Source organism: Nicotiana tomentosiformis, chromosome 1, assembly GCF_000390325.3.
Source record: "Nicotiana tomentosiformis chromosome 1, ASM39032v3, whole genome shotgun sequence".
NCBI classification, from domain to species: Eukaryota; Viridiplantae; Streptophyta; class Magnoliopsida; order Solanales; family Solanaceae; genus Nicotiana; species Nicotiana tomentosiformis.
The window spans coordinates 138069698-138130645 of record NC_090812.1 but is presented as its reverse complement, the minus strand read 5'-3'; the positions used below and the strand labels follow the sequence as shown (position 1 = coordinate 138130645).

At 39.7% G+C, this 60948-nt stretch overlaps 1 protein-coding gene and 1 non-coding gene across 2 annotated transcripts; one reads left to right on the top strand and one right to left on the bottom strand.

Annotated features, from left to right (window-relative positions):
* Window positions 1-14737: 14737 nt before the first annotated feature.
* LOC104112142 (uncharacterized) lies at window positions 14738-17217 on the top strand. Its single transcript, XM_009621986.3, has 4 exons — window positions 14738-15262; window positions 15936-16165; window positions 16257-16411; window positions 17008-17217. The coding sequence occupies exons 1-4, from the start codon at window positions 15177-15179 to the stop codon at window positions 17071-17073; spliced, it is 537 nt and encodes a 178-aa protein (XP_009620281.1). The 5' UTR covers window positions 14738-15176; the 3' UTR covers window positions 17074-17217.
* A 25289-nt stretch (window positions 17218-42506) lies between these two features.
* Window positions 42507-42613, bottom strand: LOC117280536 (small nucleolar RNA R71). Its single transcript, XR_004511064.1, has one exon. It is a non-coding gene; the product is annotated as a small nucleolar RNA R71 (small nucleolar RNA).
* Between the last annotated feature and the right edge of the window lie 18335 nt (window positions 42614-60948).

Genomic DNA, 60948 nt, shown 5'->3' with positions numbered 1-60948 from the left:
CCAGCCGTGTGGAAGGAATTTTCTGAGGCCTTTCTTCGTCACTACTTGCCAGTTGAGATACGACGAGCTAGAGCTGATAAGTTCTTGAACCTTCGACAGGGTAATATGAGTGTACGAGAGTATAGTATACAGTTTGATTCTTTAGCAAGGTATGCTCCCCATATGGTGGCCGAGATGAGTGATAGGGTGCATCTGTTCGTGAACGGGTTGGGACCACATCTGATAAATGAGTGCACAACAGCCTCCTTGGTAGAGGGCATGGATATTTCCCGTATTCAGGCTTATGCCCAGACCCTAGAGGATCGTAAGCGCCAGCAAAGGGCAGATAGGGAGCAGGATAGGGGCCAGCATAAGAGGGCGAGATTTGCAGGGTATTCTGATGAGTTTAGAGGCAGTATCAGGCCCCAATCTTCAAGGAGTTCGGCGCCACCTGTAGCTAGTGCTCCTCTAAAGTTTCAGAGGCCTCGGTATGATCGATTTACCTATTCTGGTTCAGGTCAGAGTTTGAGGGCATCAGGCTCACAATTTCATAGAGATACCAGTCAGACGAGACCCCCAACACCTTGTTGTGATCAGTGCGGCAAGGCCCACTTTGGACTGTGCCGTCGAGGTTCCGACAGCGTGGCCATATGATGCGGGATTGTCCTAACAGAGGAGGTGGTGGTATGGCTCAACCGACTGGATATGTGTCTGGTTCTTCCTCATCAGTTCGACCTCCAGCACAAGGTTTTCAACAGTCGACAGGTCGTGGTAGAGGTAGAGGTTCAGTGCCGAGTTCGAGTGGTGCTCAAAATCGAACCTATGCTCTAATAGGTCGACAAGATCTCGAGTCATCTCCGGATGTTGTTACAGGTATATTGTCTGTGTTTTCTTATGATGTATATGCGCTAATTGATCCAGGATCTACCTTATCATATGTTACACCCTTTGTGGCTAATAAGTTTGGCATTGAACCTGAATTGATAAGTAAACCACTTGCGGTATCCACTCCGATAGGAGATTCTGTGATTGCTAGAAGGGTATATAAAGGTTGCACTGTGATGATTTGTAGTCGTCAAACCTCGGCAAATTTATTTGAGTTAGAAATGGTTGATTTCGATGTGATAATGGGAATGGACTGGTTGGCCTCATGCTATGCAAATGTTGACTGTCGTACTAAGATGGTTAGGTTTCAGTTTCCTTGTGAACCCGCCATTGAATGGAAGGGGAACATTGCTACGCCGAAAGGTAGGTTTATTTCCTATCTTAAGGCAAGGAAGATGATCTCAAAAGGTTACATTTATCATCTTGTTCGCATTAGGGATGCGGAGGCGAAGCCGCTTACTCTACAATTAATCCCCGTGGTCAATGAATTTCCAGATGTTTTCCCAGATGAACTCCTAGGCCTTCCTCTTGAAAGGGAGATTGAGTTTAGCATTGATGCATTGCCTGACACTCAACCGATCTCTATCCCTCCATACAGGATGGCCCCGGCAGAGTTGCGAGAGTTGAAGGCACAGTTGAAGGACTTGCTGGATAAGGGTTTCATTAGGCCTAGCACTTCACCTTGGGGTGCGCCAGTCTTGTTCGTGCGGAAGAAAGATGGGTCGTTAAGGATGTGTATCGATTATCGACAGTTGAATAAGTTTACAATAAAGAACAAGTATCCACTTCCAAGAATTGATGACCTGTTTGACCAACTCCAGGGTGCCAAGTATTTCTCCAAGATTGACTTGCGTTCAGGGTATCATCAGGTGAGGGTTAAGGAGAAGGATATTCCAAAGATGGCCTTCCGGACAAGATATGGGCATTTTGAGTTCTTGGTGATGTCGTTCGGGCTAACAAATGCCCCAGCAGCTTTTATGGATCTCATGAATAGTGTATTCAGGCCCTATCTTGATGTGTTCGTGATCGTATTCATTGATGACATTCTGGTGTATTCTCGTTTGGAGGCGGAACATGCGGGCCACTTGCGGATAGTATTACAGACCCTTCAGGATCATAAGTTATATGCTAAGCTCTCTAAATGTGAATTCTGGCTGAACTCAGTAGCATTCCTTGGCCAAGTGATATCTGATGAGGGTATTAATGTCGACACTCAGAAGATCGATGCAGTGAAGAATTGGCTGAAACCTACAACACCGTCAGAAGTCCGCAGCTTCCTGGGGCTAGCAGGATATTATAGGCGGTTTGTAGAAGGGTTTTCCTCTATATCAGCACCATTGACTAAGTTAACACAGAAAGCTACCAAGTTTCAGTGGTCTGATGCTTGTGAACATAGTTTTCAGGAGCTAAAGAATCGATTGACATCCGCGCCAGTGCTCACTCTCCCAGAAGGAACAGAAGGTTATGTGGTATATTGTGATGCCTCAGGTATAGGTTTGGGGTGCGTATTGATGCAACGTGGGAAGGTGATTGCTTATGCATCAAGACAATTGAAGAAGCATGAAAAGAATTACCCGACTCATGATTTGGAATTGGCTGCAGTAATATATGCTTTGAAGATATGGCGGCACTACTTATACGGCGTCCATGTTGACATCTACACAGATCACAAGAGTTTACAATACATCTTCAAGCAGAAGGAGTTGAATTTGAGGCAGCGTAGGTGGCTTGAATTACTGAAAGACTACGATGTCGAGATATTGTACCATCCCGGTAAAGCTAATGTTGTGGCAGACGCTCTCAGCCGTAAGTCAATGGGAAGCTTAATACATATTGAGGCAGGTAGACAAGGGTTGACCAAAGAGCTTCACCAGCTGGCCAATATGAGAATCAGATTGTTGGACTCTGATGACGGAGGTGTTACTGTACAGAATACAGCAGAATCATCTTTGGTAGCCGAGGTAAAAGCACGGTAATATGAAGATCCTACCTTAGTAAGATTGAGAGAGGGAATTCAGCAGTGTAAGATTACAGCTTTCAAGATCGGAGGAGATGGGACACTGAGATACCAGGGCCGATTATGTGTACCTAGTGTGGCAGGGTTGCGAGAGAAGATTATGATTGAGATTCACCAGTCCCGATATTCTATCCATCCTGGCTCGACAAAGATGTATCATGACGTTAAGGAGCAGTATTGGTGGGATAACATGAAGAAGTCTATTGCAGAATTTGTAGCCCAGTGTCCTAATTGTCAACAAGTAAAGATCGAGCATCAGAAACCTAGTGGATTGATTCAGAATATAGAGATTCCGACCTGGAAATGGGAGGTGATTAATATGGACTTCATTATTGGATTACCTCGCTCTTATCATAAGTTTGACTCCATCTGGGTGATAGTTGATCGACTTACAAAATCTGCCCATTTTCTGCCAGTTAAGACAACTTACACGGCTGAAGATTATGCGAAGTTGTATATCAAGGAGATTGTTAGGCTTCATGGTGTGCCGGTATCTATTATATCAGACCGAGGAGCTCAATTTACGGCTAACTTTTGGAGGTCTTTTCAGAAGGGTTTAGGCACACAAGTAAATCTCAGCACTGCATTCCATCCGCAGACTGACGGACAGGCTGAACGTACCATCCAGACGCTTGAAGATATGCTACGAGCATGTGTTCTAGATTTCAAGGGGAATTGGGATGACCATCTGGCACTTATAGAATTTGCCTACAATAATAGCTACCATTCCAGTATTAAAATGGCCCCGTATGAGGCACTGTACGGGAGGAGATGTAGATCACCAGTTGGATGGTTCGAAGTCGGTGAGACAGAATTATATGGGCCAGATTTGATTCACCAAGCCATTGAGAAGGTGAAAGTGATACAAGAGCGACTGAGGACGGCACAAAGCAGGCAAAAGTCTTATTCCGACGTCCGACGTCGTGATCTGGAATTTAAGGTTAGTGATTGGGTTTTCCTTAAGATCTCGCCGATGAAGGGTGTTACGCATTTTGGGAAGAAGGGTAAGTTGAGTCTGCGGTATATTGGGCCGTACAAAATTCTTCGACGAATTGGACAGGTTGCTTACGAGTTAGAATTGCCATCTGAATTGGAATTTGTCCACCCGGTATTCCATGTATCTATGTTGAGGAAATGTATTGGAGACCCTTCTCGGGTCGTCCCTATCAAAGATGTACAAGTTACAAAGGATCTATCATATGATGAAGTACCAATGGCTATATTAGATCGACAAGTCCGCAAGCTGAGAACAAAGGATGTAGCTTCCGTGAAAGTATTATGGAGGAACAAGAATATAGAAGAAATGACATGGGAAGCAGAAGAGGAGATGAAGTCTAAATACCCTTACCTATTCCAGAGTGAAGATAACGAGGATGCCGGGGGAAAGAAGGACGCATTATAAGGTGAAACGGCTCTATGAGGTAAGCAATAGCTTGTGAATACTCTTTTTTTTAATACAAAATGGTAATATGCAGATAATGTACATATCCATAATGCTTTGTATAGTCTTGTAAGGCCATAGGTTAGGTTTAACTGCTTGCAAGTTTGGCTAGTGTCCATTTTATAGGGGAAACTCAGCCGGAAATCTCCGTCGGAATCCACAATGAGTTAGACACCCCATAAACCCTTACATTCGAGGACGAATGTTCCTAAGGGGGAGAGGGTGTTACAACCCAAATTCGCATACCATAGATCACGCCGTAAGTTAGTCGACGTAAATCCAAGAAGAGATTATCTTTGAGATGATAAGAAGTTAATCCTATTGGTCTTAAACGATACAAGGGTGTATAAGAGTGGTTAACAAGTATTTGAAGTTAAACGAATCAAGGATGTTGTAACCCGTATTTTCGGGTAACACTAGAGGTGATTAATTGTCCCAAGAGGTCTTGTTTTAATGTATTTGAATCATATAATATCCGCATCATAAGTCTTGAAGTCAAGCGAGTTATGAAACAAAAGTCGATAAAAGTTGTCGCAACTTAGGTTTATAATTTTACTTAAACTTTAGGTCAAATGTTACTGCATTTTTCTCCCAATGTGCTTGGAATTATGGGGTGATCTACCTATCAAATTGAATATCTATGAGTCTAGTTTCCAACGCATTAAACCGTTCATCGATACGATCTCGAAATAGAGAGATATTCACGTTTTTGCGAGAGTGCGCCAAGCTACTCTCTATGGGGCCCACAAAGGCGGTTTAAGACATATGGACATATATAAGATACCTCAACCCCGTTTTAAGTCATTAATTTTCAGTATATTCAGACCTTATAACCCTAAAAACAGTCTCTCAAGGTTCTCTCATGATCCAAGACCCAAACAAAGGGCAAACAACACAAATCAAATGTCGGGAATCCCGTGGCGCTAGTAAGTTTCTTGTTCTTCTTGTTGTTGCTGATTTTTGTGTTGTTCCAGCTCGTGTGGGAGGTTGTTTTAAGTGTTTTATGTCCTGTAAATACACCTTCAAGTTTTTAATATCAACCCTAGGTGATTTCAAGTCTTCTAAAGTAATTCTAGTGCCGAAAAACCCGAATTAATTGCTAGTTTCGCTTCCTTGTTCTTGTGGCAGAATTGAAGGGATATTTCGTGGAAAATTAAGGTCAAATTGGAGTTGTTCTTTCTGTTTAAAGGTAAGGAACCTCTTACTCTATATATATTTAAGATTATCCAAGTTGCAGCTAAGTCGTTGAAGCTAGAACTTGTGAAATATATATCGAAAGGCTTGGTAGTAATGTTGTTGGTTGGTGGACTATTTTGGAGGCTCAATATGATTATTAATGATGTTGTTTGGGCTGTTTGGTGATTGTATTGACTTGTGGGAAGTCATATAAATAGGGGAGGTGCTGTCCGTTTTATCGTAAAATAGGTTGTGGTCGATACATAATAGTTACGACGCTTAAACGATAATGATAGTGTCATTTGTCTTATTGTAGACTAAAGAGTCGTGACATTTGCATAGCTTGAGGTTGGGCAGTATATACAAGGTATGTGAGGCTATCCCCTTCATTCTTTTGCACGACTCCGATTGTACATAATGTAATGAACGAGCTCCCAAAGATACTCTACTCTTAGAAGCTAGCAGTACTTACATTGCTGCCCTTCTTATGAAACGATTGATATTGATGTTACTTCTCTTATTCTTATATTATCAATGTTGTTGGTAGTTCCTGATTCTTATAAGATTCTTGATGAAGAGTTAATCCTAATAACGTGTACGAAGGATACCAACCTTATGTCACTCCGAAAGGTTCAAAATGTGATTCCAATGAGTCCAGCATGCATCATATATATGTATCTATTTTACTCTACCGAGCCGCGCTATAGTCGGCCGGGTACGGCACCTATTGTGCAACCACTGATCAGTTGGGTTTTACCGAGCTCCACGTGGCCGGGTACGATTCTACCGAGCCCTATGATGGCCGGGTACGTTTTACCGAGCCTATTATGGCCGGGTACGATATGATGATGGTGATGCCCACAAAGGCGTATGTTTTAAAAGTTTATGTATATATATGTATGTATCATGTATTTCATGTCAGTAGCCCTCAGAGGTACCCAGATGTCACAGGTTGTATATTCTCTATCCCTGTTTACATTACTGTTCTTACTTATGCTTTCTTGCCTCACATACTCAGTACTTTATTCGTACTGACGTCCTTTTTATTTGTGGACGCTGCATGTCGTGCTGCAGGTCCTGATAGACAGGTAGACGTAGCTCCCCCACCACAGTAGGCTGTCCAGTTCAGCGGTTATTGGCGAGATCCCTTCTCCGGACTTGCCGTGGTCTTGGTATGCATTTTTGTTATAGACATTATGGGTATGTCGGGGCCCTGTTCCGGCAATGTTGTAGCACTTATGTTCCTTTAGAGGCTCATAGACAGGTGTCGACTTATGTATGGTTTAGAATGCCTTTTCAGCTGATTTTTGTTGTATAGTCTTTCATGGCATCATGATAGCTTGTACCTTATATATAATTTCTTGACAGTCTTGTCGTCCCATGTTATGTATGTTCATGACATTATCTTTCATTGTTGGATGTTCATGATCCATGTCTACTATTTATATTGATCTTGTCGGCCCTTAAAGATAATAAGGAAGGTTAGATAAAATGTATGTTGGTGCTCGGCAAGTATGGCCCGGGTGCTAGTCATGACCCTCCAGTTGGGTCGTGACACCCAGGGTACTTAAAACTCCCTCTCCTAGGGATGACCTGCGAGTCCAGCCTCACCTCCCCTTCTCATCCTTGAGTCTCGCCACTGAACTTACACTCTAAGTATTCTGTCTTGGTCCTGCTCAACTTGAAACCTTTAGATTCCAAGGTCTCCAAACCTCTAATTGCGCGTTCACACCGTCTCGCGTCTCGTTAATCAATACAATATCATCTGCAAATAGCATGCACCACGGCACCTCCCCTTGGATGTGACGCGTCAGTACGTCCATCACCAAAGCAAATAAAAACGGGTTGAGTGCCGACCCCTGATGCAACCCCATCATAACCGGAAAATGGTTTGAGTCCCCACCCACCGTCCTCACTCGGATCTTTACTCCATCATACATGTCCTTAAACAATCTAACGTAGGCGACATGTACACCTCTAGCCTCCAAACATCTCCACAAAATTTGTGTTTAATAGACACACATTTTATATAGGTTAGGTGTCTAATAAGTAATAGTCTCAGCTGAGGTGTCTAAATGAATTTTGGTTACAACTTTAAGGGGTCGTTTATCTATTTGGCCTTTTTCTTTCCTTGCAGCAAGTACGGCATACTTTACCACATCATTCCTGCTCTGGAGGGCAGCTAATTGAAATTTGGCAACAAATATTTTTCATTTATCAAATGGGAAATGGATGAAACTTGCAATTGAACACCATACTCAATAGAGAAATAATAGCTACTAATTAACCAAAGAACGTGATTTTTAAATTAAACCGCTACCGTAAAATAAAATGTCCATTTGCTGTTATAGTTTACATGGATTATCACTTCATGAACAACATCAACCACCTCTACATATTTGTCAATTTTACCTTCATTAATGATAACATGAATATAGCTCATATATTTTATCCTCTGTACTGCTTTATTTATGTTTCGTTCTTCTAGCATGCAGATACATTCAGAAGCTGGGAAAGGTCAGTTTGAAATTGTCCTGGGATACACTGATTGTGATAGAGCAGCAAATAACTTAATAATTGCACATGAAGTAGTCAAAGGAGTTGCAAGGAAATATGGGCTACTGGCAAGTTTTACACCAAGGTAAGTAGCAGATTTTGCCACAATATTTTCACGTGCATTTTCCATTTTACTTGTTTATCTGGATATGCTTTTCCCCCAGTTACAGTGCTACCGCAAATATGATTTTAGTCCTTTTGGTATTTTGTTGTTAGATCAAAGCTTTCTACTCAGAAACATGAACACAAGCATTACTTATTTTCAGTACACTTGTACAGTTTCCGCTGCTTGAATTATTGGAGGGAACCCGTTTCTCTTAGTACTTGTGTCACCACCAAACACTAGAGTGCCGTAATCGGCACCTGACATGCCTGGCATTAGCCGAGCGAACTCTTAACTATCTCGTGTTCAACTACCCATAAAGCATACATTGAGGTATTAGCGATCTGTACTGTCTTCAAACCGTTTAAATAAAAATAAACAATAACGACAACAATTACGCCTTAGTTCCAAACAAGTTGGGGGACGTCTTTATAAATCTTCACTGACCATGTTTCTCTATTTAAGCTGAACTTATGTTATCATCATGCCAAATAAAGGGGAGTTGACTACCTGAATTTTCTCCTTGTTGGTGAGGATTCGATTCCCCACTTTGTAATATTTTCCTTTTTAGAAAAAATGAAAACAATTATACCAAATAAAAAAAAAAGTAAAAAATTAGTTATTTATAAGTCGTGACCAAACACATAGTAAAGCTTTTAGCCAGCAAGTGAAGTCAAGCATAATTTAGCACTTATTCGGATTGTAAACAAATAGTATTATGCCATCACACAAACATTTCGACCGAGTTTCCCCTGTTATAGGGGTTTCACAATAATTTCTATAATCAGCCGATCAACATCCAAACACATCTAATATCCACAACTATCATAACTGACAAATAAAGACACAAAATGCTCAAATATCCATGTAATGAAATCTCATACACTGTGTAGTTATGTAGCAGCTAGTATGTCTGAGTACAAAAGATACTGGGATGCAGCCAGACAACATAGACTAAAAATAAATTGAAACAGTAGCCTCCACGGACAAAGAAGACAGGGGACAAGATGAATAAGCAACTCACGAGTGTGTGGTGGTATTAGACATAGGATCTACATACAGTAGTAAGTTCTGAGACACGAGGACCCAGTAAGATCATCAACCCGATCTCAGTCATACCTCTAGGACAAGTCTTACAAAACATGAAAGCGTCAGATAATGCAAGTGCATATGCCACCCATGCGTTTCACCAGTTCATAGGGAATAAGCAGGCGGTTGGGCATGCTATGAGTTGCATTAGATGGTCCATAAGGCAGCAACACATCTTTTAGTTGAACTATGCGAGCACCAGACTGTCCATGGTCAACCATCAAATCACAATAAGCCTAATTGCATGAGCACCAGACCGTCCATAGTCAGTTATCAAATCACATCAGGCTAAACTGTACGAGCACCAGACTATTCACAGCCAATTACATCACCATCAATCAAAAACGCATCAATGCAACGTACACACATCTTATAGTATATCAAGATATAATCATTTTAACGTTAATATAACTATTTCATACATCACTAGCCAGCCGTGTAATGCAACTAAAACATCTCATTCCTATGATGCATCACGAAGTGCTATCTAGCATGTTCATGCTCAGTGCAATCAAACACGTAATAATAACGTATCAACCAAAGGCAGATCCAGGATTTAAAGTTTATGAATTCCTATTACGATCTCAAGTTAATATACAATAGCGATCGGACCACGGGACTGGGTTCCAAGCTAAATATTTTTATACATTAAGTGAATTTCTTAAAACAAACACATAGTTTGAGCAATAATTACTGGATTAAGGTGAACCTGTAACTAATACTATAGATTCTCTCCTGGTATCGACATACTAATAATCTCATAATTATGTTATCAATAATATAGCAGAAAGATATCAGTTAGCATAAGCAATATTTCTCAAAAATAGTTATTGCCAAGTACATGCTCGCCTCCACTTATGCCGGGCTGTCAAAACATTTTTCTCATGTATGTTAGATAGTTATGTAAATAACCCTAGTCCCACATGGAATAGTAGAGCATGTATTGTGTATAGTTATAAATAGGGACATTGTAAAACACATCAATAATAGATTTTTCTCCAGTGCATTCTCTAGAAATTTATTGTTGTGCTTCATTCGAGCGACTTCCGGGAAGAAAGACCTCATCGCCGTGTAATTTTCTGGCGACTTAGGAGACTGTCCGCAACAAAATCCTTTTTCCTTGGTGTTGTACAAAATCCAACACCACCACAAGGTCCCTAAGACAGAGGCGACCAAACCCCCGAAAAAATCTCCGAAAAAGGCCCCTCCACGCGCTCTCACGCGCCAGTCAGAGAAGAGTTTCCGGCGGCGCGTTTGTCCCACGCGCCGGCGCATGTACCCGTTTCCGGCCATTTTTTGGCCGACCTTGAGGACAACCTGATCGCGAGGCTTTTGCGAGCCTACCCATCAAAGTTACATCAGATTTCGACGACTTTGGGAGTTAGCTAGGCCTCACGGAGGTTGCTAGAATTTTGGTCATAACAAAATGGGAACCAATACTTTGAATGGTTGGATAGTTTCTTTAGCGGATTATATTGAGTTCCTTCAGTACAAAGCATGTAAGCAGACATCTTCTGAGATAACTTCTGTTGTTGAAATAGGTAATAACGTGACTTGTGTCTCCTAATCTTCATCCTCTGAGTCTTGGGTCATTGATTCAGGTGCATCAGATCATATTTCTGGTAACAAATCTCTTTTCACTACTATTTCAAGTTCTTAATCTCTTCCAACAGTCACAATGGCCAACGTGTCTCAAATCATGTCAACTGGAATAGGTCAAGCAAGTCCACTTCCTTCCTTACCTTTAGATTCAGTTCTTTATGTTTCCGATAGTCCTTTTAATCTCATAGCCTTTAGTCGCTTAGCCAAATCACTTAAATACGCGGTTTTATTTTGTGATGACCTTGTTTTTATGCAGGAACACAGTACGGGTCGGATCATTGGTACCGGGCGTGAATCAAATGGACTTCCCTTGCAAAATCACATGGACTCACATCTTATCTTCCTTCAACAACTCGTCCTGTTACTAATTCACCAGATTTATTACATAAATGGTTGGGACATCCCAGCTTGTCAAAACTTCAGAAAATGATACCTGGTTTATGAGATCTCATGGGATCATTCATCAAACATCTTGTCTGTACACATCTCAACAAAATGAGGTGGCTGAAAGAATAAGCATCCTATTAAAACTGCTCGTACCCTACTCGTACAATCTCATGTTTCGTTGCGTCTTTGGGGGATGCATTTCTCACATATTGTTATCTTATTAATCGTATACCATCCTCATCTATCCAAAATCAAGTTCCATTCTCTGTCGTGTTTCCTCACTCACCGTTGTTCTCTCTTCCACCCCGTGTCTTTGGGAGCACTTATTTTGTTCATAACTTTACTCCAGGAAAAGATAAGTTAGCTTCTCGTGCTCTCAAGTGTGTATTTCTGGGTTACTCGAGAACACAAAAGGGAGATCGATGGTATTCACCTGACTTCCCTTATGTTTGTTGATGTTACCTTCTTTGAAACCCAGCCATACTTCACAGGTCCAGGTGACACTTAGACATTTATGAGGTGTTACTACTACCATCGTTTTGAGATCCAGTCACTTTCTCCCGTTCATCTCCCTCCACTACTCCAGCTCCACCACTTACAGTTTCAATTCCATCACTTACAGCTCTACTTCTAGCTCCACCACCTACAACTCCAGTCATATCACCTACAGCTCCAGTTCCATCACCGACAGGTCCATTTTAACCTTCTACACCTCTGCACTCCTGACTTATCATCAACGTCAGTGCTCAGCATCAGGTCCAGATGATCACGTCTAGTATCAGATCCTTCACCTACTGCGGACTCTTTTACTTCTAGTCTACTGACCGCCCTTCGGAAAGGTATAAAATTAACTCTTAATCCAATCTCCATTATATTGGTTTGAGTTATCATCATTTATCATCACCCCAATATGCCTTTGTGTCATCTTTGTCCTCTATCTCTGTCCCTTAGTCCACAGGTGATGCGCTATCTCATTCTGGATGGCGACAAGCTATGATCGGAGAGATATTTTCTTTACATGCTAGTGGTACATGAGACCTTATTTCTCTACCTTCAGGTGAATCTACTGTTGGTTGTAGGTGGATGTATGCAGTCAAAGTTGGTCCACATGGTCAAATTGATCGCCTTAAAGACCGCCTCGTTGCCAAAGGTAATACTCAGATATTTGGGCTTGATTACAGTGATACTTTCTCTCGCATGGAGAAAATAACATGTATCCGCCTTTTTCTATCCATGGTTGTTGTTCGCAATTGGACTTTCTATCAGGTGGACATTAAGAATGCTTTTCTCTACCGTGGCTTTGAGGATGAAGTTTATATGAAGCAACCACCTGGTTTTGTTGCTCATGGGGAGTCTAGTGGCCTTGTATGTCAGTTGCGCTGATCACTATATGGTTTGACGCATTCTCCTCGAGCATGGTTTGGCAAGTTTAGCATAGTTATTCAGGAGTTTGGCATGACTCATAGTGAAGCTGATCATTCTGTGTTTTATCGGTCTTTTGCTCAAAATTTGTGTATTTATTTGGTGGTTTATGTTGACGATATAATTATTACCGAGAATGATCAGGATGATATTGCTCGTTTGAAGCAACACCTCTTTCAGCACTTCTAGACTAAGGATCTGGGAAGGTTGAAGTACTTTCTAGGTATTGAGGTCGCTTAGTCTAACTTAGGTGTTGTTATTAAATAGAAAATATGCCTTAGACATTCTTGAGGAGACATGAATGACGGGTTGTAGACCCATTGACACTCCTATGGATCCAAATGCTAAACTTCTGCTAGGACGGGGGGGGGGGCTTTTAGCGATCCTGCAAGATATAGGCGGCTTGTTGGTAAATTGAATTACCTCACAGTGACTACACATAATATTTCCTTTCCTGTGAGTGTTGTAGGCCAGTTTGTGGATTCTCCCTATGATAGTCATTAGGATGCAGTTGTCCAAATTCTTCGATATATAAAATTAGCCTCAAGCAAAGGATTATTCTTTGAGGATCGAGGTGCTAAGATGATCGTGAAATACAAAGATGCTGATCGGGCAGGATCACCTTTTGATAGACGTTCTACGTTCGGATATTGTGTGTTATTAGGAGGTAATTTGGGGTCTTGTAAGAGTAAGAAACAGAATATGGTTGCTTGGTCTAGTGTACCAGCAGAACATCGAGTAATGGCTATGGTAACATGTGAGCTAGGTTTGGATAAAATAGTTGCTCAAGGAAATAAAATTGGGTAAAATCAGTCAGATGGAACTTGTGTGTGATAATCAAATTGCACTTCATATTACATCAAATCCGGTGTTCCATGAGAGGATTAAGCATATTGAGATTGATTGTCACTTCGTTAGAGAAAAGATACTCTCAGGAGATATTGTTACAAAGTTTCTGAAGTCAAATGATCAACATGCAGATATTTTCACCAAGTCTCTTACTAGTCTGAGTATTAGTTACATTTGTAACAAGCTCGGCACGTATGATTTATATGCGCCGGCTTGAGAGAGAGTGTTAGATAATTTACGTGTAGAGTGTAGCTGTAGAGTGTAGTATGTATTTGTTGGAGTAGTATGTATTTGTAGAGTGTGGATATCAATAGGCTCCTTGTATTATAGTAAAGTGATACATATCAATAATATAGATTTTCCCATGCTATTTCTCACAAGAATGATTATATGTAGTTAGAACCACTTATATTGATGGTTGTTGTTGAAGGCATAATTTAGTAAATAAAAGTATGCTCTTTCTAACAGCTTATGCTTTTAGATGTGATGGTTACACACTTCAACATGGTATTAGAGCAGGCCGAGGTCCTGGATTCGAGTCTCACCGCTGTCCAATACAACAACAACAACCCAGTATAATCCCACTAGTGGGGTCTGGGGAGGGTAGTGTGTACGCAGACCTTACCCCTACCCTGGGATAGAGAGGCTGTTTCCAATAGACCCTCGGCATCCTTCCCTCCAAGAACTCCCCACCTTGCTCTTGGGGTGACTCGAACTCACAACCTCTTGGTTGGAAGTGGATGGTGCTTACCATCAGAGCAACCCACCTTGTCCACCGCTGTCCAATACCAAAAAGAATTTTTACGTGTTTGGCTCATAAAAAAGAATCAAGCCCGCATGTGAAGGAGCGTGTTGAAGACATAATTTAGTAAATAAAAGTGTGCTCTTTCTAACAGCTTAAACTTTTAGATGAGATGATTACATACTTCAACAGTTGTAAAGGATAGAAGTTGAGAATTTCCGTCTCAAAGTCGTGCCTTATCTCTTGGAAATGAGATAAATGAAAATAAAACCCTGTTTGGGCTTTCATCAAGCGGAAAAATGCAGGGTGTGTGTGTTGTGCGTGCTAAGCATGAACTGCACGCATGAGACTTCCCACAAACAGAAAAATGCCCTTATGCTATTGCATGTTGTGCGTGCAAGCTTGCGCCATACGCACATGGTCTTCCTGTTGACATCCTTCGGTAAAATGAATAAAGTTTTTTTGTAGGAATCAAGAAATAACAAAATTTTTAACGTAGGAAACTAGAGTAAGAGTGTTACAACACTCTAAAGACCATTACCATTATACTCCTACATCTGGAGTAATGTTTTTTTGAATTTAGGTCACGTTTGTCAGAATCTAACCCCTAGTATTTTCTTCCACCTTTTCTTTTTCCTAAAGTTTTCATTTACTCCTAAACACTCTCATTTCACTCCTAATCTGCTCAAACACATCTTTCAACCTTGTATCACATAAAACTACGTATAATCGAATTAAAACTTAGCAAAAGTTTTACGGTGCATAACAACTTGATCGTCTGGCCTATTTGTAGGTATTATGACGATAATGTCTATCCCTGGTATGATGCATATACAGAAGATGTTGGCTTGGATCACATGTACACATTAGTTTGTCTAAGAATGGAGAAAACGTTTTTACGGCATCTGAAGAACCAAATCGGTATGGGATGTCCAAGATTGGAGAATCGTTCGTGGCTGGGGTGTTAGATCATCTTCGTTCCATATGTGTATTTACAATGCCCATCACTAACAGGTAAAGATAATTTTTATAACTCTTAATGCATTGTTTCCTTTGTGTCTATTGATGGCTTGTTTATGCTCTCTCTGGATTGCCAATTCTTCTAGATGAGCATATTTGTCTGATAGAAGTATCTCAATCTGCTTTGTTGTGAGACTGCAGCACCATTTTCTCTATTTGAACAGTGACAGAGTTTTAACTAATTGCAACTACAAGCTGGAGCGACACTTCGAATGTAACGACAAGTGATTAATGATTTCTTTATGAAAATTTAGCAGTTTTATCTGTTAACCCAATGTTTAAATTGTGAACGATCTTATTTTACTCAAAATTTTGTTTATCAAAGCATGTCGGTCTGAATATACCAGTGATATATATTCATGTCTTTTCTGTTTCCATGAAATTAGTTTCAAAGAACTTTATATCCTACACTTAGATGTTAAGTATCCTTTAAAATATTTCGTCAACTGTCAATCCATTACGTTGCAATCACAAATTAGTTTTGATCAACTGAGATACTTATTTCTCTTTCTCCATTTTTCCTGTTTCATCGTTGTTAAGTATTAAAGTAATTACAAGAGATTCTATCTCCACCTTTTTGTGTGATGGACTTAATTAGGAGAGATTATTGAACATCATAGCCTTTTTGTTTTTTTGAATTATGATTCTAAATACTCATGATGCACAGTTATGAGCGCCAAATATTTAAGTCGCGGAATTCGTATTACCTTTGCTGGGGGATAGAGTGCAAAGAGTTAATTGTACGAGCTTGTTGCCCTCCTGGAGCTGCAGATATAGTAACCAATTTTGAAATTACAACGTTTGATGGAACTGCAAACCCACACCTGGGTCTTGCTTGTATAATTATCGCTGGGATCAATGGCTTGCGGAGAAGATTACCAATTCCAGAGCCAGTTGGTAAGCTAGACATAACTCATTTTCCCAGTTTATGGGGTTGACACTCGTGCACTTTTATCTGATATTCCACATGTATTTTCTTCTTAAACAGAGCCAGAGGCTTATGTCTTTGATCCTAACGATTATAACGATGATATAAGAGTACCAGGGGATCTTAGAGACTCTATCATCCATATGGACTCAGATGAATGGTTTAAGGACATGTTGGGTGAGAACTTTTTGGACACGAGAGGAGGAGGAGTCGGCGTACGTTTCAAACTTTGCTTTCTTCGTGTTATCTGTTTGATAGAATTTCTGTTTATTCACTTAGCAACTGCAATTAAAAGAGAATCACTTAACTGAGTATTCTCACGTAGGTTCTCAGGTTTATATGTACGCCAAAATGCTAAATGTAGCTAATAGCTTTATACCTTTGCAAGTTTCATGCAATCCATTACTAACAATTAGGCATAGTAAAGTAGAAAAGTATATTGTTACTATTACAATTTACCATTGCATGGGCACAATGACGGAGCCAGGATTTTCATTAAAGGAATTTCTAAATATAAAGAAGTAAATACTTGAAGAAGCCAAGTGAATTCAAAGTATAGTATTTATATATAAAGATATTTTATCTATCTACACAGTGTAATTTTCGATGAAGAGGTGTTAATGATGTTCTGCCCTTGCATGAGCAAGTGCAAGCTATAGTTTTCCTTTTCTTACGTACTTGGAGTGGCAATTGCCATACTCAAGTAACCAAAACATTAACGAAATCGTATATTAAGCTTAAGCCATATTTAATGTTCCTCCAATTCATGAAATATTTGTTAGCATGCTGAGGATGATTTCATATTTTGCAGGAGGAGCTCAGACACAGGCAGTGTGATAGAGAGGAAAAATATGCGTACATTGTATTCAATTATTAGGTTTACTATATGCATCTGTAAGATAACAGTGGTTTATAAAGTATTACTTGTCATATTTTAATTTCCTTTTCTGTGTCATATTTCATGTCTACTCGTCTTATGCGCTTGTTTAATACAGCATGATAGTAATTTTAGTTTCTATTTTTTTTTCCTCAGTAATTTTAGTTTCTCACTTCTGTTTAACTTTATATCATGCTTCTTGTTGATAGCTGTTGGTAAGAGATTAATATTTTCTAAGTGTGTTGTATATCCTTTTGGTGTAACCGAATTCTTGAGATCTTTTACTACCCAGGTTAGAAATTTGATTTTAAATTAAAATATTTAACATCAAATCCGCTGCTGCCACGAGGTTCTTTATAATTTTCATGTGTATAAAATAATGAGCTCCTATTCACTGGTTTTAAAGGTGAAGGGAAAATGCACCCATTCCATCTAACTTCTTGTTTGGCCGGCCAAAGACGCAGAAGACAGATGATTGGTTTGATCAAGGTCATCTTATGTATCAATTTCTGATGAAACTTTAATTCGATTATATTTTCACATGACACCTAAGTGTAACGATCCGATCGGTCGTTTTGAGCTTTCGCATTTCGTTTGGCGGTTTGAGACTTTGAGTAGCTTCATATTATGCATTATGACTTGAGTATATAGTTGATTTTGACTTTCGAGAGGTTCAGAGTTGATATGGAAGAGTAATTCTCAATTCAAAAGCTTTAAGTTGAAAGAATTCACCAAGAAATGACTTTTAAGTAAACAACCTCGAAATCGGAATTTGATGGTTTCAATAGGTACATATGTTGATTTTCGACGTGGGCGTATGTTTAGAGTTGAATTTGGCTGTTCCTATAAGGTTTTGGCTCTATTTGTCTAAAGTTGGCAATTTGAACAATTGAAGAGTTCACCAGTTTGACCACGAGTTGACTTTGAGACTGTTGGGTCGGATTGTTGTTCCGAGAATCGGAATAGGTCCATTGACACGACCCAAAATCCAACTAGTCGTGATGACACCCAACCCAACCCGCTAGGTAAGCCAATTAACAATAAATCAGTTCAAAAGAGATTTACTGAGGTTCTTTATACTTTTCATGTGTATAAAATAATGAGTCCTATTCACTAGTTTTAAAGGTGAAGGGAAAATGCACCCATTCCATCTAACTTCTTGTTTGGCCGGCCAAAGACGCAGAAGACAGATGATTGGTTTGATCAAGGTCATCTTATGTATCAATTTCTGATGAAACTTCAATTCGATTATATAAATCACATGACACCTAAGTGTAACAATTCGATCGGTCGTTTTGAGATTTCGTATTTCGTTTGGCGGTTTGAGACTTTGAGTAGCTTCATATTATGCATTATGACTTGAGTATATAGTTGATTTTGACTTTCGAGAGGTTCAGAGTTGATATGGAAGAGTAATTCTCAATTCAAAAGCTTTAAGTTGGAAGAATTCACCAAGAAATGACTTTTAAGTAAACAACCTCGAAATCGGGATTTGATGGTTTCAATAGGTACATATGGTGATTTTCGACATGGGCGTATGTTTAGAGTTGAATTTGGCTGTTCCTATAAGGTTTTGGCTCTATTTATCTAAAGTTGGCAATTTGAACAATTGAAGAGTTCACCAGTTTGACCACGAGTTGACTTTGAGGCTGTTGGGTCGGATTGTTGTTCCGAGAATCGGAATAGGTCCATTGACACGACCCAAAATCCAACTAGTCGTGATGACACCCAACCCAACCCGCTAGGTAAGCTAATTAACAATAAATCAGTTCAAAAGAGATTTACTGATGTTCTTTATACTTTTCATGTGTATAAAATAATGAGTCCTATTCACTGGTTTTAAAGGTGAAGGTGAAAATGCACCCATTCCATCTAACTTCTTGTTTGGCCGGCCAAAGACGCAGAAGATAGATGATTGGTTTGATCAAGGTCATCTTATGTATCTTATGTATCAATTTCTGATGAAACTTCAATTCGATTATATGTTCCACATGACACCTAAGTGTAATGACCCGATCAGTCGTTTTGAGCTTTAACATTTCGTTTGGCAGTTTGATACTTTGAGTAGCTTTATATTATGCATTATGACTTACGTATATACTTGGTTTTGACTTTCGAGAGGTTAAAAGTTGATTTGAAAGAGTAATTCTCAATTCGAAAGCTTTAAGTTGGAAGAATTGATCGAGAATTGACTTTTGAATAAACAAACTCAAAATCGGGATTTGATGATTTCAATAGGTACGTATGGTGATTTTTGATTTGGGCGTATGTTCGGATTTGAATTTGGGTGTTCCTAGAAGGTTTTAGCTCTATTTGTTGAAAGTTGGCAATTTGAACAATTGAAGTGTTTCCAAGTTTGACCAGGAGTTGACTTTGAGGATGTAGGGGTTGGATTGTTGTTCTAAGAATTGGACTAGGTCCATTTTGTCATTTGGGACTTGTGTGCATTTGGGTTTGTTTCGGATTGGTTAGACTTGAATAAGACGTTTGATTCGAAGTTGGAAGTTTATGAACTTAAGAGATTGATTTTGATCGACGATTCTTGGTTTTGATTTTAATTGTGGCATTTTGAGCCTTTGGATAAGTATGGATAATGTATATGGACTTGTTGATATGATTGGATAGGGTCCTGAGGGGCTCGCGTGTGATCTGAGGTGGTTTCGGACCATTTTGGTTGTGTTGCATTGCTGATTTCTGGTACTGTTTTGATGTGCTTTGTGTTCGAGATCAGTGTATCGCATTCTCGTAGAGTGTTTTGAACTGTTGATAATTTGTTCATCGCGTTCACGATGAAGTTCTCGCATTCGTGGAGTATTGTGGATGATGGCTATAGCGTTCGCATAGGTAACTTCGCGTTCGCGAAGTGTTGGAGAAGGCTGGTCAGTAGCCTTACGCGTTCATGCTTGGTTGCTCGTGTTCACGCAGTTGAGAGGCCAGTTGGCCTTCGCGTTCGCGTGGTGCATATCGCGTTAGCGATGAAGGTTTTAGGCACTGGGTGCTTTTGTTCAACGCGAACACGGGCCTGAGGTCGCTTTCGCGTAGTGTATGACTGGGGAAAACTATATAAGTTGCTATTTTCGGGACTTCGCATTATTTCATATTTTGAGCCCTACACTTTGAGAAGAGGAGATTTTGAAGAGGAATTTCAATACAACGTTGGAGGTAAGCAATTTTTACTTTGATTTGGCTTTATATCTCGATTACCCATGGAATTTTATGCCTAAAACTTGGAATTTTAAAAGGAAATTTGGGGTTTTTGCCTGCACTTTAAGAGAGTGTATTTTAGTTTGATTAGTGATTTGGATCCGATTTTAGAAACTAATAACATATTTGGATTCAATAGGTTATGGGTCATCGGATATTGGTATTGGTTTTTGATTTCGGGCACGTGGACCAGGGTTGATTTTGTTGACTTTTGGAAATTTCTTCAAAGATTGAAGCTTTATCGATGGGGATCGCTTCCTACGACATTGTTGACTTTCTTGGATGATGTTTGGCTTGGATTTACGCGATTGGAGAGCTAGATCGTGGTTTTGACGCGATTCGATGTTGAAGACTAGCACAGATGATGTAAGTATCTTACCTAAGCTTGGTTTGAGGGTAAATTTTCTGTTGGCTATGATATTTGTTATATATTGGGGGTGACGTATATGCAAGGTGATAAGCGTATATGCGTGCACAATGGTTATTCATGATCCGGGTAGATCTTAGGCTATTATATACCTTGTTTTACCATCATGCTTTTTTGATATCGTGTTTTCTCCACTTCTATGACTACGTGAATTATTATTCATTATAGAAATCATGTCTAGGCTATTTTTCTTATCTGTTGAGACATGATATGATCGTTTTTGCTATGCTGATCTATTTACCTTAGCCGTAGTCATATTCCTCAGTCATGATATTAAATTCGCGTGTTATATCTTTGCCTCCGTGCAATTTTATATATTATCTCACATGTTGTTGGTGCCTTGTGTGTGATACAAGCTTGAGCCAAATTGGGGCACGTTGGTATGTTCTCTACGGTATTTTTTTGTTGCTACTGTGATATATTGACATTTTGAGACCTGAGCGGATTAATGATTGATCTTAGGCCATACAATTTTGTTGATATTGATATTGAGGTGACGCGTGTGCCAGGCCCCATGTTGGGCTGAGTGGTATTAATATTGAGGTGACACGTGTGCCAGGCCCCTATGCTGGGGTAGATGATATTGATCGTTGACTTAGATTCGATCAGCGCTTGGGCAAGTACCCGCCCTTCTAGAGTCGGATAATAATCATGGGCGCATGCATAGGGTCATATAAATGTGCTTGGGTGAGGGACTTCTGTCAAGCACCCGTACAGTGCTGAGTGTATGTGTGTGTATGAGAGAGAGAGAGATGGGGGGGGGAGGGGTCCATGGGCTTTGAACCAGGCATCATGAGCGTGCTTAGTGTATGATTAAGGGGTACTTTGTACCAGGCATTATGAATGTGTTGAGGTTATTCATACTTGACATTTAAACTGTAATTCTTGTTGATTTGGTATGTATAACAAACATGCATGCATAGAGCTGTATTATTCCTCGTGCGAATCAATATTTGATCACTCTACTTGATATTTAGAGCTTGATATCACAGTTTTATCTTGTTAATTACCTATCTAAGTGAATTTTGTGAAAGTTGATGCCTTGACTGTTATATCTGAGTCTATTTCTCCTTCTATTATGTTATGCCGAGCTTGTCATTATTTGAGCTGTTTTGTTTCATATGCTATTATTCTGCTGTTATTATTATTGTTGTGGAGAGTGAGCATCAGACCTTTTCCAAGCTCGTCATTACTTTTAGCCCAAGGTTAGTCTTGATACTTATTGAGTATATGGGGTCAGTTGTACTGATACTACACACTGCAATTCGTGTGCAGATCCCGGTGTGGATGACTGTGGTAGTTGCCCGTGAACCAGATTTAGATTAGTGGGAGATATCGAGGTAGCACTGGTTTTTCGTTCGTGGGGCCTTGAAGTCCCTTTCCTTATTTCATGCTAATAGTGTTTAGTCTTTCAGACATTATTGTATTTGACTCAAACCTTGTATTTACTTATTCTATAGAGCTTATGTACTCGATGACACCTAATCATGGGATGGTTTTAGTGTATCATTGTTATTCACTTCAGTTATTTATGAGTATTCCACTGATTAGACTATTCAATACAGTTATTTAAGTTTAGTTTTGCTTATTGATTGATGTCTTGCCTAGCAAGCAGTGTTAGGCGTCGTCACGACTCCACTGAGGTTTTTGGTCGTGACAAGTTGATATCAGAGTAATAGGTTGTATAGTACTCACGAGTCATGAGCAATCCTAGTAGAGCCTTGCGAATCGGTACAGAGACGTGTCACGATCCGAAATTCCCACCCTCGGGACCGTGATGACACCTAACATTTCACTTTCTAGGCAAGCTAACGTTAGATGTATTTATTAACTATTTTCAACAAACTTCAAATACGATGACAATAAAGAAATTGTATAGTCTGAAATAAGATAAATAAGCTAAGAAGTGACGAAATTCAAATACAACCCAGGATCTGGTGTCACAAATACATGAGCGTCTAAGATACTACAAATAATGGTCTGAAATAAACATAATTGTCTGAATCAAATGAACAGCTAAAAGAAGTAGAAGGGGACTTCAAAGCTGCGGATGCCATGCAACTATACCTCAAGTCTCCTCTAGGTAGCTGGATCTGAGCAAGTCTACGGTACGCCGCTGGGACCAACTCCGATATCTGCACAAGAAGTGTAGAGTGTAGTATGAGTACAACCGACCACATGTACTTTGTAAGTGCTGAGCATAACCTCGACGAAGTAGTGATAAGGCTAAGGTGGGTCACTTATATTAACATGTACACAATAATAATAATAATAATAATAATAATAATAATAATAATAATAATAATAATAATAATAATAATAATAATAACAGAAAGACAGGAAAGGAAGTAAAGCAGGTAACTCATATCAACGAAACTCAAATCAACCAGCAGAGAGTCACGAATAACCAGTCATATAACTCATCTCAACAATCGAAGCCAATTCAACAGTCATGAACAATTATTACTTTTATCAATATGTTGCGGCGTGCAACCCGGTCCCACAATATCAACTTTAAACTATCCGTTGCGGCGCGCAACCCGACCCCACAATATCATAGACATCCTTATTCCGACATTTCAATTTATTAGCTTTCAATTTCCATTGCGACGTGCAACCCGCTCCCCAAACAATGTCAATTAACAGTAGTATTTCAATAACTAAGATTTACAATAAATCATACATCAAGAGAACAAATGTACGACAATGGAGAATAATATGATAATCAAAGAAACTCGAACTACTCGGATGTCTCAATTTTACCAACTCAACGATATCTATTTTTAACAATACGTATAAGTGAAACTACTTCAATGAGGGAAACATTTAATATGAAACTATAAGGAAACAAGGCATAAGACAATTTAGATATATGCGGGAAACGAATAGAGACAAGTAGTAAATAATTATGGAAACAGGGAGGAGGTGGGCAATTTAATACAAGAAATACTAAATGGCAAGTAGCAATTATGGCATGGAAGTCAAATAAGCATGTATCAGTTAAGGCATGAAACAAGACATAATACGAAGCAATGAAGATAGAGAAAACACGTAATGTAACGGCTAAGTCATGGAATAATGTAATTAATGTGTTACACCCTATATTTTCGTATGTAAAAATGCGTCGTAAGCAAACTAATGTAGGACAAAAAAATGAGATAATATTTAAAAGTATATAAAGTAAGTTAATCATGTTACCTCTGAGGTTACAAATATTGAAGATCATGAACAACAAGTACAAAGAGGGTTGGACAGTTCAGAAGCTAAAGCAATTAAATAAAACAATGTTTCATCGAAAGTCGACAAGTTGGGAATGTTATAACATGTACCTTTGGGGCGAGACTAGGGTGATTAACATGATAAAGAGATTATGTTATGATTTATATTAGTCGTATTACATCCGTGTGTTATGTTTTTAAGTCAAGCGAGTTGTGGAACAAAAGTCGATGAAAGTCATCACAAGTTACATTCATAAGTTTTACTGAAACTTTGGGTCAAATGTAACTGCAATTTTCTCCCAATATACTTAGAGTTATGGTGTGTTCCACCCATCAAATTAAATATCTATGAGTCTATTTTCCAACGCATTAAACCATTTGTCAATACGACATCGGAGTAGAGAGATATGTGCATTTTTGCGATACTGCGCAAGCTGCTAGGTGACAAGTAGGTGTGTCACCTACTTGCTTAAATGAAAGCCCAAAAATGGGCCATTTCGGGTCGTCCAAAGAGGCCTTTTAAGGGACTATTTTCTTCATATATTAGACTTAAAATAGAGCATAATAACCAGACATAAGCTCTGCAAAGAATCCTCCCAAAAATTTCCCATAAACCCTAATTGATTTTCTCTCCCTTTCAAGTTCCAATTGGAGGTAAAACTTAGAGTTTGAAGAACCAAGATAGGAGCTGAGTTATCCAACAAATAAGGTGAGTTTACTGCTCTCTTTCATCCATTTTTTCTGCTGTAAATTCATGGTAAGTCGTTCTATACTTGTAAGAACTCACGGGACGGTGATCGGAAGCCGTGAGTTCGAGTTATTCACTTGTAGCGGACTGTTTTGTGGACTGTTTTGTGTTGCTGTTGGGCTGCGTGTTTTATTACTATTTTGTGGAGTTTTGGAGGAGGAAGGGGGTTTATAAACACCATATAAATGTAGGGTGGTTGGCTGGTCGTTCGTCATAACATTTTCGGGTCGTTTGACACTACTACGGTGGTCGTTTTGTGTACGAAGAGATTGGGGTGTGTTGGGCTGTTTTGTAGTATTTGATGGTGTATATAGGGCTGGAAAATGATGTATATATGTTGTTATTGTTCTGTCCTTGTATTGTTGGTGTTATCTTGAAGTTGGAGGAAGGGCATATTATAGGGGAGATGCTGCCCGTTTTAATACAAAATAGGTTTGTTGTTCGTTGTGCGATAGTTGTACCTTTCGTAACTTAACGATAGTATTATTATCATTCTTGTAGATTAAGGTGCAAAGAGGTGAGTTCAACTTGGTGATTGAAAAGATTGTGATAAGGTATGTTAAGGCTAAGCCTTCCTTCATTTTGGCATGATCTCGTAGCTACATGTGTTAGTAATGAGACAAAAGAGAAGTTCATATTCATGAATTTATTCACACTATTCTAGTCTCATAAGTTACAATATTATTCCTTATCGAGACTCTATATTCAATTTTAGTATTGTCTTCTTTCAGTCAAGAGAGCAGCAAGCCTATATATACAGTATTACAGTATTTTCATTACCATCGAGCTATAATCGATGGGCAGGCCCCTATTGGGCAACCTCTGATCAGATGGAAAGTTATATACCGAGCCTACTGTGGCCGAGCGCCTATGAGCGAGCCCAGCATGGTCGAGATACATAGCCTAGTATGGCCGAGCGCCTATAAGCGAGCCTACTATGGCAGAGCAGTTATATATACCGAGCCTTATAAGGCCGTACAATTATTTTACTTACTATATTGAAGGAGTTGAGTCAGTATCAGCAGGTAAGTATATCTCCAGATCATCTTTGACTCCCAGTTAATTTCAGTTATCATATTATCAGTTCAGTTTCAGATTTCAGTTATTTTATTGCCTTACATACTCGGTACATTATTTCGTACTGACGTCCCTTTTTGGGGGCGCTGCATTTCATGCGTGCAGGTTCAGACAGACAGACGGGTAGACCTCCTCAGTAGGTGTTTTCCGAGTTCCGCCTGATCGGTAAGCTCCACGTCTTTCGGAGTTGCCAGGACTAGAGTTTTGTGTACATCTTATGTATATCTGTATATATGTTATGGGTAGGTCGGGGCCCTGTTCCGATCACAGTACATCTATCAGTAGAGGCTTGTAGGCATATCCTGTTGGTTAGTGCAGTATGTTGGGTTTGTATAAATTGGTGGTTTGTCAGCTGTAGTAGCTATGACGGCCTTGTCGGCCTAGCTTTATATTGATATTTAGTTAGTGTTAGTTTCCATTCAGTTTTATATTTTGCTTCGCAAATTGTCTTGCAAGGTGGCCCCATGGCCAAAGTATGACATTATGTGTTCAGAGTCCCTTAGTCGCAATTTGGTACGCCAGGTTAGGTGAGGCACGGGGTGCTTGTCTCGCTCCTAGGTTCGGGGCGTGACAAACTTGGTATCAGAGCAGTTCTGTCCTAGGGAGTCTACAAGCCGTGTCTAGTAGGGTCTTGTTTATAGATGTGTTGTGCACCACATTATATAAGCAAGGAACTACAGGGCATTTAGGAGTTGGTTACACTTCTTTGAAATCTAAATCGTGCTATAGAACTGAGTTATAGGAAATTTGAATTAAACTTATGTGTTGGTGTTTGCATGCACAGATGACGGTGACTAGGAAGACTACGGCTAGCCAGAGGAGAGATACAGTAGTAGGTGAGGGGACCAACAGGGTACCCCCAGTAGATGGGGCCCAGTCTGAGGCTCAAGGGGAGACCCCTACTCAGCCATTACCGGCTCCTCCACCAACTACGGAGATTCCTAGGGAAACCGCACATCCAGTTCCCCCTCCACTTCCATCAGATCAGGACTTAAGGAGTGCGGTGCATTTGTTGACACAGTTGGTAGCTACCCAGCAACATGCTAGGGCATCAGCTAGTGCAGGAACTTCTGAGGGGTCTGGGAGTTTAAGGGTCCGAGAGTTTATTGCTTTGAGTCCCCCAGAGTTCACGGGGACAGATCAGAGGGAGGACCCGCAGGATTTCATAGATCAGCTTCACAGGATCTTTCGTGTTATGCATGCCACGGAGAAAGAGGCAGTTGAGCTAGCAGCTTTTCGACTCCGAGATATAGCCATCCTTTGGTATGAGGGATGGGAGAGGTCCAGGGGACGTGATACACCTCCAGCTATTTGGGAGAATTTTTCAGATGCTTTCCTTGACCAGTACTTACCGCGGGAGATCCGACAGGCTCGAGTCGATCAGTTTCTAGCCCTCAAGCAGGGTAATATGAGTGTTCGAGAGTATAGTCTCCGTTTTGACTCATTGGCCAGATATGCACCATCCATAGTTTCTACTATGCGGGACAGGATTCACAGGTTTATAGCAGGGTTAGCCCCAGAGTTAACCGAGGCATGTGCCACCGCTGCATTGCAGGATAGTATGGATATCTCTCGGATTCAGGCATTCGCCCAGAATATAGAAATGGGTAGGCGTCGGCAGCAGGGTACAGAGAGGGCTGAGCAAGGGCAACGTAAGAGGATGAGATTTCCCAGGTCTCAGGAGCAATCTCAGGGTAGTTATAGGACCCAGTACTTCGGACGGCCACCTAGGCCTCCGCCACCTCAGTTACAGGGTTACGGGTATGACCGCTATACTCAGTCAGGACCAGGTGAGAGCTCACGGGCGTCGGGTTTGCAGCGACAACGAGGTTCTACGCAGACATGGTCATTTCCTCCGCGGTGTGACATCTGTGGTAGAGGACACTTGGGTCAATGCCGAGCAGGTTCTGATGCTTGTTATACATGTGGGCGTCCGGGGCATATGATGCGAGATTGCCCAAATAGAGATTCTGGGGGAATGGCACAACCAGCGAGTTCAGCAACAGGATCGTCTATGTCCGTGCATCCTTCAAGGCGTGAGTCTCAGTCTTCGGTTGGTAGAGGTCGAGGCAGAGGTAGAGGTTCCAGTTCAAGTGGTAATCAGAACCGTATCTATGCTTTAGCGGGTCGACAGGACCAGGAGTCTTCACCAGACGTTGTGACAGGTATATTAACCATTTGCTCTCACGATGCTTATGCTTTGATAGACCCAGGATCTACTTTATCGTATATTACCCCATTTGTCGCGAGGAAGTTTGGTATAGTGCCTGAAATACTAAGTGATCCTTTTGCGGTATCTACACCGGTCGGAGAATCGATTATTGCTAGACGGGTTTACCGAGGTTGTACGGTGACAATTTGTAGTCGTCAGACCTCAGCTGACCTAGTTGAGCTAGAGATGATGGACTTTGATGCTATCATGGGCATGGACTGGTTGGCAGCTTGCTATGCCACAGTTGATTGCCGAGCAAAGGTAGCCAAATTTCATTTTCTGGGTGAGCCAGTCCTTGAATGGGTAGGTAATACACCAACACCCAGAGGTAGGTTTATTTCCTATCTGAAGGCGAGGAAAATGATCGCAAAAGGGTGCATTTATCATATTGTGCGAGTTAGAGATGCAGATGCTGAGATACCTACACTTCAGTCTATTCCCATAGTCAAAGAGTATGCAGATGTGTTTCCAGATGAGCTTCCAGGTATTCCTCCAGAGCGAGAGATTGATTTTAGCATCGATTTGCTTCCAGGAACTCAACCAATATCCGTCCCTCCGTATAGAATGGCACCTGCCGAATTGAAGGAGTTGAAGGAGCAGTTAAAAGATTTGCTGGAGAAAGGTTACATTAGGCCCAGTACCTCACCTTGGGGTGCACCGGTACTATTTGTGCGGAAGAAAGACGGCTCGCTGAGGATGTGTATCGATTATAGGCAGTTGAACAAGGTAACTATTAAGAATAAGTATCCACTTCCAAGGATCGATGACTTGTTTGATCAGTTGCAGGGAGCTAGATGCTTTTCCAAGATTGATTTGAGGTCGGGGTACCACCAGGTCAGAGTTCGGGAAAAAGATATTCCGAAGACAGCCTTCAGGACCCGATATGGCCACTTCGAGTTCCTTGTCATGTCCTTCGGGTTGACTAATGCACCCGCTGTATTTATGGACTTGATGAATAGCCTATTCCGGCCATTTTTAGATCTGTTCGTGATAGTATTTATTGATGATATTCTGGTTTATTCCCGTTCAGAGGATGAGCATGCGGACCACCTGCGAGCGGTACTCCAAACCCTCCGTGATCATAAGTTGTATGCTAAGTTTTCTAAATGTGAGTTCTGGTTGAAGTCTGTAGCATTCTTGGGGCATATTGTATCAGATGAAGGGATAAAGGTGGACACTCAGAAGATTGAGGCCGTGAAATCTTGGCCTAGACCTACCACTCCGACAGAGGTTCGTAGCTTTCTAGGCTTAGCAGGATACTATCGGAGGTTCGTAGAGGGTTTTTCTTCCCTTTCGGCACCATTGACGAAGTTGACACAGAAAGAAACTAAGTTTCAATGGACAGAGGCTTGTGAGCGGAGTTTCCAAGAGCTTAAGAACAAGTTGACCTCAGCTCCAGTTCTAACACTTCCAGAGGGTCTAGAGGGTTATGCCGTGTATTGTGATGCATCAGGTGTCGGGTTAGGATGTGTCCTGATGCAACATGGGAAGGTAATTGCATATGCTTCAAGGCAGTTGAGGAAGCACGAGAGGAATTATCCGACCCACGACCTCGAGTTAGCTGCGGTTGTCCATGCACTTAAGATATGGCGGCATTATTTATATGGTGTTCATGTTGATATATTTACTGATCATAAAAGCCTACAATATATTTTCAAGCAGAAAGAGTTGAATTTGCGACAGAGGCGAATTGCTGCTATTTATAAAGATTGGCCATGTGTGGCATGCATAGTATGTTTCTGGCTACGTGCAGGTTGGTTTTAACCTAGTGTACGAAGGATACTCTGGAAAAAGTTTCCAAAGTCTCCAAGAGTAAACATTCGAGGACGAATGTTCCCAAGGGGGAGTGATGTTACACCCTATATTTTCGTATGTAAAAATGCATCGTAAGCAAACTAATGTAGGACAAAAAAATGAGATAATATTTAAAAGTATATAAAGTAAGTTAATCATGTTACCTCTGAGGTTACAAATATTGAAGATCATGAACAACAAGTACAAAGAGGGTTGGACAGTTCAGAAGCTAAAGCAATTAAATAAAACAATGTTTCATCGAAAGTCGACAAGTTGGGAATGTTATAACATGTGCCTTTGGGGTGAGACTAGGGTGATTAACATGATAAAGAGATTATGTTATGATTTATATTAGTCGTATTACATCCGTGTGTTATGTTTTTAAGTCAAGCGAGTTGTGGAACAAAAGTCGATGAAAGTCATCACAAGTTACATTCATAAGTTTTACTGAAACTTTGGGTCAAATGTAACTGCAATTTTCTCCCAATATACTTAGAGTTATGGTGTGTTCCACCCATCAAATTAAAGATCTATGAGTCTATTTTCCAACTCATTAAACCATTTGTCAATACGACATCGGAGTAGAGAGATATGTGCATTTTTGCGATACTGCGCAAGCTGCTAGGTGACAAGTAGGTGTGTCACCTACTTGCTTAAATGAAAGCCCAAAAATGGGCCATTTCGGGTCGTCCAAAGAGGCCTTTTAAGGGACTATTTTCTTCATATATTAGACTTAAAATAGAGCATAATAACCAGACATAAGCTCTGCAAAGAATCCTCCCAAAAATTTCCCATAAACCCTAATTGATTTTCTCTCCCTTTCAAGTTCCAATTGGAGGTAAAACTTAGAGTTTGAAGAACCAAGATAGGAGCTGAGTTATCCAACAAATAAGGTGAGTTTACTGCTCTCTTTCATCCATTTTTTCTGCTGTAAATTCATGGTAAGTCGTTCTATACTTGTAAGAACTCACGGGACGGTGATCGGAAGCCGTGAGTTCGAGTTATTCACTTGTAGCGGACTGTTTTGTGGACTGTTTTGTGTTGCTGTTGGGCTGCGTGTTTTATTACTATTTTGTGGAGTTTTGGAGGAGGAAGGGGGTTTATAAATACCATATAAATGTAGGGTGGTTGGCTGGTCGTTCGTCATAACATTTTCGGGTCGTTTGACACTACTACGGTGGTCGTTTTGTGTACGAAGAGATTGGGGTGTGTTGGGCTGTTTTGTAGTATTTGATGGTGTATATAGGGCTGGAAAATGATGTATATATGTTGTTATTGTTCTGTCCTTGTATTGTTGGTGTTATCTTGAAGTTGGAGGAAGGGCATATTATAGGGGAGATGCTGCCCGTTTTAATACAAAATAGGTTTGTTGTTCGTTGTGCGATAGTTGTACCTTTCGTAACTTAACGATAGTATTATTATCATTCTTGTAGATTAAGGTGCGAAGAGGTGAGTTCAACTTGGTGATTGAAAAGATTGTGATAAGGTATGTTAAGGCTAAGCCTTCCTTCATTTTGGCATGATCTCGTAGCTACATGTGTTAGTAATGAGACAAAAAGAGAAGTTCATATTCATGAATTTATTCACACTATTCTAGTCTCATAAGTTACAATATTATTCCTTATCGAGACTCTATATTCAATTTTAGTATTGTCTTCTTTCAGTCAAGAGAGCAGCAAGCCTATATATACAGTATTACAGTATTTTCATTACCATCGAGCTATAATCGATGGGCAGGCCCCTATTGGGCAACCTCTGATCAGATGGAAAGTTATATACCGAGCCTACTGTGGCCGAGCGCCTATGAGCGAGCCCAGCATGGTCGAGATACATAGCCTAGTATGGCCGAGCGCCTATAAGCGAGCCTACTATGGCAGAGCAGTTATATATACCGAGCCTTATAAGGCCGTACAATTATTTTACTTACTATATTGAAGGAGTTGAGTCAGTATCAGCAGGTAAGTATATCTCCAGATCATCTTTGACTCCCAGTTAATTTCAGTTATCATATTATCAGTTCAGTTTCAGATTTCAGTTATTTTATTGCCTTACATACTCGGTACATTATTTCGTACTGACGTCCCTTTTTGGGGGCGCTGCATTTCATGCGTGCAGGTTCAGACAGACAGACGGGTAGACCTCCTCAGTAGGTGTTTTCCGAGTTCCGCCTGATCGGTAAGCTCCACGTCTTTCGGAGTTGCCAGGACTAGAGTTTTGTGTACATCTTATGTATATCTGTATATATGTTATGGGTAGGTCGGGGCCCTGTTCCGATCACAGTACATCTATCAGTAGAGGCTTGTAGGCATATCCTGTTGGTTAGTGCAGTATGTTGGGTTTGTATAAATTGGTGGTTTGTCAGCTGTAGTAGCTATGACGGCCTTGTCGGCCTAGCTTTATATTGATATTTAGTTAGTGTTAGTTTCCATTCAGTTTTATATTTTGCTTCGCAAATTGTCTTGCAAGGTGGCCCCATGGTCAAAGTATGACATTATGTGTTCAGAGTCCCTTAGTCGCAATTTGGTACGCCAGGTTAGGTGAGGCACGGGGTGCTTGTCTCGCTCCTAGGTTCGGGGCGTGACATAATGAAATACGGAAAAGCATGGAAACAAGTAATTTAATGGCATATATCGTTACCTCGCATATGCGCCGCTACACATGTAATTCACATAGCACATAGCTCAAGGGTTCCTAATTCCCTCAAATCAATGTTAGACCCAACACTTACCTCACTCCGCAATCAACTCAAAGTTCAACTACGGCCTTGCCTTTCGAACAAGCCTCGAAACCAATCAAATCAATGAATTTAGAAAGAAAATCTCTTGGGAAAATCACCTCTAGGGTGCTTAGGGTTGAGAGTTTGAAAGAAATGAGCTAAATCCCAATGCACCACTAAACATCGATGAGACCAACACTAGTATTTGCACAAGCAATGCAGAAGTATAGCATGAGTATAACCGATCCAATGCACTCTGTAAGTGTCGAGCCTAACCTCGACGAGGTAGTGACAAGGCTATGACAAGACACCTACTAAGATCATGTGCAAGTCTATACATAAAGCAACAGAAACAACAAATAGGGCATTTAACATAATAATGGGGAGGGAATATGTAGAAAGAAAAGTGCAAGAAGAATGTCAAGTACAAAATCACCAAGTAGCCTTTTTACGAAATAAACTACAATGCAACTGATTAAATCACCAATCCAGACATCAAATAAAATAATGAAATCAACAATGACACGACATCATCCTTCATGCTTTTACTCTCATCCTCACCATGTAATATCATAAATGCAATGGCAGGGATCATCCTTCGTGCTTTTACTCTCATCCTCACCATATAATAATGATGTGATAAATGAAATGACACTGCATCACCCTTCTATTTTACTCTCTTTATCACATGATATAATAAATGATAATAAGCAATCAAGTGCACGGCATCACCCTTCGTGCTTTAATCCTCACAATCTCTCAATCAATGATAGTAATATGCAAATAAGGCACGACAACACCCTTCATGCTTTTCACTCTTCCTCACCAAGCAACAACACTAATCCACAATAGCAATGCGAGGTGGGAAGCAAATTTCACTTCAATTATAGTGTCATGATAGGCAAACTAGACTTTCAATATTTCAACAACTCCAAAATAAACAATAAATACGAGGGCGAACAATTAAAAAAATAATAATCTAGCTAAGGCATGGAAAACATAGTCAATGGAACAACATAGTAAAATAAAATAATTTCTACCCGCATGCTTTAACCTAATGACAACACATATATACTCATCACCTTACATATACGCCATCCCCACACATAATTCACGTAGAAAATAGACCAACAAGTTATAATTCCCTCAAGTCAAAGTTAACCATGACACTTACCTCTGCTGTAACCAAATCAATGCTCAACCACAACTTTTCCTTTAGAATTAGCCTCCAAACCAATCAAATCTATCCATATATGGTTCAAATAATTCAAAATAAGCTTTAGAAACTACCCATGAGTAAAAACGATTCGATCATTAATGATATTGAAAAAAGTCAACAAAAGTCAACCACTGGCCTCCTTGGTCAAAACCCGAGATTCGGACCAAAACCCTATTACTCATTCACCCGAGCCTGGTTATGTGATTTATTTCGAAATCCGACCACAATTTGAGGTCTAAATCTCAATTTTACAAAATCCTCAATTTCAACCCAAATCCCTAGTTTCTACCATGAAAATCCTAGATTTGATGTTAAAAACTCATGAAAAGTAAGGGGAATTGGAAGAAAGTGAGAGAGTTGCTTACCAATAAATTTGGAAAGAAAACGTTCTTCAAAAATCGCCTCTAGTATGTTTAGAGTTGAGAAATAGTGTAAAATGAGCTAACTCCCGCTTTCCTCATCTTTTATCCAGCTGCATGTATCGCAATTGCGAACTCTTGTTCGCATTTGCGAACACCACAAAGGCGTAGCACGGATCACAAATGCAATCATCTCGTCAAAAGCCCAAAAGTCGCAAATGTGACATAACCTTCTCATTTAAGAAAGGCCAACCCCTTCGCATATGCGAGCCAAGCTTCACAAATGCGAAGATGCCAAACATTATAGTGCATCGCAAATGCGATGCCAGAGTCGCAAAAGCGAAGCCAGCAACCATCGCAAAAGCGACTCTTTCTTCGCAATTGCGAAGTCCCAACCTCTAACACATGCTCGCAAATGCGAAACCTTATTCGCAAAAGCGAGACTCACAAATGAGAGCCAGACCTCGCAAATGCGACATCTGTATATCAACACCAGAACTGAAGCACACCAGCTATCTCAAATCATCCAAAACTCATCCGATACACACCCGAAACTCACCCGAGCCCCTCAAGCTCTATACCAAACATGCACACAAATGTAATAACATCATATAAACTTGACCGTGCTATTAAAACACCAAAATAACATTCGGAATCACGAATTCGATATCAAAACATATGAAATTCAAAAGGAAACTCAAGAGTAGCTAGAAACACAACCAAGCGTCCGATTCCTATCAAACTAACTCGGAATTACACCAAATTTTGCTGACAAGTTTCAAAGAGGAAAATAGACCTATTCAAAGTTCCATAAAAAAAAATCCAAACCCGGTAACCATAAAGTCAATCCATGGTCTAACCTGGTGAATTTCTTAACCTTCAAATTGCCATCTTTCGGCAAAACAAGCATAATCAACCTAGGAATATCCGAATTAAATTTTGGGCATACTCATAAGTCCAAAATCATAATACGAACCTACCAGAATTGTCAAAATATCGATCCGGGGTTGTTTACCCAAAATGTTGATCGTTGTCAACTCTAACCTTATTTTTTGTCAAATTTTTTATTTTCTTCAAAATTTCATATAAACGCTTTTCGAAAAGCGACACAGACCATGCATGCAAACCAAAAAATATTAAATGAAGCTACGGGAGGTCTCAGATCATAAAAATTAAAACTAGTACTCAAAACGACCTATCGGGTCATCACAGTTTCGTACTACTGATTCTAGAATGTACTCAAATAAAAGTATAGTAGAACTCTAGTTATAATATCGCTTTACTTATTCTTTTAGGTATTTATTAGCTCTATCGATTACACCTAGAATATCATGTTTATTTTAAATAAATTTAGATGTCTAGCCTTAGCTATTAATAGTTCACATCAAATACTTTGGCCTTAGACATGTTCTTGCAATTGGTTTGATTAACTTAATTCGTGTTCACGTAGTTAATCCAACTACACGAGGAAATTTGGGCTTGTGAATAATTTAGTTGTGTTTAGTCTCAATTTTAGTATATTTAATTATCATGAGATTTTTCTCTACTCTTACCATATCTCATACTGTGACACTTAGATTCATTTTTGTTAATAATTATTTATCTAATAATATGATTTAAAGTAATAGCCTTAGGCGAAGTTTTAATCATAGGGACAATTTTTTTTTTCTTTTACACATACTCTTTCACTAAAAATAAATCTTCTCTTGTATATCATTGGCAAATCTTTCTTGTTCTCTATTGATTTTTTACTCAACTAACCCTTTAGGATAGAACCTTAGTCATCCTATCATATAAGATTTGTGTAGATAATTCTTTCTTATGCTCCCATATTTATGATAAATTATTTTACTTTATTCGATTATTTCTTTTAAGTTAATTGATAGCTATTTTATTCAAAGATAATTCTCTACCTTTATTTAGATGTATTCAATTAAGACTAACTTTGTATAGTTAAATCACTTGGTTTTAATTATAAATCAAAGTTTTCTTTATAGTTTATTTCGAATCCTATTCATTCAATTAAACACCAAAAAGATCTTTTATTAATTTACTTTGCATATCCTATTGTATATAGTTTTCTAGGAATGGAATAGTCTTGCTTTAAATTTTTACTCACTACATGTGTAACGACTTGCCTAGTCGTTTTGAGAATTTGCACTCAGTTCGATGGTTTGAAGTTATAAGTAGCTTCATATGGTGTATTATGACTTGCGTGTATCGTTGGTTTTGGTCTTCGATTTGTTCGGAATTGATTTGAAAGAATGATTCTTAAATAGGAAGCTTTAAGTTGGAAGAGCTGACCATGTTCGACTTTTGTATATTTGACGCCAGATCGGAGTTTTAATGGTTTTGTTAGGTGTGGATGGTGATTTTGGACTTGGGTGTATGCCCAAATTTTTATTTGGATATTTCTAGAAGGTTTCGATACTATTTTATCAATGTTGGCAATTTGAAGGTTTGGAAAGTTCATAGGTTTGATCGGGAGTTGACTTTGATGTTATCGGGTTCAAATTATTTTTCCGAGAGTTGGGATAGGTTTGATATGTCATTTGGAACATGTATGCGAAATTTGGGTTCATTCCGGATTGGTTAGGCTTGAATCACACACATGGTTCGAAGTTTGAAGTTTATGAATTTAAGAGATTGATCTTGATCGATGATTCATAATTTTGATGCTGTTATATGGGATTTAAGGCCTCGAGTAGATCCGTATTATTCTTTGGGACTTATTGGTATGTTCGGACAGGGTTTGAGAGTCTCGGGTGAGTTTCAGATAGATTTCGGTTGTGTTGCGCCCGTTTTTGATATTTCGACATCGTTTCTTCAAGCATAAGAGGTATCATATTAACCAAATGAACTCCAAATAATGTTTTTATTGAATCATTTATAATTACAGAGCCATAACAAAAAGAATCATCAAATTTTGACATCGCATGAGGGAGTTATGCTCATTTTAGTGTCGGAGAAGAAAGTTGGTGCTGGTGCTCCGCATATGCGACGTTGGGTCCGCATCTGCGACCCTGCAGGTGCGAAAAATGATCCGCAAAAGCGGAAATGACAGCTGAAAAACTGCAGGTGCGGATGTTTCGGTGTAAAAGCAGAAATACTTGTGTATAAAAGAATCAAACTACGTTCTTTTAGTATTTTAAGCATATCTTGAGTTCTAGAGCTCCGATTGAGGTGATATTCGCGGCGTTCTTCTCGTCTTTCTATGGGGGTTAGTATATAACCTCAATATTTATATTTTAACATGATTAAAGTATTTAATTTTTGAATTAATCTATATTTTAATTGTAGAATTAGCGATTTTTATCAAAAACCTTTTTAAAGAGAATAATTGGATTTTGGACATTGATGCAGAGTCGGAATTGGATGAAATTAGTATGGCTGGACTCGTATTCGAATGGGTTATCGGAATTTGTAAATTTTGTTGGTTTCTGAGGTGCTGGCCCGGGTTGACCTTTTGGTTGACTTTGAGTTTTTGATTAAAGATTCGGCCTTTATGCGTGGGTTTGTTCCTAAGGCATTATTTGTTTTTGAGTTGATTTTGGATAGTTTCGAGCCGCTCGAAGGTTGATTCGCATGGGATGGAGTTTCTAGAGTATTGTTTGGCTTGCTAGGTATTTGATTTCGAGGTAAGTAACATATATAAACTTGGATTTGAGGGTAAATATCCTTGGGAACTATGATATTTGAGATGGGTTGGGGGTGACACACATGCTAGGTGACAGTCGCGGGTGCATGCACCGAAGTATTCATGATCTGGGTAGTTCTTAAGCTATTATATGCCTTGTTTTGCTATCATGCATCTTTGATATCATATTTTCTCCATTTATATGGCTACATGGGACATTATTCATGCTAGAAATCATGCCTAGACTACCTGCTCAATTGTTTGAGACATGATTGGGCTATTTTCGCCATGTTGAGCTATTTGCCTTAGCCCTATCACACTGTACAATCATGATAGTCATTCCGCATGTTATATCTCTGTCTATGTGCACTTTTGATATGATGTCACACATGTTATTGGTGTCCTTGTACGTGACATGAGTTTGAAATGTATTGAGGCATATTGTGATATTCCGTGTTATATTGTTGGATTGTGTTTCTGTGATGATGTCTGCATATTGAGACTTGAGCGGATTGATGAATCATGTGGGACATAGAGCTGTATTAAATTGATATATGGATCAGGTTGCACGCCTTAACGGTTATATTGATATTGAGGTGATGCGTATGCCATGCCCCACATTGGGTTAAGCTGTATTGATTTGAGGCTACGCATGCACCAGGCCTCACTATTTAGGCTTTGTGATTATGATTAGCGCTTAGGTAGGATCCGACCCTCCAGAGTGTGACATGCCAGCAGTGGGCGCAGACACTATATTATATACACGTTCTCGATGATGGGCAGTTATGCTAAGCACCCTTACAGTGCTAACTGTGATTATTTGATGGATCCACGGTGATACTATTGAATTGATATATATTTATTATGTGTGATCAAGTGGCGGATTTGAGCCAGGCACCTGAAGTGTACTAAGATTGTGTGATCTTAATGATTTCACTGTGAGACTGATTACTTGACAAGTATATTTTACATATAGGTATAGTGATGTACCTTCCTCATGCTAGGCAGTGGTATGACATTTGATTAATTGACATGAATATTTGACATGTTGGCATAGAGATGTACCTTCCTCATGCTAGGCATTGGTATGACATTTGATAACTTAATATGTATATTTGACATGTAGGCATAAAGATGCATTTTCTTCATGCTAACTGGTAAATGTAATGTCTTATCTGATGTTGTAATTGAAAAAAAAACACAGTTCATTTTGATAAACTCATGTTTAATTTACCACTCTGGTTAGATTTAGACTTGGACTATTATACTTGAAAAGCATGTCTACTTTCCTGTATATGTGAACGAGCTGAGCCTTACATCTCTTGATTTATATTCCTTTACTATCTTCACCATACTGTTATGAATTGTTATTGGCTATTGATGATGTACACTGACCTTTTTTTGAGCTCGTCACTGCTTTCAACTTGAGGTTAGGTTTGTTACTTATTGAGTACATATGATCGATTGTACTCATACTACACTTCTGCACATTACGTGCAAATCTTAGAGTTGATGTTGCTGTGTATGGCGGGCGCTAGCACTGAAGATGTACCTGCGTTCTGGTGATAGCTGCAACTTGTCCTTGGCAGCATTAGATTTTTGAAATTTGATTTACGTATCAAACATTGTAAATTTTGAGTCTTAGAAACTCATGACTTGTACTACCAATCCTTGGGAGTTTAAATAAAAGTCCAGTCTTTTTACTCTTTTGCTCTTATTATTCTCATATGAATTGTGTTGAATGTTACTTGGCTTACCTAGCGGGTTGAGTTAGGTGCTATCATGACTAGTTAGATTTTGGATCGTGACAAGTTGGTACTAGAGCTCTATGTTCATAGGTTCTACGATTCATGAGCAAATATCTAGTAGAGTCTTGCGGATCAGTATGATGACATCCATACCTATATTCGAGAGGCTACATGGCATGTAGGAAAGTTTCACATCTATCTTTCCTTATCGTCTGACATTGATTTAGCTTGAAGCGTATTTCTTTGAACTCCTCCTACTAACTCATACGTGATGTTGAGAACTCAATATCAGTTATGCACTAACGACGTGTGATGTCATGGATGAGGTGCGAGATATGTTCTCCATGTTGTGGTGTTAGGCCAATCTTAAGGACTTGAGGCCAGGTTCAGACCGTAGCTTCGACTTGGTGGTTTAGTTGTGTGAGTATGTATTTTTGGACTCATATGCCTGGTAGTATCCCTAAGGGTGGGATTGGTGGCTCGGTGAGAGGTTGGATAGCTATATGATGGGTATGATGTGACTACGGAATGTGTTCAGATGCCTTGTATGTGATGAGAAGAGATTTTTTTGGATATAAATAGGACTATTGGGTGCTCGATTTCTGTCTTGATGTGTTGTACAGTCTCAAGTTATGAGTGCGTAGAGGGATCTTTCAAGTTGTTCATGTGTGTGATGAAGTAGACTCTTATGTCTTCCTGGCGAGTTTAGACTCGGGAAGATTAAGTGATCACATAGTGATTGTGACCATGATGGGGTCATAGAAGGGTGCCAGTTGAGGCTAAGTAGGTGGGTTATCTCCTGCAAAATGTTCTGAGGTTGTGTGATCCCTATAATGTTGATGGTAGGCTATAATCTCGGATTTTAGTTGCTTATTGCACTCTAATTCACTGCACTTTACTTGTATTTGAGCTTTAATTGATAGCGTTTTGCACTAATTGTGTGTTTTATGCCTTGTAGGATTGATTCCGAGTTATGTAGATGTTGTGGAGCTAATTCGAGCTAATTGGAGCTTTGAAGTCTAAGTAGAAGCCTAAGGTATTAAGCCGGGATCATGTTTCGGGGTCGAGGACCAAGTCTGGACGTCAAAAATCAAAATTTGATCTGTACTTTGAGAAAACCCCACAACCGCGATGCGTAGGGCGGGGTGTGGTGCACCGTGGCTGCCCAAATCCTGCTACTTATCAATTGTTGAGCTCTCTGGATTTCCCCACTAATGCCCGGCATGGCGCGTCGCCCCATGCGGCGCGCTTGTGTATTTTTTATAGAGTAAATATCCTGTTTCGGCTAGGAAAAGGTGATTTCGTCTGGGCCTGACCCTACTTGGTATAAATACAAGAAAAAATGTTATTTTCTGGACTTTTGACACACATTCGACCTAAGGAGGCTAAGGAGGAGTTGGAAGAACAAAAGCACAAGGATTTCATCATTCCTTCCTCACTCAAGACCCGAGTTTGGATTGAATTTATGTTTTCATATCTTTTAATTATATTTGTGATGAATTACTCCATATCTATAGAGTAGTTCCATTTAGGGTTTGATGGATTTGGTGTATTGATGATTGTTTGTGGATTATAACTCTAGTTTTATGCATTGAATCATTGTTGGATGATTTAATTATTGCATCTATATTCACTTGTTCATGTAATCGAGAGAGGCATAACTTGTGATATCTTTGCATTATATTGTTGGTTAAGATCATTAATTCTTCTTAGTAATCAAAAGAGGCTAGTTGAATCAGCGATTAAACCTAGTTAGGAGGATAATTGAGAGAGGTTCTCCTAAAGACCAGACCACTACACATTCTTGCATATCTTCACTGAGCTTAAATTGGTTCATCTCGTGAGGTTGAGACTTAATCGAGAGAGGAGTTTCGTTGAACGTGTGAACTAATAATTTAGTGAATTTGAAAAACTCACTTGAATATTAGAAGTGAATTATCAAGAGTTAGAGCCCAAACAATTATCTTACACCTATGTTATCAACCCCTATTTTCTCCCACTGATAAATTCCTTGCTTATCCCTTATTTCGATTGTCATTAGTCAATAGCTTTAGATTCATAGTTAATTTTAGTTATAAATCATATACATCTAAATATTTGATCATCTAGGATAGCAATCAAGTATGAAACTATAAGAATACTGTTTAAATCCAATTCTTATGGATACGATATTATATTATACTATACTATATTAGACTTGCGAGCATAATTTAAGTGTGTTTTGCGATCGTCAAATATTTGCGCCGTTATCAGGGATTGGCAATCAGTGGTATTTGCAATAGTTTTTAGTGCTAATTCAGGAATTTTTTTTCTTTTTATTTTATTTTTCCGTTTTTACGTTTGGTTGTTTTTACTATGCGTAGATTATAGGTTAAGATTGGTGCATGACTCGAGCATCTGCGAAAAAAGTGCTACCGTACGAGCCAGATATAGAAAAACAACTACGACAGCTGAGGAAGGGAAGAAATCTCACCGAGACGGGATAAAAGATTGGGTAATCCTCAACCAAAGAAACTATGGCTGGAAACGGTGATGATAATGTAGATTTGGCTGCGAGAGAAGCAACACAATGATGAGAACAAGCTGCACGGGATTCTGAGGAAGCAGCTATGAGAGATGCATAGATGATCTATGAAGAAGAGATGGGTTAGAGAATTGCTCAAAATCAACCCTTGGTTGCAGACCAGTTCAGCAATATAGCTCCCGGGTCTGGGAGACCACTTGGCGATTATGCTAGACCAGTCTACAATCAAGGATTGTCAAGTGTTAGACCGCCTCCAATTGCAGCAAACAATTTTGAGTTGAAGCAAGGGTTGCTTCAAACCCTTCAGAATTGATGTGTCTTCATAGGGAAGCCAAACGAGGATCCAAACACACATCTAATGGACTTCGAGGAGATTATGAACACCTTTCAATACAATGGGGTGTCAGAAGATGCAGTGTGGGCATTCCCCTTTTCATGTAAAGATGATGCAAAGTAGTGGCTTCGAAGCTTGCCCACAGGATCGATCAGAACATGGGAGGAGATGATAAGAAAATTCCTTGACAAATATTTCTCCTCAGCTAAGACAGGCAAGTTTAGAAGAGAAATCCATAACTTTTGTCAGAAAGAAATTGAAACTGTTTTTGAAGCATGGGAGAGGTTTAAGGAGATTGTTAGAAAGTGTCAACATAGTGGAATTGAACTCTAGATGCAACTCCAGGACTTTTTGGATGAATTTATACCGGCCTCACGTAGAACATTAAGCAATGCAGCTGGAGGCCCATTGATAAAGAAGACTCCAGAGGAGATAGTTACAATTCTTGATGAGTTATCTGAGAGGGTTCCAGGAACTCTCCCCGCTGATACTGAAAGAAATTCCAAAGAAACAGTGAATGTTGTAACCTTGAGAAGTGGGCAAGTGTTGAAAGACCCCACCCCGATCCAAAAAGATGTGCTACTTGAAAAAAAAAGTGGGGAGCATCGGAAGAATGATGTTGATAAAATGAAGAAAGGCCCAATGAAAGTTGAGAAAAAGAAGAAGGAAGAAAAATCGAGAAGGGAGGAATATGAGGAGAGCAAACATATGCCTGCTCTACCTTTCCTTAAAAAGTTATATAGAGAAAAGCTGGACAAGCAGTTTGAGAGATTTCTGGATGTGCTGAAAAAAGTTCATGTAAATTTTTCATTCACAAAAGTACTATCACAAATGCCTATCTATGTTAAGTTCTTGAAGGAGATCCTGACGAAGAAGAGGAAAATAGAGGAGACCGTAGTGGTGAAGCTTACAGAGTATTGCAACACGATATTGCCAAATACACTCCCACAAAAGTGTGGAGATCTAGGGAGTTTTACTATACCTTGCTCATTAGGAACTATAAATTTTGATAAGTCTTTATATGATTCTGGTGCTTCAATTAATTTAATTCCTCTATCTATTTACAAGAAATTAGAGAAGGAGGTTGGAGAGATAAGGTCGGTGCTAATATCTTCGGAGATGTCAGACCAAACGACTCTAATACCCAAGGGGATAATAGAAGATGTGCTAGTTTGGGTGGATAAGTTCATATTTCCTATGGATATTGTGGTGGTAAACATGGAGGAAAAAAAGGAGGTCCCCCTCATACTAGGAAGACCATTCTTAGCAACGAGTAGAGCGACATTAGATATACATGAGAGAAACTCATGCTTAGAGTGGGTGAGGAGACTGTGACTTTCAAGATGGATGTAGAAAAGGGGGTGCAAAAAGAAAAAACCTGCTGTGAGTGTTGAGTGGAAAGTGAAGGGCTCGAAAGAGAAGGCTGTAGTGAGTGATAAAGCTAAGTGTGGTGTGTACCCCAAAAAGGCGGAGAAGAAGTTGTTTGCATGGGTGTGTGCATTAGTTCGGGCGAGAGGAATGGAGCCCGAATTCGACTCAGACCCCGACTAGATATTCAGGGAAGTTTTCTTTACCTTATGCTTTTAATTGTGTGTCATGGGGATATGCCACAACTTAAAGTATGGGGTAGGGGATATTTTTATGTATGTATATGTGTTAGTTATAGTAGTTGGAGATAGAAAATTGAAAAAATCATAAATTTTTTAAAATTTTCGTTTTTTCTTGATGATGGATATTTGTGACAGGTTTCTTGAGGGTTTAAAGTCGAAGAAAAAAGACAAAAAGATTTTCTTTTGTTAGGTAGTGTAATAATTCCCCCTTGGTTTTTTGTTTTGCCGCGGTTCTTTTCCATAGGTTTTGTTTGAACCGGGTGTAGTTAGCTTTTATTTTATTAAGAGTAGGAAACCTTGTGCTGTGATTTGAATTGAAAGAGATATCTCTTGACTTTATTATGCCTTGAGAATAGTGAGTGCTTTAGTTGTGACGGTTAGGCTCAGTTTTTGACTCTTGTGTAAGTACCTTAAATTGTATGATCTTAACTTTGCTTAAATGCTTTGACTAGAGTGTCTTGATAGTCTAATCTTGAGTGAGTTATGTGCCATGTGTGTGTGAGGTTTTGTGTATTCTTTGCATTGCATTTGATGTCTAGAACTTGCCCCGTGTGTTTGCAAAGCGAAATAGTAGTTTTAGTCAGTCTTGGAAGTGATATAGTCATTCCTTTGTTGAGCAAGATATATGTTTTACCCACCTAATTGTTAAGTATCTTAGTTAACCCCTTTGAGCCCGTAATCCTGTTTCTTTGGCAACCTCATTACAAGCCCTACCCATTTATTTGAATTGACTATCTATTTGAACCTTATACCTCTTGTGAGCACTTGAACTTTTTATGAACTTTTTAAAAGGTGAAGTGTGGGGTGGTTGGTTTGGATTTTGAGTGTAACTATTGAAATAGGAGAAAGGTGCATTGTTTTGAAAAAGTAAGAGCCACTTGAATTGAAAAAAAAAAAAAAGAAAAGAAAAATTAAGTGTATGATTGTGAAAAATAATATTCCTTGATAGTGGTAACTCTTGATGTATTTGTGCTTAAAGAAGTTGGGAGTTGATGTATAATGATGTGAAGGTGGAGTTATGGTTTGATATAAGTGTGGGGTTTTAAACGATTAATTATGTATTAAAGTACTTAGGGAGGTGTAGTCACTCTTATATCTAAATGTATCCTACCCATCCCGCAGCCTACATTACAACCAAATAAAGTCCTACTTGATCCTTGACTGAATAAGCTCAAGTAGTAGAGTATTACACTACGAGCAAGCCTATGGTACACCTTTTGTGGCATATAAATGTTGTTTCTGAGAGTGAGCGAATTCTTTCTATCTTGAGTTCCTAATTGTTCTTAAATTTTATTATGTGTGGAACTACTCTCTATTGTAGTATGAGGGCACTTGATTCATGAAGGAAAGGTAATGTCGTTGACCTCTGCGTTAGAGTAAGTTAGCGGGTTTTGAAAAATGCATGGTGCTTTTGAGTCAAATCTTAAAGCGAGGATGTTACGGTATTGTTTTTAATCTATTTTAAATATTCTTGGTGTGATGAGTTAGGAGAGTTGTTTAAAAAGGTCGTGTTTATATAAAGTGTAGTTTGATTGCTCGAGGACGAGCACTGGTTTAAGGGTGGGGTGTTGATGGTAGGCTATAATCTCGTATTTTAGTTGCTTATTGCACTCTAATTCACTGCACTTTACTTGTGTTTGAGCTTTAATTGATAGTATTTTGCACTAATTGTGTGTTTTATGCCTTGTAGGATTGATTTCGAGTTATGTAGATGTTGTGGCGCTAATTGGAGCTTTGATGTCTGAGTAGAAGCACAAGGGATTAATCCAAGATCGTGTTCGAGGGTCGAGGACCAAGTCTAGACATCAATAATTGAAGTTTGATCCGTACTCTAAGAAAACCCCATAGCGGCGCGTGGGGCGCCACGGCTGCCCAAATCCTGTTGCCTGTCAATTATTGAGCTCTCTGGATTTCCTCAGTAATGCCCTGCATGGCGTGTCGCCCCATGCGGCGCGCCTGTGTATTGTTTATAGAATAAATATCCTATTTCGGCTAGGAAAATGTGGTTTCATCTGGGCCCGACCCTACTTGATATAAATACATGGAAAAATATTATTTTCTGGACTTTTGACACACATTCGACCTAAGGAGGCTAAGAAAGAGTTGGAAGAACAAAAGTACAAGGATTTCATCATTCCTTCCTCACTCAAGACCCGAGTTTGGATTGGATTTATGTTTTCCCATCTTTTAATTATATTTGTGATGTATTACTCCATATCTACGGAGTAGTTCCATTTAGGGTTTGATGCATTGAATCGTTGTTGGATGATTTAGTTGTTGCATCTATATTCACTTGTTCATGTAATTGAGAGAGGCATAACTTGTGATATCTTTGCATTATATTGTTGTTTGAGTTCATTAATTCTTCTTAGTAAACGAAAGAGGCTAGTTGAATCAGTGATTAAACCTAGTTAGGAGGATAATCGAGAGAGGTTCTCCTAAAGACCAATCCACTGCGCATTCTTGCATATCTTCACTGAGCTTAAATTGGTTCATCTCGTGAGGTTGAGACTTAATCGAGAGAGGAGTTCTGCTGAATGTGTAAACTAATAATTGAGTGAATTCGAAAGACTCACTTGAACATTAGAAGTGAATTATCTAGAGTTAGAGCCCAAACAATTATCTTACACCTATCCTATCAACCCCTATTTTCTCCCACTGATAACTTTCATGCTCGTCCCTTATTTCGATTATCATTAGTCAATAGCTTTAAATTCGCAGTTAATTTTAGTTAGAATTCATATGCATCTAAATTGTTGATCATCTTGGATAGGAATCAAGCTAGAAACTACAATAATACTGTTTAAATCCAATCCCTGTGGGTATGATATTATACTATACTATATTTGACTAGTGAGCAGAATTTAAGTGTGTGTTTTGCGATCGTCAGATGTATCTGTGGAGAGTTTTTCTTCTACCAGTGGGTTATATGTGTTGCAATTGGGTTTTGATCGCTTGAGTAGGTTGGCTCGACTATCAAAAGAATGAATGTGCGTTTAACAAAAGATTTGAGGTATTTTATGATTTGTGCTACATGAGTTCATGAAGGGTTTTGTTGAATTGAAGTGTGGGATTATGGCAGTATTGGAGTAAGGGTATTGTGGGTTATCGGATGTTGTGATCTATGGATTTGAGCCAAGTGGGGGAGGATACTATCGACGATCAGATTGCATGGTCATGTGTTACGTTAGTTTTAGTCTGAGGCATACTTGTAGATCGGTTATGACTTGAAGAGGTTGATATCGAGAATGACTCGAGTAAGGAACTTTCTGGGTGCATGATGTATTACACTTTATAGATATGGAAATCCTGGAATGAATTGGGTTTGTTAATCGTGATGAATGTAATGTGCTAAGAAAAAAGAGACACTCGGCTGTGTTAAGGTGAGATTACTTCTTTAGGGTGTTTGTGTACTAATGGAGCACATGTCGTTCGGCTTGTTTGGGTGGTGTATTTGAGATTAGAATAGGGTGGATGACTCTCGAGAAGGTTCTAATGTGTTCAAGATTCATATGTGTCATTTGAGGAATTTCGGATGTGTAAATGACTAAGATCTGAGATTTACATTGGATGGTGTCGAGACTCACGATATTTCTTTATCATTATAGATTCTAAGTTTCAGTATTAGAGAGGTTAAAGAAATAACGTCGGATTTATATAAGGTCTCTTCAGAGAGGGTATCTCGGATGCTGTAGTTTTGGGTACCTAAGACGGTATACAGTGGCTTATGGGCTTTAGGATGACGAGGTTTCATGCTAGGATCTCTTGTAGTGAGTTTTGGGCTAAGGATCGCAGTGTACTAGCAAGGAGAAGTGTTAACTTGAAGGCAATTCAGAAGGAACTCAGAGAAATATGTCATCTTGGTGGTATATTGGATCAACATAGTAACATATATGATCGTTTCTTTTCGTTCCTATGATGTGGTCTCTTACCGATTTTTTTCTGTCAATACTCTTGGATTTGGCAACCTGCGTGACTTGGTTGAATTAGAGGGATTCAGTTTGATGGCTTGGTGATGTGCTAATGGGGTTTTAAGAGTTCTGTATGATTTCGACCACAACTTGGGCTAGAGCTTTCTACAGGCATGAGGAGTGTGTTGCGCGTTGTGGTCTTCTCCTGGATGGGGTCAGGTGGAAGGTTCCTGGTTGATGAAATATGTATTCTACTGGTGATTTAGAGACGATAATGTGATTCTCGCATTTTCATCTGATGGCATGATAGATGCGGTGCGACGTGTGGGATTGAGATTTACATGTACAAGGTTGCGGTTCCGTTTCAAAGGGAAGGTCATAACTTTTCCACAGCACAGACGATTTCAGATGTTTAGAAAATGCTGGTACTATTTGGTATCACCTGAGGTGAGTGTGCATTTCAGAAAGGCGGATTATGTTTTACTTGCGGATGCTTGACTGGAATTATGGTAATTGCCTGGTTGATCGACTGTTGATGTTTAGATTTTGTTATGTAGCATTTAAGAAGTATGGAAGTATTTCTCATGAGATGATTGTGCATGAGAGACGTGTCAGTCATTTGGGTGTTCGAGTGAGGATCAGATAGGGAGATTTTTGTATTCTTGTGATTTCGAGACTGAGAGTCTCAGAGGTGGACTATTCCTTAGTTGTGGACTGTGAAGATATGGCCAGTGTTAGACATCTGATGGTATGAGGTATGGATAGGTTTCACTAGATCTTTGAGAAGGTTATCTACTCATTTCGGGAGGATGAAGATCGATTTGGAGGACACTGGCAAGCCTAATGAGAATGTGTATTCAACATCGGGTTGGATTTGTTTGCTCAACACAACTACTATTGAAGGGTGTGTCATCGGTTAGAGTTTATCTTATTCATGTCTGATTTGTTCCATGAGTTACTCTTCTATGCTAGGATGGGTTATGAGACTGTTGACTATGTACATATGATACAGTTTTGTTTGGTCTATTAACGGAATTCGAGCGAGATGGATTTTAGGTTGTTGAATGGTTGATTACGCCTTTGTTTTGGTTTTTCTATTTGTGGTATATTGTTCTATCTGTTTCTCCGTGGTTATGATCATGCACATCATGTATTTGTTGTTGATATGCATATGGTTGTTGATTATGAGCATCATGGTTCAAGGTATTTCATGTGGATCAGTGTTTTGATTGGGTCACGCGTCACTACAAAGTTATGTAGGGATATGATCCTTTGTGTTTATCTTGTATGGTTTGGTTCTCCTTTGTGTGATGTGTTCATAGCAGTGCGCTTGTGGTGGTATCTGTTGAGCTTGTGGAACGGTTCTCTCATTTGATTCTCTTTCTATTTTTGGGTATATTTGAGTTGTTCCATGTTTGATGCATGGATTGCACAGTATGTGGCTATAGATGGCATTTGCATGGAATGTCGGTTCAAAAACTTGTACTAGATGAGGTGAGGTTATTGGACCTGGAATATGTGCTATCGGATTTAATTAAGGTATGTTTGGAAGAATAATATCTCTAGTCAGCTTAGGATTTTGAAATGATTCTTCTCGGGCAAGAAAGCTCCACGACTTGCTAATATGATGAGTGGTTATGAGTTTATGCGTGTTTCTTTCATCATTGGTAGTGTACGATGTTTTATAAAAAGGTTTTGTTTGATATGAGGTTTGATACTGGTGCTGGGTTTGTTAGTGAGCAGCTATTATGGTCGGAAGTTATTGCTATGAGAATATGGGTTATGTGGTATATCATGTGATTATATGCTGGGTTACGGTTATGGCTTGATTCGGCTTACTCAAACTTATATAGTGTATAGATGGAAGAATCAAGTCTTATAATGAATTTCAGAAGTTGGGAATGGGGTTCTAAGATTTATGGACTATGGTTATAGTAAGGATCATCAGTTAGGTTGTGTTGTCAGGCTTATAAGGATTGGGTCCACGTGGGATCACCCACGGGTATATGTATGGTGAGGTTATATGGTGACTCGATGGCTTTGGAATGGCTCTTAGCGCGTTCGAGGACGAACGCACATTTAAGTGGGGGAGAATGTAATGACCCGCCCGGTCATTTTGAGCATTTGCACTCAATTTAGTGGTTTGAGGTTATGAGTAGCTTCATATGGTGTATTATGACTTGCACGTAATGTCGGTTTTGGTCTTCGTGTTGTTCGAAATTGATTTGGAAGAATGATTCTTAAATAAGAAGCTTTAAGTTGGAAGAGTTGATCAAGTTTGACTTATGTGTGTTTGACCCCGGATTGGAGTTTTGATGGTTCCGTTAGATCCGGATGGTGATTTTCGACTGGGACGTATGCCCGAATTTGCATTTGGATATTTCTAGAAGGTTTCGACACTATTTGGTGAAAGTTGGTAATTTGAAGGTTTGAAAAGTTCGTAGGTTTGACTGAGAGTTGACCTCGATGTTATCGGGTTCGGATAATTGTTCTGAGATTTGGAATAGGTTTGATATGTCATTTGAACTGGTATGCAAAATTTGGGTTCATTCCAGATTGGTTCGACTTGAATTAGACGCTTGGTTCGACGTTTGAAGTTTATGAACTTAAAAGATTGATTGATGATTCGTTGTTTTGATGTTGTTATGGGGTATTTAAGGGCTTCAACATGTCTGTAATATGTCTTGGGACTTATTGGTATGTTGGACGGGGTCCCGAGGAGCTCAGGTGAGTTTCAGATAGGTTTGGGTTGTGTTGCGCTCGATTTTGATATTTTGACGTCGTTTCTTCAAGCATAAGTGGTACCACATTAAGTAAATGTGCTCAAAATCCTATTTTTATTGAAGCATTAGATCTGTATCGTAATTATGAAGCCATAGCAAAATGAATCGTTACATTTCAACATCGTATGAGGGAGTTATACTCATTTTAGTGTCGGAGAAGAAAACTGGTGCTGGTGCTTCGCAGATGCGAAATTGGGTCGGCAGCTGGAAAACCACAGGTGCGAATTTTTGGGCGCAAAAGCGGAAATCCCTGTGTATAAAAAAACCAGACTGCGTTCTTTTGGTATTTTGAGCCTATCTTGAGTTCTAGAACTCCAATTGAGGTGATATTTGCGGCGTTCTTCTTGTCTTTTCATTCGGGTCAGTATCTATCCTCAATTTATTATTTTAACATGTTTACAATACTTAATTTTTTAAATGATTCATGTTTTGATTGGAGAATTGGGGGTTTTTGTCAAAAACGTTTCTAAAGAGAATAATTGGATTTTGAACATCGATTCGGAATCAGAATTGGATGAAATTAGTATGGTTGGACTCATATTTGAATGGGTTATCAGAATTTGTATGTTTGGTTGGGTTCCGAGGTGCGGGCCTGGGTTGATCTTTTTGTTGACTTTGAGTTTTTGATTAAAGATTCGACCTTTATCGCTTGGGTTTGTTTCCTAAGGTATTATTTGATGTTTTGAGTTGCTTATAACTAGTTTTGAGCCGTTCGGAGGTTGATTCGTGCAGAATGGCATTTCTAGAATATTGTCTGGCTTGCACTATGTTTGATTTATCTTGTTAGAAGTAACATATCTAAACTTTGATTTGAGGGTAAATATCCTAGGAACTATGATATTTGAGATGGTTGGGGTGACGCACGTGCTAGGTGACGGTCGCGGGTGCGTTCATCGAGGTATTCATGATCTAGGTAGTTCTTAGGCTATTATATGCCTTCTTTTGCTATCATGCTTCTTTGATATCACATTTTCTCCTTTTATATGACTACGTGGGACATCATTCATGCTAGAAATCATGCCTAGACTACCTGCTTAATTGTTTGAGACATGATTGGGATATTTTCGCCATGTTGAGCTATTTGCCTTAGCCCTAGTCACAATGTACAGTCATGATAGTGATTTTGCATGTTATATCTCTATCTATGTGCACTTTTGATATGTTGTCCCACATGTTATTGGTGTCCTTGTATGTGACTAGAGTTTGAACTATATTGAGGTATATTATGATATTCTGTGTTATATTGTTGGATTGTGTTTCTGTGATGATGTCTGCATATTGAGAGCGGATTGATGAATGATGTGGTCCATAGAGCCGTATTGATATAGATATATGCATCAGGTTGCATGCCTCAACGGTTATATTGATATTGAGGTGACGTGTATGCTAGGCCCCATATTGAGCTAAGTTATACTGATTTGAGGGTACGCGTGCACCAAGCCCCACTATTTCGGCTATGTGATTATGATTAGCGCTTGGGTAGGATCCTTCCCTCCAGAGTATAACATTCCAGCAATGGGCGCAAGCACAGTGTTATATACACGTGCTCAATGATGAGTAGTTATACTAGGCACTCGTACAGTGCTAAGTGTGATTATTTGATGGATCCACGGTGATACTGTTGATTTGACATATATTTATTGTGTGTGATCAAGTGGAGCATTTGAGCCAGGCACCTGGAGTGTGCTAAGATTGTGTGAACTTAATGATTTCACTGTGAGACTGATTACTTGACATGTAGGAATAGAGATGTACCTTCCTCATGCTAGATAGTGATATGGCATTTGATTACTTGACATATATATTTGACATGTAGGCACAGAGATGTACCTTCCTCATGCTAGGCAGTGATATTACATTTGATAACTTGACATGTATATTTGACATGTAGCCATGGATATGAAATTTCCTCATGCTAACTGGTAAACGTAAAGTCTTATCTGATGTTGTAATTAGGAAAAAACACAGTTCTTTTTATAACTTCATGTTTAGTTGATTTCGGTGGTACGATTTAGACTTGGACTGTTATACTTGAAAAGCATGTCTATGTTCCCGTATCTGTTAACGAGCTGAGCATTACATCTCTTTAATTATATTCCTTTACTGTCTTCACAATACTATTACAAATTGTTATTGGCTATTGGTGATGGACACTGACCTTTTTCCGAGCTCGCCACTTCTTTCAATCCGAGGTTAGGTTTGTTACTTATTGATTACATGGGGTCGATTGTACTCATACTATACTTTCTGCACCTTGCATGCAGATCTTAGAGCTGATGTTACTGTGTATGGCGGGAGGTGGCATTGAAGATATACCTACATTCTGGTGATAGCTACCACTTGTCCTTTGTAGCTTTAGATTTTTGAAATTCGATTTATGTATATTTCGAACAGATGATGTATTTATTTCGTATCAACTTTGTAAATTCCATGTCTTAGAAGCTCATTACTTGTACTGCCAATCCTAGGGAGTTTGAATAGAAATTCAGTCTTTTTACTCTTTTGCTCTCATTATTCTCAAATGAGTTGTGTTGAATGTTACTTGGCTTACCTAGCAGGTTGGGTTAGGTGCCATCACGACTAGTTAGATTTGGGGTCGTGATAACATGACAATTACATTGGATACTCTTTGATAGAAAGTCCTTTTGAGGTAGTTAGTCATTATTTTGAACCGTCCCTCATCTATTTGACTAAGTCCACCGGAACCTTATTTTTGTGGATCTTGAGGGATGCTTAACTCCTTCCCCTCGAGATAATTTGAACCCTTACCTAGAATCTCAACGGTTTCGCAGACCATAACTAAATTGTAAATTACATAGTGTAGTATAGGTGTCCTAGTGTACCTTAAATACTAGGTGGCAACTCTTAACTCCAAATAACCTAGTAGAGTGTTATAAGTTGTATGTTGTTTTGACTTGTGAAAAATAAGGAGCAACAATCCCAAGTGGCTGGGGTGATTTTTGAACTACCCTGAGCATTTTGGAACTTGTAGATTTTTGCTGGTGTCAGGCTCTTGTTCGCCATCGTGGAGGTAGTGTCGCGATTACAGAGGGCATTTTGGTACTGGGTAGGTTTGTGCTTCGTGTTCGCGACTGGGATGGTAGAGATCGCAAGAAGGTTATAGGGTATGCAGGCTGTGAGAGAGAGGATAGGGAGGCCAAGAGGCCTCGAGATTCGGGAGGATATAGTGGTGCCCTCGCTCCAGTTGCAGCCCATCATGGCAGAGGCTATGTGAGCCGCCCAGTTCATTCAGTACTTCCAGCTACTAGCGGTGCTCTTGCTAGTCCGAGGTCCCAGGTTGCCCATTTTGCTAAGCAACTTTCTAGTGCACCTCTTGCATAGTGTGCCCTCAGCAGTAAGTCTAGCCGACCAGGCCAGGGTCAGTATCAGCAGCCATGCCCACCGAGAGCTTGTTTTAAGTGTGTTGATACCAGACATATGGTGAGGGAATGCCCTAGACTCAGTAGGGGTGCACCCCCACAGACTACACAATCTCCACATATTTCTCACGGTTCATAAGCCATGGTTTCTACTCTAGTTGCTGCTCCACCTGCCCCACCAGCAAGGGGTGGAAGTCAGGCGTGTAGAGGCCGCCCTAGAAGGGATGCCCGGCTCATTTGTATGATTTTCCTAGTAGGACGAAGGCGGTTGCATCAGATACTGTCATCAGACTTTGATGTGATCTTGGGCATGGACTGGTTGTTGCCCTATCACATTATCCTTGATTGTCACGCCAAGACTGTGACACTGGCTATGCTAGATTATCTGTGGTTGGAGTAGAGGGGTACATTGGATTATATTCCTAACAGAGTTGTGTCCTTTCTTAAGGCACATCAGATGGTTGAGAAGGGGTGTGAGGCATATCCGACCTTTGTGAGAGATGTCACTAATGATACTCCTACCATTGAGTCAGTTCTGATAGTGACAGATTTCCCAAATGTGTTCCCATCAAACCTATCAGGCATGCCACCCGATAGAGATTTCGATTTTGGTATTGACTTAGTGTTGGGTCCTCAGCCCATTTCTATTCCACCATATTATAGAGCACCAGTGGAGTTGAAGGAGTTAAAGGAACAGCTGCAAGAGTTGCTTGATAAGGGTTTCATCCGGCCTAGTGTGTCATCTTGGGGTGCTCCAATTCTGTTTGTAAAGAAGAAAGATGGTACTATGCGGATGTGTATCGATTATAGGCCTTTGAATAAGGTTACAGTGAAGAACAAGTACCCATTACCCCGCATTGATGACTTATTTGACCAGCTTCAGGGTGCTAGGGTGTTCTCGAAGATTGATTTGCAGTCAAGGTATTATCAGTTGAAGATTCGGGATCCGAATATTGCGAAGACTGCTTTTAGGACTTGGTATGGTCACTACGAGTTCCTCATGATATCATTTGGCCTGACCAATGCCCCATCATGATTCATGCACCTGATGAACAATGTATTCCAGCCATATATTGACTCATTCATCATTTTATTTATTGACGACATCTTGGTATATTCTCACACCCGGGAGGATCATGAGAAGCATTTGAGGATCATGCTCCTGACCTTGAGGGAGAAGAAGTTACAGGCTAAATTCTCCAGGTGTGAATTATGGCTTGATTCGGTGGCATTTTTGGGTCATGTGGTGTCGAGTGAGGGGATCAAGGTATATCCGAAAAAGATTGAGGCAGTTCAGAGTTGGCCCGGATCGTCTTCAGCTATTGAGATCTGGAGTTTTCTTTGTTTGGCCGGATATTATCGTCGTTTCGCAGAGGAATTCTCATCCATTGTTGCACCTTTGACTAGATTGACCCAGAAGGGTGCTCCTTTCAGATGGTCCGAGGAGTGTGAGGTGAGCTTTCAAAAGCTCAAGACTGCTTTGACTACAGCCCCAGTGTTGGTATTTTGCTTACGGGTTTGGGGCATGGTGCAGTGTTGATGCAAAACGGTAGGGTGATTGCCTACTCATCTCGGCAGCTGAAGGTTCATAAAAAGAATTATCCGGTGCATGACATGGAATTGGCAGTTATTGTTAATGCATTGAAGATTTGGAGGCACTATTTGTACGCCGTTCCATGTGAGGTCTATACCGATCATCGGAGTCTTCTGCATCTGTTTAAGCAGAATGATCTTAATTTGTGGAAGCAGAGATGGTTAGAGTTGCTAAAAGACTATGATATCACTATTCTGTATCATCCTGGGAAGGTCAATGTGGTGGCAGATGCCTTGAGTAGAAAGTTGGAGAGTATGGGCAGTTTGGCATATCTACCGGCAGTAGAGAGGCTACTAGCCATGGATGTTCAGGCTTTTGGCCAACCAGTTCGTGAGAGTGGGTGTTTCGAAGCCCAGTCGGGTTCTTGCTTGTGTGGTTCTCGGTCTTCCTTGTATAAGTGCATCAAAGAGCGTCAGTATGACAACCCCCATTTACTTGTCCTTAAGGACACGTTACATCACGTCTATGCCAAGGAGGTTTCTATTAGAGATGACAGGGTGTTGCGGATATAGGGCCAGATATGTGTGCCCAATGTAGATGGGTTGCGCGAGTTGAATCTTGGGGAGCCTCGCAGTTCACGGTATTCTATTCATCCAGGCACCACTAAGATGTATCAGGATTTGAGGCAGCATTATTGGTGGAGAAGAATGAAGAAAGATATTGTGGAGCATGTGGTTTAGTGCTTGAACTATCAGCAGGTGAAGTACGAGCATCAGAGCCGAGCAGTTTGCTTGAGAGTCTTGAGATTAATGATTGGAAGTGGGAGCATATTACCATGGATTTCGTTGTTGGGCTCCCACAGACTTTGAAGAAATTTGACGTAGTGTGGGTGATTGTGGATAGGCTGATCAAGTCGGCACATTTCATCCCGATGGTGACTACCTATTCTTTAGAGCAGATGGCTCAGATATATATGCGTGAGATTGTTCGTCTCCACGGTGTGCCAGTGTCCATTATCTCTTATCGAGGCACGTAGTTCACATCACATTTCTGGAGGGTCGTGCAGCGTGATTTAGGTACACGTGTTGAGTTGAGTACAACATTTCACCCCCAGACGGACGGCCAGTCCTAGCGCACTATTCATATTTTGGAGGATATGCTACGCGCCTGTGTTATGGATTTTGGGGGTTAATGGGATTAGTTCCTACCCCTTGCAGAGTTCGCCTACAACAACATCTACGAATTGAGTATTAATATGGCTCCTTATGAGGCCCTATATGGGAGACAGTGCCGTTCTCCAGTTGGTTGGTTTGAGCCGGGAGAGGCTAGGCTCTTGGGCACTAAGTTAGTTCGGGTTGCCTTGGAGAAAGTCAAGTTGATTCAAGATCGGCTTCGTACAACACATTCTAGACATAAGTCAAATGTAGCATTTTTGTGGGAGAGAGGGCTTTGCAACGAGTTTCACCTATGAAGAGTGTGATGAGATTTCGGAAGAAGGGCAAGTTGAGCCCTACGTATATTTGTCCTTTTGAGATCATTGAGAGAGTTGGTGAGGTGGCCTATAAGCTTGTATTGCCACCCAGCCTATCGGTAGTCCACTCGGTGTTCCTATTTCCATGCTCTGAAAGTATTATGGTGATCCGTCCCATGTATTAGATTTCGGCTCAGTCCAATTGGACAAGGAATTGACTTATGCTGAAGAGCCGGTGGCCATCTTGGAGAGGCAGGTCCAAAAGTTAAGGTCAAAGAACATTGCTTCAGAGAACGAATGTTTGAGGACAAACGTTTGTTTTAAGAGGGGGAGAATGTAAGAAACCCAGATCAGTCATTTTGTGTATTTGCACCCCATTTCCCTTTTTGATTCTTCACACACACGTATTGTGGTTCTATGTCTTGCGGGGTTGGTTAGTTTCATTCCAGGAAGGTTTCAGGTTGATTTGGACCCTTTGGCTCTTGGTTTAGAAGCCTAAGTTAGAAATGTTGACCAAACTTTTACTTTTGTGAAAATGACCCCGGAATGATATTTTGATAGCTCTGATAGATTCGTATCATGATTTTGGACTTGGGCGTATGGCCAGAATCAAATTTGGAGGCCCGTAGGTTGATTTGTGTTGTTTTGCCGAAAGTTGGCAATTTGAGGTTTAGAAGACTCCCCATGTTTGACTGTAGGTTGACTTTTGGCCATCAGGCTTGGAATTTTGTTTTGGGACATGGAATAGGTCTGCTATGCTATTTAGAACTTGTCTGCAAAATTTGATGTCATTTGGAGTTGATTTGATAGGATTCAGACACTTGGTTGCAATTCTAGAGGTTCTTGAACTTTTCTTTGAGATTCATGTGTTTTGATGTTCGATTCGTAGTTCTAGATGTTATTTTTGTGTTTTGATTGCGCGAGAGAGTTTGTATGATTTTTTTGACTTGTGTGGATGTTTGATTTGGAGCCCCTTAGGCTCGGATGAGTTTCGGACGTGCGTCGAAATGGTTTTGAACTGAAACAGGGCTGCTGGTGTGCTGATGCCTCAGGTGTCGCAATTGCGAACACCAGCATCGCAATTGCGATCTTAGTAAGGGGGTCTCAGGTGTCGCAATTGCGATATCTGGATCACAATTGCGAAGGGAGTAGGCTTCATAACTATGTCTCATTTGCGACTTCCCACTTAAGTTGGCGAGAAATTCTTTGCAATTGCGAGGGTTCGCAATTTGTTGCAATTGCGACATTTGGAACTGAACAAAAGGTTATAAAGTTGGGATTTCATATCATTTTCTCATATTTTAGAACCTAGACTCGATAGGAGGCGATTTGGAATGTGGATTTTCATCTACAAACATTGGGTAAGTGATTCTAATCAATTTCTAGCTATATTTCATCATTATATCTTAGATTTAACATCAAATTTATGAAAATCAAAGAGAAAAATTGGGAATTTTTGTCAATGTTTTGAAAAATGAAGATTTGAGTTCTGAGAGTCGATTTGGACTCAGATTTGAAAACAAAATACATATATGGACTCGTGGGGTTATGGATAGTCAGAATCTACCCTTGGACCCGAGTTTTGACCGGGCGATCCTGGGGTTGATGTTTTTTTATTGTTTGGGAATTGTGTAAAGATCAAAGCTTTATCTATTATAATTGGTTTCCCTTACATTGTTTGATGATAATAAGTCTTTTTTGGTTAGATTTGAGCCGTGTGGAGGCGAATATTAGGGGAAAAGCTATATTTGAGGGTTGATTTAGCCTAGTTGAGGTAAGTATCTTGCCTATCTTTGTGTAGGGGAACTACCCCTTAGGATTCGGGTTGTTTGTGCTAATTGTACTATGTGAAAGACGTGTACACAAGGTGACGAGTGTGTACATATGCTATATGTGGTATTCTGACCGGTTTAGACTTTTAGACTTCTTCCATGCATTTAATTGAAATTTTTAAAACATGTTACATCTTTCATTTTTACATTTCCTCTCACATGGTCTAATTGACATTGTTAGTACTTGTTCTATCCTTTGTTGTTGTAATTGATCTCATATGCTTTAGTTGAAGTTACTACCTCTCTTATTGTCTTGTTGAGATATTGATGTTGAGATATTGATGTTGAAGTTGTGGAAGCCATTATCACATTGAGGTTGAAGTTCTTAATTGTTGAGATATCTTTCCTTGTTGAGTATTCCTCATTCATTTTGTTGTTACTGAGATTCTTGTACACATTGTGATTGAGCCATGAGCTATACGTTGTGGTAACATTGGTATTGTTGACTTTGGCAAGTGTTGTGGCATATGGGAGCATGTGCTGCGAGTTGATTATTATGTTGTGATATTGATATGCATGCGGTGGTATAAGGATAGGGGTTGATATACATGCGGTGAGATAAGGTGGAATTTATACGTGTGTTGCTAGTAAGGGAATTACTTGAAGCCACGCGGTGAGATAAGGGGGCTAATACGCGTGTAGCTATTTTGGAAAAATAATTTTTAAAATAAATGCAAGGATTACACGGTGATATAAAGAAAGATTGTGATTGAAATTATGAAATGTGAATATGAGGCGTGGTACCTCAATTGTAATTCTTGTTGTACATTCCATGCTAAAAGAGGCTTGTTGGTTGATCAGTCCTTGTTGTTTTCTTCATTTGTCTTGCTTGTAATAGTCCGTGTTGACTACTTGTTGTTTCATCATGTGTTCACTACTTGTTTCCTTTACCGCTTAAAATTTCGTTGTTAGCTTACATTATAGAACTACTTATCTATAATTTACTCCATCGTTTTCCATTATTAGACTATGCTATATTCTATTCAGTTTTTCTTATCCTAGTAAGTGTCTTGATCTGGCCTCGTCACTACTCTACCGAGGATAGGCTTGATACCTACTGGTTACCGTTGTGGTGTACTCATACCAATTGGAGTTGATTTGATAGGATTCAGACGTTTAGTTAGAAATTCTTGAAGTTTACTTTGAAATTCATGTGTTTTAGAGTTCAATTCGTAGTTTTAGATGTTATTTTTGTGTTTTGATCGCGCGAGCGAGTTCGTATGATAAGACTTGTGTGGATGTTTGGTTTGGATCCTCGAGGACTCGAATGAGTTTTGGACATATTTCGGAATGGATTGCATTGAAATATATCTGCTGGTGTTGCTGGTGCCCAGTTATCGCAATTGCGAGCACCAGCCTCACAATTGCGAAGGTGACAGTGGGGGCTAAGGTATCACAATTACGACTACCCCTTCACATTTTCGAAGTCAACAGGAGTTTATCTAGGTTCCTATTTGCGAACAATGGTTCATTTTTGCGATGATGTCCAGTTCGCAATTGCGAAGCCTCTTCTCGCAATTACGATCATGCATGAGATTGTCAGGGTTCGCAAATGTGAGCCCTGCTCCGCAAATGCAAACCATGTGTTGCAAATGCGATAACTGCAGCTGGTACAAAGGGCTGGAAGTCAGGATTTCTTTTGTCATTCTCTCATTTTAGAACCCTAGACTCTTAGGAGGCGATTTGGAGAGGGGATTTTCATCTACAAACTTTGGGTAAGTGATTCTAATCTATTTCTAATCATATTCCATCAATATATCTTAGATTGTAACATCAAAATCATGTGAATCAAAGTGAAAATGTGTGAAACTTTATTAAGTATTTGAAAAATAAGGATTCGAGTTTTGGGAGTCGATTTGGACTCGGATTTTGAAACTAATCACATATATGAACTCGTGAGGTCATGGGTAGCCGGAATCTACCATTGGACCCGGATTTTGACCGGGTGGTCCCCGGATTGACTTTTATTGACTTTTTGGAAAAAGTGTAAAGATCATATCTTCATCTATTGAAATTGATTTTCCTTGCATTGTTTGATGATATTAAGTCAATTTTGGTTAGATTTGAGCCATGTGGAGGCGAATTTTAGGGGAAAAGCTATTTTCGAGAGTTGAATTGGCCTAGTTGAGGTAAGTAT

Bases quoted from the DNA above. Each gene is read 5' to 3' on its own strand.
- LOC104112142 (XM_009621986.3), top strand. From the start codon at position 15,177: ATGTCCAAGATTGGAGAATCGTTCGTGGCTGGGGTGTTAGATCATCTT. The intron at 15,263-15,935 runs GTAAAGATAATT...CATGATGCACAG, and splicing joins ACAATGCCCATCACTAACAG to TTATGAGCGCCAAATATTTA. The intron at 16,166-16,256 runs GTAAGCTAGACA...CTTCTTAAACAG, and splicing joins ACCAATTCCAGAGCCAGTTG to AGCCAGAGGCTTATGTCTTT.